Below are 60,948 nucleotides of genomic sequence, written 5' to 3'. Positions count from 1 at the left end.
AAATAAATTTGCTATATATTTTTCTACTCATTCACGTGTTTGTGTCACTTATAAAGTCCCACCCTTGAGGGGGTATTTCATGTTTTTCCCATAAACACATATAAAGGGAACTTACTACATATGGCAGAGAACACATGCATGCAAGAGCACCAGGATCCCTCCAAAGCCTCCACAATTAGAAAACAATTCAAAGGTCATGAACCTAATAATTAATAAGGGCTCAATGAACACATGGGGTAGAGTTAGAGTTGTATAAACTGGAGGTACTGTGCATCCAATGTATATGGGCACAAACATATCAAAAGACAAACATAGCTCTTTTCTGTATCTACTTACCGGGATGTGGCACCATCATGGCTACCAAACAGGGCACCTGTCCTTCCCTCCAGGAGATTGCTCGCACCTCTGTAGTTACATGCAGTCAATTGTCAGTGAGACCGTTTTCCCTGAACACACAGCCAGTGTTTTCCACTGCTGATCGATCGTTTTGTACCTTACATTCGTCTTGCATAGATTGTTAATTTGGCAAAATGTGCAAGACCCAAGTGATCACATACAGTGGGCACTGATAGGCTGCACTGATGGGTACTTATGGGTGACCCTGAAAGGTGGCATAGATGGTCACTGATGGTTGGCACTGCTGGGAATCACTGATGAGGAGACATGTGGCAGGCATTTGCAGTGGGCACTGACTGGAACCATTTCTGGGCACTGATTGGCATCTTTTAGGGCACTGTGTGGCATCCCTGGTGACCATGGGGGGCATACCTGGTCATCCATGTGTGCTGGCCATCCCTGGTGGTCCTGGTGGCATCCCTGGTGGTCCAATGTGGGAATCCGTGGGGGGGGGGGGGCTACGCTGATAAACAATAAGCGCAGACCCCCAGTCAGGAGAGCTGACGATCTGCTCTCCTCTACTCGTGCCTGTTAGTGAAGAAAAGCCGATAAAACGGCTCTTCCTGTTTACACTGTGATCAGCCGTGATTGGACATGGCTGATCACGTGGTAAAGAGCGTCCGTCAGAGGCTCTTTAAGGAGATCGGTGTTGTTGTGTGTCAGACTGACATGCCACACCACCAGTCGCCGTGCGCTGGCAGTTATCCTGAAAGACGTCATATAATGTCCAGTCAGGATAATTGAACCACCACCCGCCCGTCATTTTGCTATAGGCCGGGTGGGAAGTGGTTAACAATGAGATCCCTCTGCTTTGGAAGCTCTCTGCGGGCCGTGGATTTTGCTGTAAGATGCGGCTAAGAAAAATTCAGGAAAGACCTACTAGAACAGCTAAACTTTATTTGGGGTTAATCAGAGGCACTTTAAATGATGGCAGATACTCCTATTTAACATCAGTTTGAATGTAATTAATTCTGAACACAGCTACATCCTCAGTTATAAGAAGGGTGTGCACACTTAAGCAACCACATTATTATTATTATTATTATTTTTTTTTTTTTTTTTTACTTCCTCCCCCCCAAAAAAAGATTTGTTTGTTTTTCAATTGAGTTGTACAGTTTAAAGTTCACACTAAAAGGTGGAAAAAGTTCTGAAATGATTTATCTTTGTCTACTTTTTTTACATCACAGAAACCTGACATTTTAATAGGGTGTGTAGACTTTTTATATCCACTGTAGCCTACTGCTTTGTAAACGTTAAATTCATAAATGTAAAGACATTACCTTTCAAGAGGTTACCACGCAGGTTTTAGTGGAACCCATGTGGTCATCTTTGGAGACAGAAAAGCTAAACTTGTGCAGTTGTCTCCTGCTCAGAGGCTATTTAACACTGTTCAACAATCATTTTATTTTGTTCAAAGCTATGTTTTGTGTCAGCAGCTACAATAGATATTTTTAATCCAAATTACCTCTCTCCAGAAACCCATATGCATATAACATTTCTCATTCATCCACATTTGCCAGATGCTCTGAACTTATAAATATTTATAGATCTATTTTTATGTGGTACACACTTGCAGCTTATACTACACACTGCTCTTGAAGCAAAACCTGTTGTGTATAAACTTTTACACCTACCACAGTAGTGGATAACAGGCACACCAATATGTTGTATAGACGGCTGCTTAAATCGAATTGCCTGGATTGTAGAAAAATCTACCCTTGCAGTTAAGCCCCCTGCACTGCAAGGGTTAGTGTTTAAAGAAAAGGTATCGTCACAGATTAAAAATCCTTCTGGAATGCCCCACGAGGCAAAGGGCACATAGCACTTGGTCTTGTTCAGATCCATAGCCCCCTATGTAGCCCCTGTACTAAAAGCACTTTTTGATTTTTGTTTGCACTCTAGCTGCACCCTAGACTGAAGCCCAATTTAAAGTGGTTATTAAGCCATCTTTATAAAATCCTGTATGTTTCGTTATGCTATGTGTCTCAGTCTCTGTGTTATAAAAAAAATGCTGTTTATACCCGATTTCAGAGCACTGCTCAGCACTCATGTGACCAGCTGCCTCTCTCACCTCTCAATCTAACAGCTAGAGTGGGAGGGACCGAGATTCCCCCGCTGACATCAGTAGGGGGAGGAGAGAGGTGGCTGGTCACATGAGCGGCTCTCTGAAATCAGGTATAGACGTCATTTTTTCTTTATAAAAACACAGAGACTGGGGCACATAGCATAACGAAACACACAGGATTATATGAAACTTTAAATGTTATTTCAGCAGCAGGGGGGGGGGGGGGGTGCAGACATTGTCATGAACCGACAGGCAGGGAGGGAGGGAGGAGAGGAGGACAGGAGAGCTGTGGATGAAGGAGGCACGTAAACTGACCACAGTGTCAGGGCTCAGCAGCCATGATAAACTGTGGTCAGTTTACGGGGGGGGGGGGGGGCAGCACCAGGCAGAATCAGCCAGGTATTTCAGGTGATAGAAGGGGCCAAATTGCACAGCACAAGCACTGTGCTGTATAACATGCATTAAAGGATCGGGATCCATTTCTTTTTTTTTAGGGTAACAAACACTTTAAGGATGTTCCTATGGGGCAGATACAGCATAGCATTAGGGACCACCACCTCTCTAAATTCTCACAACTCTTCAGTCATTACTGTTCATTCACAAAATTCAATAATAAATGATCAGTCCGCATTGTGGGTCTGTGTGATAGATCACCTGGCTGCTAGTAAACATATGTAGCACCAGAAGATAGATCACACAGCCCTGCAATGCTAACTGTTCATTCAGAGATTTAATAGTAAATGATGAGTCACTCCTGCAGGGCTGTGTTATATATCTCCTAGCTAATAACATACACTGCACTGGCAGATATATTACACAAACCTGTAGTGCTTAAGGTGCGTTTATAAAGCGTTACCATTGAACTCAATGGAGGCGGCTGACAAATGACAATGCCTCATGAAAGCCACATGCTGCTTAAATTTTTAACACAACACAAAGCTACCACGTGTGTGTGTGTGTGTGTGTGTGTGTGTGTGTGTGTGTGTACAGCACTGTGTGGTGCAATTGTAATATTTATAGCAGCCGTTAAATGGCAGTTATAAGGCTTTAAAAGTGCTAAATAATAGCCACATACAGTGCCTTGAAAAAGTATTCATACCCCTTTAAATTTTTTCACATTTTGTCATGTTACAATCAAAAACGTAAATGTATTTTATTGGGATTTTATGTGATAGACCAACGCAAAGTGGCACATAATTGTGAAGTGGAAGGAAAATGATAAATGGTTTTCAATTTTTTTTTTATAAAAAAATATTTGAAAAGTGTGGCGTGCATATATATTCAGCCCCACTGAGTCAATACTTTGTAGAACCACCTTTCACTGCAATTACAGCTGAAAATCTTTTTTGCACATCTAGAGAGTGACATTTTTGCCTATTCTTCTTTGCAAAATAGCTCAAGCTCTGTCAGATGGATGGAGAGCATCTGTGAACAGCAAAAAGTGTTGTCATAGATTCTCAATTGGATTTAGGTCTGGACTTTGACTGGGCCATTCTAACACATGAATAAACTTTTTTATCTAAACCATTTAATTGTCGCTCTGGCTGTATGTTTGGGGTCGTTGTCCTGCTGAAAGGTGAACCTTCGTTCCAGTCTCAAGTCCTTTGCAGACTCTGACAGATTTTATTCCAAGATCGCCCTGTATTTGGCTCCATCTATCTTCCCATGAACTTTGATCAGCTACCCTGTCACTGCTGAAGAAAAGAATCCCCACAACCGGATGCTGACACCACCATGTTTCACGGTGGGGATGGTGTGTTCAGGGTGATTTGCAGTGTTCGTTTTCTGCCACACATAGCATTTTGCTTTTAGGTCAAAAAGTTAAATTTTGGGCTCATCTGAACAGAGCACCTTCTTCCACATGTTTGTTGTGTCCCTCACATGGCTTCTCGTAAACTGCAAAGGGGACTTCTTATGGCTTTCTTTCAAACAATGTCTTTCTTCTTGCCACTCTTCCATAAAGGCTAGATTTGTGGCGTGCACGACTAATAGTTGTGCTGTGGACATATTCTCCCACCTGAGCTGTGGATCTCTGCAGCTCCTCCTTGTAAGTTTGCAGATGTGCTATACTTTTTCCTTTTTCGGATGATGAATTGAACAGTGCTCCGTGAGATGTTCAAAGCTTGGGACCTGTCTGGTTGTGTTCTTTGGCCTTCATGATGCTGCTCATTCAGTAAGATTTTCTAACAAACCTCTGAGAGCGTTACAGAACAGCTGTATTTATACAGAGATTAAATTAAACATTTAGTTAGGGGTATCAGAGTAAATTGGGCTGAATACAAATGCACGCCACATTTTTCACAGGTTTATTTGTAAACAAAATTGAAAACCATTTATCATTTTCCCTCATTCCACTTCACAATTATGTGCTACTTTGTGTTAGTCTATCACATAAAATCCCAATAAAATGATTTCCGTTTTTGGTTGTAACATGACAAAATGTGGAAAATTTCAAGGGGTATAAATACTTTTTCAAGGCACTGTAAACACAGTAGGGCTGCAACTAACGATTATTTTCATAATCGATTAGTTGGCCGATTATTGTTTCGATTAATCGGATAATAGCCTTAAAAAAAAAATATAGCATTTTTACATTTTTTTGGGCCAATTTGTTGTTGGGCAGATTACAAAACACAAATTTCCGCATAAACACATCATATGCTTTTCTGCAGATTCTCCATTAAAGTATATTGAACCAAAAAAAAAAAAAATAGCACCGTTTTGCGTTAAAAAGTCCTTGTCCTTTCCAAATACGCAGCAGCTGAAAAAAATCATGGATGTGAACGTGTCCCATAGGAAAACATGTAAATGAACTGTAGTGTGTTTCTGCAAAAAGTACCAAAACACAGAGGTGTGACCCCAGGTCTGAGATGTTTAGTAACATAATGGGGTTAAAAAAACAAAAATAAGTACAAAAAGAGCAAATAATCACTACTGTAAGGGGTTCATTTTTTTACTGTGGGACAGTGAAAGTAATATTTACAGGAGCGATTTGCTTTTTTGTACTATAAAGGGCTCATTTTAGTCTTTTTATCACCATTATGTTACTGGCCGATTAATCGATTATGAAAATTGTAATTGATTATTTTCAAAATCGATTATTTGTCGATTAATCGATTAGTTGTTTCGGCCCTAAAACACAGGGTATTGTCTCACATGTGAATAAGCCCTAAATGCAGCCACGTTGGCTACTTGGGCATGTTCAAACTAAATAGGTCTTACTGTAGGTGATGATGAATGCAGATGTATGCCATCTTCCAAATCCTAATACCTGGAAAACATTTACAATATGTAAAAAAAGAAATGACACCATGTTTTGCTTCCAGTGGTTTAATTCTTTTCTTTGAACACATACAGCTTACATTCCAAAATATACAAACAAAAAAATACCCAGCTTGAACCATACGTTCCACTATACATCACACAGACCATAGGTAAAAGATAAAGAGCACAAGTGAAAAGAGTCTACTGAGGCAAACAGCATCAATTAACTGAGGAGAAGAAAAAAACATGTAGAATAACCTGATTACAACCAAACAATATCAATAAATATCAAACCAATCATCACTGGATTAAACAAAATGGTCCCTAATGTAAAAATTGCACTACATAGTCTGAAAGCGCATAATGGCAGCTCAGGTTTATAAATGCCACTTGTTTTTAACACACCAGGGCAGGAAGGGATTTAGTATACCCAGGAGTCTATGGGTAGCAATTCTGGGAAAGGGATCCATTCTGACACAGTCATAGGGGACCAAGGCTGCAACTTCTCCCAAGATTGCATAGGCATTGGCACTTCATGCCTCTACATTTCCTCCACCAGCTCTTTTCCAGCAAACCCCAGTTACCATGGTTTATATCAGTGATGGGGAACCTTGGCACCCCAGATGATTTGGAACTACATTTCCCATGATGCTCAACTACACTGCAGAGTGCATGAGCATCATGGGAAATGTAATTCCAAAACATCTGGGGTGCCAAGGTTCGCCATCACTGGTTTATACTGTGAGTCTTCATGACCAGAAGATAGCACATAGGAAATAACAGAGGAAGATCACCAACACGTAGGTCCCCATTTATATAGCAGCCTTATTGCCTTAGTGTGGCTGTACCACTGCAAAATAGTATGTTTATAAAGCACAGCGTTGTGCTTCAAAAATGTCCATTATGCTTCAAAGTGCTATTCGTTTCATTAAATAATAAGCTTGGAGAAAGACAGCCTGGTCACATAACCTGTCAGTCATGTGGCCAGCCGCTTCACAAACACAGGGGTTTGTTTGCAGTATTATGTGGGACACTACAAGCTCCACACTGCAGACTGCCTTTCATGCATGAAATGTAAAATGTAGATGAAGTGTGGAGTACACTGCAGGATCCAGCTATAAAAAGGCCCCACAAAAATAAAAAAAATACTTAACAGTATAAAGATTTTAAAAATTGCCATGCCTCGCCACCTGAACTTTCACTACAGAGGGCTAATTCCAGCATACAATTTGTGTCTGAGGCATACATTTATGTCAACAGCTCTGCATGCTTATCTACCACCAGCAGCAGATAGGACATGCATCATTTGTAGAAGTGTAGGAAGTACAGATGACTGTCCTTCCATGAAATGCTTAAAAAATTCCACACGTTTGAGAGTATAAGGCTATGTTCACACCGCAGCATGGAGCGGCTCACAGCAGAGGCGCGGTGCTGCCCTGTTCACCATTTCAGCCCAACTTTTTGGCTGAATTTGGACCTGAAAGGTACCAGAAGACGCATACAGTACTCCGAGCCGCTCCAGAGATGTGTAAACTGGCTCCATAGAGAGCCGGTCACAATCTCCTGACATGCATATTGAATGAGGGGAAACCTGCATCCAATTCACAGTAGTGTGAACCCAGCCTTAAGGACCCCTTTTCATCATTGCTGAAAAAAAGCACAACTCTGATAAAGAGGACCTTTGAGCTCCAAAAACAAGATTCTGAATAAAACATAAACCTGGACTTTGTATGTTCTGCTTTGGGCTCCTTTCTTTCTAGTCCCCCACTTGAATAAAGAGCTAACCAAAGCCATCACTTTTTGGAGAGTTGCCTAAGGGTAATCAATCCCCCTGCGCTGCCTAATGTGATATTAAAAAAACGGGTTTATAAACAAACCTTCATCCCTAGAACATCTTTAAGACCTGAGCACACCTTCCTTCATTTTCCTCTCTATAATATATATGAAGAATAAGTGAATGAACATGCATTCCTAAAAAACTTGAATGTGCCTCAATATATTTTCTCAACAAAATACTGCTAGTATTCCACCTAAATATATTAAAACACCTTTTTATTGTGATGCATTCCAGCGTTATTTCCTACCATGTGATTAAATGGTTACAATCCATTATCCTGACCTCTAGGACCATTTCTTTGTCCTTATTGAGGTCATTTACCGTGGAAGCTTCAGCTGGCAATATACATTAAATGATTACACACTTTTTAGCAGATCTTTGCAGCTCTCCAAAAGAGATGCAATGTAATGTCCATTCATGTACATTTGTCTTTTCCTTTTCTGACCTGCAGCATCTGCTTTTCCTACCAACCAGGATCCTCCTACAGCAAATATTCTACAGGAATCCGATGTCCAGCCTTTTCTTCCTTTCTGTGTTATTTAAAAAAGTGATGAAAGGAAATAAAGTTACAGACAGGAGATATATTGGCAGTGTTCGCAGTCAGAACAGGAAAAGAAAGATTTTAGGGAAGCGGACCTATAAAAACCAGCCTACTGGGTAGTATTCATAAAGTGGCATATAGCTCACCAACCATTTGCTACTGGGACAAGTGTTTGAAGATTTATTGCATTTATAAAGTCTACCCACCAGTCAGATTTACTAGCACATTTGCCAGATTGGGTCTCTTCCCAACATTTACCAGTAATCAAGGTCTCAGGATATTTACCATATTAATAATATGGTCAATATTATGTTCAATGGCTCTGAACTCTTTTAAAGATTATTCGTTTTCAAATGGCAAACCATTAAAGAGGAGCTCCAGACTCCCCCCAAAAAGTCAGCTACAAATACTGTATATGACTCTTAATATAAGGACACTTACCTGTCCAGGGATCCAGCGGTATCCTTAACTGAACCGATTCTTATACTGGGTTGGTCAGAAGCACCTTCTGAACCTGGCTGAATTACCACTTGGGATACATACAGTACATCAGTGATTGGGAAAATATGGTCCACTTGAGCATTCAGATCTGCTGGTGTGTGACCAACTTACTTCAAGTAAAAAATTGGCAAGCTATAAATGTATGAATTTTTATGGTGAGTCTAATATTGGAATTCTGAATACTGTCGTGAAAATAACACAGGAAGTATAAAAAGTTTGTAAACAAAAAATAAAAAAATAAAATAACACAAGTAGTAAAGAAATACAGAATCGATATATACAATGGACCATGGGCCTACATTTTGAAGACTATAACGAGACAGAATAGTAATGCTGTCAAGCTTGAAATATTATTAATGTAATTAAATGGAACTTGCAGGGATGTGTAGATATAATCAGAAATAATTAGACAAGTCAATGAAAAAAATCTGACTCCTGGTTAATGCTTTTTTGAATTGTTGGGGTGCAAGAAAACATTCAAAGGACTAATCTACAGTTGAATGTTCCTCATTTCAGCTGGAACAAACTGCAATTACTACACTTCTCTCAAATGTATTTCATGGTAAGACAGCCTTCTGTTTTTACCATATCTTCAGTAAAAAGGAGCGTGGTTTCACTTTGCCATGTTTGCTATATTATTTATTTGCTGGCCAACAATTTGCAAGTACTACTTCCCTTGGCTGTTGAGGTGGAGCTGTGTGGAAATACTGGCATGAATAACATGCTATGCAATACTTTATAAAAGGGAACCGACCAAATACTGTTAAAAAGCATAAAAAGGTAGCAAAATACTGCTTGAATAAGAGTTCTGGGCGGCCCTTTTGGCACCACCAAGCCGATCAATTGTCAGTTTTTCAATCAAGATATGTCGAAGGAGCTGGGTGGAAAACTAGCAGCGGAGCACGGACTGCATCCAATCAGATACAGTCACTGGGTATTTAGAAACCCCAGATTACCCCGGCTGCTAAAAACATAAACCGGCGGGAAAGATTCCTTCATCCAAACTGTTTGGTGTGGATGGGTGGGGGAATCTAAAGGTGTACAGATAATTTAAGCCTAATACGAGGCTTACCAGTGCCTACCAGTTCCTCTAATAAACAAAGACATCTCTTCCCACAAGTCAGCCCACGGTTCCAAGTGCATAGTTTGCAGTGGTTTTAACTTCACCTCCTTCTCATTGCTGAAACTACACCCTACATTCTAACAAACCATCGAGAGTGCCTCTATTGTTAACTTGGGTGTCTTCATCTGTTTGCGGGAGGGCAGGATGCAGTTTGCACTATTTGGTGGTGAAATGTTATCCTTTGTAAATAGTACACAGTATCATGGAACTACATTGGGCACAAATAAGGTTTCTCTGTATAATAGGTTTACTAATGTAATTGTTTATACAAGTAAACTCTATGTGGTCCACTTTAATACTTGCATCAAACCTTCTTTATTTTGTATAGGACTGTGTAAGAAATCTTTAAAGCAGTAGCAAAGTCATAAAAAAAGTCCTCCTGGATGTTAATGGCGTAATGTGCTAGTATACACAGCATACTAGCACTTTATGAAAGACTTACCTGTGAAACAGATCCTTCTAGCGGCACACTGTCACCCCTGACAGGGCTTCCATCTTCACCTGGTCTTCCTTCCGGGTTTGCGGGCTCCAGCCGCTTGAGTCAGAGTGATGTCCATTCAGAGTGCAGCGCATAGGCCGGTGATGTCACAGGCTGCTACAAATGTGAATATCTCCTAAACGTTTAGGAGAGTTTCACTGTATCTACATGTAAGCCTCATTATAGGCCTACCTGTAGGTACAACTGAAAAAGTGGACTTTACTACCGCTTTAAGAGTGTATTATATCCTTTTGGACCTATTCATAAGCAAAAATATAATGAAAAGCTCAGACAAGTGTATTGCAGCACTAGCAAACCTATAGGCAAGATACCAAACTTTCCTCTTTTGTGGAATACTCCAGTTATTAATGTAAGTGGTTGCATTTTCAAGACTCAAAGGCAAAAATCTAACCAATGACTATAGAAAGCAAACCCAACACAAATATGAATCTGGTTGAGAGTACAATGGATACCTTAATCCTTATCCCTGTCCTTATCCCATGCTGACCTATCTGTTTTGCACTACACTTACCCATCCTGTGTCCAAAGGACACAATATATTAGAATTTGTTCTGAATTAGAAAGAAAAAAAAAATACACATACGAAAAATAATTTTGTTCTGTATTCCCAGTTCCCCTGAAGAAAATAATCCCCATTATTCCATCTGAAAACATTCTGCACACAGAAAAAGGTCACTTGGAAAATCTGTTTCAAATCTATGATGTAAAGATGAATCACCTTAACACTAAATCCCTGTCATGCCTTTTGCTTTACAGAGAGTAACAAGTTGCAAATCGATTCACCCTAAAACCATGAGCGCAATGTTCTGTTCCTTCATATACAGAAGAATTATCATGAGAAAGCATATAGGAAAAAAAACAAAAGGAAGATTTCACAACCATCAAGTTTGAATAGAAGTGTCATTGCAGATTATAAAAAAATGGTAATAACATTTAATGCAAATAGATGCATGTGTTTTTTACCAGCTGGATGAACTCCCAGTGATGTAACTGACAGGAGGAGTGTAGACTTCTACAGTGACATCATTGGGAGCTGCTCCAGTCATTATAAATAAGGGTGGTGAGGTTTTAACTACTGGAGCACAATGTGCTCAAATAACCTCTTATTTCATTATAGCAGGTGTTTAGAAATTAAAAGCACAACCCACATGCACAGTTCATATACATTTAACTCTCCCACTGGCTCAAGACAGTTGCTAAGGAAATACTATGGCTTTTGCAGTCAGCAGTAACGATCAGAGCATACCAAACCCATTTTGATTACAACCGTTGAATCTTTATTGCCATACATTTCGTTTTAATACCTCTATTCAAACAGAGCATAAAAGCCAGCTCTTATGTGCCACAAAGTGGAGCACCAGAGTGGTGGAATACCAGTGTAAACTCTGTGCCGATTTATACCACAGTAGATATCTGGAGTGAGTTCCATATTCAGTAGATTACAGATTATCCAGATTTATAATAAAAGGTGGATAGATTATACAATGGCCTTACAGTAGTAATTCAAGTGATTTAATAGGACCCAACCTTAACTAACCTTTTCTTCAAAACAAAGGAAAGTACAGTTTACTTTGTTGCATCACGAAACTGTCTTGTATGAAGCATTGAAACAACCTGCCTTGAAAAACAAACACAATAAGCCAAATACATCTCTCAGTCTTCAGCACAGGGAGCTTCCACAGAACATACAGACACAAAACAGCACAGCTCCCGAATCCTTGCCTTACCGACCCTGTCTACAGGGGGTAGATTGCTATGGCAGGTTCTGCCAAATCTCACAAGTCCTCCCCCACCCAAAATCTCCAAAAGGACAAATAAAGAGCAAGTAACAGCAGCTGGATGATTCAGAAGAAACACGGCACCCGATAAAAACACCCCAAACCAAAACGGCAAAGTAAGCGAGTGTGGGACCAGAAGGGATGGGTTGGTCTGTGTCAGAAGCCAAACCCATCCTTTTCTGGCAGAGGAGGGCATTTTGGATGGAAGGGATTGGGGAGAAAGAGTCAGGCGCACACTGGGGAGGCAGAGGTAAGGATGGGAGTCGTTACTTCTTGTTCTTTAGTTGGTTGGCTAGCCAGTCCAGCCCCTCGTAGAGACCATCTCCACTGGTGGCACAAGTGGACTGGATGTACCAGTTGCGGTGACGCAGAGAATGAAGACCCAGCTTGTCTGTGATCTCAGCAGCATTCATGGCATTGGGAAGGTCCTGCACAAAAATGATAAAATAAGTAATTAGGTATAAGCTACAAAGTGCTTTGCATGTCATCCAGGATGTGAACTATAGAATTTGATGCACACTGTTAGTACAGAAAAGAAAATGTAGTAACTGCGCAGGTGAAAAATAATCAAGAATCAAAAAAAAAAAAAGAAAGGAGCTGGCAATCACACAACAGAACAAAAGATTGCTGTGCTAGTGTCTAATGCCCTGTACACACGATCGGAATTTCCGATGAGATAAAATCCGATGGAATTTTCCATCGGAATTCCGTTTAAGCTGTCTTACATACACACACTGTCAGACCAAATTCCGACCGTCCAAAACGCGGTGAAGTAAAACACTACGAGGAGCCGAGAAAAATTAGGTTCAATGCTTACGAGTATGCGTCGACTTGATTCTGAGCATGCATGTTTTTTCTCCGTCGGAGTTCCACACAGACGATCGGAATTTCCGATCAGATTTTTTTCCATTGGAAAAAAATAAAACATGTTCTATTTCTAAACTCCGAAGGAAAAAAGTCCGATAGGGCCCACACACGGTCGGAATATCCGATGAAAAAATTCCATCTGACTTTTTTCATCGGAAATTCCGATCGTGTGTACAAGGTATTATGAATAAAACTGGATAATAAATCCAGAAAAGCGTCCATATAAGTGTCCAAAAACTCTTTGTGATTCCTGGAATGAAGGATAAGAGAGACACCCAAAGTGCACCTTCCACCGTGAAGTATAAAACATGTGCCCTTACCGGATAGATAGACTCCATGTTATAGGAGCCTAGCAAAGCATGGATTCACATCCACGGAAAGCAGATGAAGATGGTATTGAAAACAGCCTTGCTGGTTGTTCCTTTTCCTTGTTCTCTCATCCAAGTGATATAAAGGAAGAGAGAGATCGCCACATAGTGTAAAACTGTGGTATTTATTGAATGAGTCCACACAAGTACAACAAAAGTAAAAATATCCTGGGTTAAAAGATTCTGCAGATCACAAACTGGCGTGGTAAGTTGAGCATAGACTCCACCTTACTAGTATGATCATAACTGACGCCAGCGCCCCTAAGGAAAAGGAAAAACCAGCAAGGCTGATTTCAATGCAATCTTCATCTGCATTCCATGGATGGATCCCTAATGGGGTGTGTGAATCCATGCTTTGCTAGGCTCCTATAACGTGGAGTCTATCAATCCGGTAAGGGCACAACTTTTATACTTCACGGTGGAAGGTGCACTTTGGGTGCCTCTGTTATCCTTCATTCCAGGAATCACAAGGATTATTTGGACTTCTGGAGAGAGTTTGCTGCACTGAAAGTAAAGGGGCTGAATAATTTTGCACGCTCAATTTTTCAGTTTTTTATTTGTTAAAAAAGTTTGCAATATCCAATAAATTTTGTTACACTTCATGATTGTGTCCCACTTGTTGTTGATTCTTCAAAAAAAAAATTACAGTTTTATATCTTTATGTTTGAAGCCTGAAATGTGGCAAAAGGTCGCAAAGTTCAAGGGGGCCGAATACTTTCGCAAGGCACTGTATTTTGTCTCAATAAAAATTATAGACCCTTCATTTCTTTGTAAGTGGCACACTTACAAAATCTATAGAGGATCAAATAATACATTTTCCCCACTGTATATTGCTATTGTGGGATATTGGTATCATACTTACAGTAGCAGAATGTATTTGATTACTAATTCAACTAACCTGTTTATTTGCAAACACGAGCAAAACAGCATCCCGAAGCTCATCCTCTGCCAGCATTCTCATTAACTCTTCACGTGCCTCATTTACTCTTTCTCTGTCATTACTGTCCACCACAAATATTAGGCCTGATAAAACAGAAAGACGCAAATCATTATGTTCTACTGTTCTTCTACCATTGGTAATTCCATCACTCTCTAAATCAATATTACATTAATCTAACTTCCAAATATACAAGCGCATTGGGAGCAATCCTTCATGTCACTTATTGGAATAAAACATGACAACCCACTTCCAATATATAACAGGCACAAAGGTAAATTGGCTTATTTATAAGAGCTGGAGGAAAAATGTTTAGATTGTAATTATTCCAGTAGTGCTTAGATTACGAAAAAAGGTAATAATAAGGGTAATTACAAAACACCTTTCTACTTTTTATCTGTAAAGAGGTAGGGGCAAGCACCAACATAAATATTGTTTTCATTTAGAGACCCTCCCTACTTCAGCCTTGGAGGGTGATGCATTATTCTTTGATCCCAGCTAAGGAAATATGTTCTTAGGGGTTCCTCTTTTTTGGGGACCCATGGAGGCAGTAGGCTCCCTAATGCTGCTATCAGATAATGTCCATGCAGAAGCTTCCTGTAGACAAGGTAGACACGTCCTCGGGCTCATCCAACCAGGCCAATTTTCAGCTTTCAGTGCTCTCACATGTTGAATGACAATTACTCAGTCATGCAACACTACCCATATGAACTTTTTTTTAAAATTTTCACACAAAAAGAGCTTTCTTTTAGTGATATTTAATCGGTTCCCGACCGGCTCACGCAGATATACTGCGGCAGCATGGCTCTCCTGGGCGAAATCCCGTACATATATACGGCTTTGCCCAGGGGAGCCACGAGAGGGCGCACGAGTTCCGGACACGCGCGAACGCGTGCACGAGCGGCAGCACGGGGGTTTTTGTGTGTAAACACACAAATCCCTGTGCTGTCAGAGGAAAGAAGACTGATCATGTGTTTCTACAAAATAGAAACAGCGATCTGTCATCTCTCCTAGTTAGTCCCATCCCCCCACAGTTAGAACACACACATAGGGAACACCTAGTTAACCCATTGATCGCCCCCTAGTGTTAAACCCTTCCCTGCCAGTGACATTTACATAGTAATCAGTACATATTTATAGCACTGATCGCTCTCTGTAAATGTTAATGGTCCCAAAAATGTGTCAAAAGTGTCTGACATGTCCGCCACAATGTCGCAATACCGCAAAAAAACGCCATATAAATGCCATAATTCTTTCCTATAGCTTGTAGATGCTATTACTTTTGCGAAAACCAATCAATATATGCGTATTGCCTTTTTTTTTTTTTACCAAAAATATGTAGAAGAATACATATCAGCCTAAACTGAGGGGAAAAAAATTAGATTTTTTTTTTTTTTAGATATTTACTCAATTGTCGCTCTTTTGTTTATAGCGCAATTTCCTCTAGATTTACCTTTAAAATATGTAGTGCAAGGGCCTGCCTGATTGCATACAAATTGAAAGTGTTTAGGTTTGACCTATTATATGATTTTGGTAAATCTAAAGGAAAATTGTACAAGAAAATTATATAATGTATGGCCAGCCTAAAAAGCCAGGGAGTAAAAATCTACACATTGCTTAGTAAAAACAGCACACAGTAAACATAGTTAGGCACACATTTAATCACTTGATCACGCTTGATGTTTACCCCTTCCCAGCCAATGTCATTAGTAAAGTGCATATTATTAGCACTGATCACTGTATTAGTATCACTGGTGATGTCAGTGGCAGTTAGTCAGTTAGTGTCAGATTCCCCCCCGCACTATTGCAGTCATATTGTAAGTCGCTGATCACCGCCATTAGTAGTATAAAAAATAAATAAATACAAATTCCAATATATATACCATAGTTTGTAGTCGCTATAACTTTCACACAAACCAGTCAATATACATTTTGGCCAAAATATATGAAGACAATTTTTTATTAGATATGTTTTATAGCACATAGTAAAAAATATTGTTTTTTTTCTCAAAATTTTTGTCTTTTTTCATTTATATTACAAAAAATAAAAAACCCAGTGGCAATCCAATACCACCAAAAGAATGCTCTATTGGTGTGAAAAAAAATATATATATACATTTTGTTTGGGTACAGTATAGCATGATCGCGCAATTACCAGTTAAAGTAGTGCAGTGCTTAACCACTTACCCCCGGACCATATTGCTGCCCAAAGACCAGAGTACTTTTTGCGATTCGGGACTGCATCGCTTTAACAGACAATTGCGCGGTCGTGCGACGTGGCTCCCAAACAAAATTGGCGTCCTTTTTTTCCCACAAATAGAGCTTTCTTTTGGTGGTATTTGATCACCTCTGCGTTTTTTATTTTTTGCGCTATAAACAAAAATAGAGCGACAATTTTGAAAAAAATGAATATTTTTTACTTTTTGCGGTAATAAATATCCCCCAAAAATATCTAAAAAAACATTTTTTTTCCTCAGTTTAGGCCGATACGTCTTCTTCTACATATTTTTCGTAAAAAAAAATCGCAATAAGCATTTATTGATTGGTTTGCGCAAAAGTTATAGCGTTTACAAAATAGGGGGTATTTTTATGTCATTTTTATTAATATATTTTTTTTACTAGTAATGGCGGCGATCATCGATTTTTTTTCGGTATTGCGACATTATGGCGGACACTTCGGACACTTTTGACACATTTTTGGGACCATTGGCATTTTTATAGCGATCAGTGCTATAAAAATGCATTGGATTACTATAAAAATGCCACTGGCAGTGAAGGGGTTAACACTAGGGGGCGGGGAAGGGGTTAAGTATGTCCCTTGTGTGTTCTTACTGTGGGGGGGGGGGGTGGCCTCACTAGGGGAAACACTGATCTTCTGTTCATACATTGTATGAACAGAAGATCAGCGTTTCCCCCGCTGACAGGACCGGGAGCTGTGTGTTTACACACACAGCTCCCGGTCCCCGCTCTGTAACGAGCGATCGCGTGTGCCCGGCGGCGATCGCGCCCGCCGGGCACACGCACGGGAGTCGGGGGCGAGCGGGGGGCGCGCGCGCGCCCCTAGTGGCGGCTGAGAGAGAGGACGTTATACTACGTGCTCTCGCCCAGCCGAGCCGACCTGCCGACGTTGCGCGGTCGGCTAGTGGTTAATAGCAAAAAATGGCCTGGTCATGAAGGGGGTAAAATCTTCCAGAGCTGAAGTGGTCAATTAAACGGACAGCAGTGAAGCCTGCCAAAGCCAGAAAAGGTAGTGCCAGGTCTCCCTGACAGGGTCACAGACACCCATTGACAAACCAATGGGAAATTAAGCATTTCCAATACCCAATCAAAACTCATTTATCAGGTTTGCATGACTCTGATCACTAATGTTTTCATATTAAAAGGATCCTAAGAAATATACATTTTATTGAATTTATTGCATAAAATAAAAACACATTCCATAAAACATTATGGACACGTACCCTGAGTGTTCTGAAAGTAGTGCCTCCACAGTGGTCGAATCTTGTCTTGGCCACCCACATCCCAGACAGTAAAGCTGATGTTCTTGTATTCTACTGTCTCTACGTTGAAACCTGTGAGGATAATGGCAAGATGGTATAAGTCTGAGTTTATCTTCATATTAGAAACAGATCTCAAACTTAAATTAAATAAAGCAGTGTAATCTGGCTGTGTTGAATTTTTCACATATGATAAAGCTCAAAGTCAAGTCAGAAAGCCCCTAAGCACGGTGTTCATGTTTAACTTCAAAGTCTAAAAAAGTATGATCTGCCATCTTGGTGAGCTTTAAGGGAAGACCCAGCAATGAGGTCAGTGTATGGATACTTTAAGGACATCGATCAAAAATCATACTTTTGGAGAAAACAACAGGAGCAACTAAGGTTTAGCCATTAATGGCTAAATTTAGGAAAAAAAATAGCAAGCTTCCAAAGCACCAGACCTTTTCCCACTGAAGTCTATTAGGTCCAAAAGCACTGAAGCGTAAAGCGCAAAAGACTTTCATGTATTTTTTCCAGCTTCAATTGACACTGCTCAGGTGTGGACAGGCACATTTGAAAACCATGGAGTTTGGGATGTTGAGCATTTTGGAGCTTCAAGCTACAAAACATTCAGGTGTGAATGGGGCTTTGGCCATAATAGCATTTCACTTTATTTACCCAAAAGTCTAAAGCCTCGTACACACGACCGGTTTTCTCGGCAAAAACCAGCAAGAAAACTGCCGTTCGTGTGGAAATCTGGCCAGAATCTCGACGAGAAAAAAAGAGAACCTGCTCTCTGTTTGCTCGTCGAGATTCTTGTCAGCCTGTTTGCCGATGAGAAACCCGAGAGTGTGTATACTTACCTGACGCCGTGGAAACACATGCATGCTCGAAATGACTGTGACGCATGCACGGTAGATTCCACGGCATAGGTAGGGTGAAGCAAGATGGCGGCGACAGCATCGAATGTGACGAGCATCGTTCTTTCCTTTCAAGAGAACGGCGGTTCTTTTGAAAGGTCAGTGTGTACACTAGGGTGGCAAGAGATTCTTGCCAAGAATCTCGTCAGGGAAAACAACGTTTTTTTCCCTGACGAGATTCTTGCCCGTGTGTACAGGGCCTGATTCTTAAAAAACGAAACCCAAAACCACATTTTAACTTGTTAGGACATGTCAACATTTGTTTGCTTGTGAAGTCACAGTCAGACGGTATGTCCCCTTATTATGAAGTTCCTCTGATTTATAATCACTCTGCCATTTTCCAGAGGATGATCTTTAAATAAAGAGCACAGAATAGGAGCTTTTCAAACACATTAAAGCGGAGTTCCACCCATAAGCACTTAATTTTTCAAGGTGGGGTCTCCATGCATGGACCATAAGGTTTGTTCTTGAGTAAAAAAAAAGTTAAAGGGGCGTGTCCAAAGGGCGGTGATAAATAACATGTACTCAGACTGGTCTGGGGTGGTAAGTGGGGGTACCCCAATTCTATTCAATTTATTCATAAATGATAAATAGATCAGTTTTTGCGGATAACACAAAAATAAGGAGGGCAATTACTTCACATCAGGAAATAGAAATTTTACAGAAAGACCTGAACAAAATAATGGAGTGGGCAACTACATGGCAAACGAGGTTTAATGTGGAAAAATGTAAAGTAATGCACTTGGGGGCAAAAACGATAAATGCAAACTACTCACTAGGGGGAGAACTGCTGGGAGAATCAAGGATGGAGAAAGATCTGGGGGTCCTAGTAGATGACGGACTGAGCAATAGCATGCAATGTCAAGCTGCAGCTACCGAAGCCAGCAGAATGTTAGCATGCATAAAAAAGGGGATATACTCCAGGGATAAAATGATAACCCTGGTCCTTTATAAAACCCTGGTAAGGCCACATCTGGAGTATTCCGTCCAGTTCTGGTCACCAGTCCTCAAAATGAATGTGCTGGAACTGGAGAGAGTCCAAAGAAGGGTAACAAAATTAATATTGGGCCTGGACGACCTCGATTACATGGAACGACTGCAAGCACTAAATTTATTCTCAATAAATAAACAAACGCATCGCTAATGAAATAGTTGTGCCCACACAATTATAGAAAGAAAAAATCTGGTATAAATGTTCAGTAAATTATGTAAATATGTGCAAACCAAATAGTGCAAGCAAATAAATATACAGTACAATTAAATCCACACCCCGTTAAGGTGCAAAAAGTGCACAAACATTCATAAAAAATATTAAATAATTAGTGTTGAACAGTACAATCCTTAAAGATAATGACACACAGGTCCATATATGAATGTTCATAAGTGCATCAGTGCATATAATAAATTCTCCAAAGTGCTTTCAGTGCATGTAGTGATCAATAGCAGCGTTCCAGGGACTGATGTTCAGTATAGTTCATAAAGTAACACACGACCCAGTGAGTGATCCAAAGCTCATGCCAAGGTGCAATCACACAGGTGTTCCCCCATGGTAATGGATGCTCTCCTTGGAGTGTGCGACCTTGCAACTAAGCTTGGTCTCAGCACGCTTATGAACCACACCTGGGTTCTATTGGACAATCCTAGGTTCCTGGTCTCCTTAGTAGGTGTCTCCAGATCATAAAAAATATAAAAGAAACTGGATGGTGCAAATAACGTTTTGCAATGATTTATTGAATAAAATAAATCCCCTGCAGGGGTACTCACATAGCACAGGTGCGATAGTGCACCACTCTAAAACAGACCCGTAACGATAAACAAAGATCGGGATATAGTGAAGGTCCTCCGCAGCCACAATCTCCTGCCGTCCTGTCCCCTCCCCTACGCATGCCGATACAGGGGGTGTCAGGGGGCGATACTATTTGGTTTGCACATATTTACATCATTTACTGGACATTTATACCAGATTTTTTCTTTCTATAGTGGTGTGGGCATCACTATTTCATTAGCGCTGCGTTTGTTTATTTAGTTCTTGGCACGATTTATGAGACGTGTTTCACGCTAGCAGCTTCTATTTCATATTTAAGACTTTAGGAGTGGTGGTTCGCAGGACTGTTGCATTTTTACTAAATCTATTCTCGCTGGAGAAGTGACGTTTGAGAGGGGACATGATATTGATTTACAAAAATATCTCAGTGGTGATGCCAGCATAGGAAAAAAAGGATTCCGTTTCAGGGAGTGTAAGAGGACACAGGGCCACACAATGAGATTGGAGGAGACACGGTTTAACCTTAAACTGCGCAGGGGGGGGGGGGGTTTCACCGTCAGGGCAATAAGGCTGTGGAACTCTCTTCCACAATTGGTGGTGGCAGCATGGAGTATGGATATTTTTAAAAGACTCTTGGATGTGCATCTTAAAGAACACAACATACAGGGATATGGGAAATAATTATAGACACTGACACACACACACCTTTACAGATTGAACTGGATATACTATTGTCTTTATTCAGCCTTACCTGCTATGTAACTGTGCACAGAGAGACTGACCTTCATGCAGTGTTTATGAGGAAGGAACTATGTAAAAAAAGGGGGTGATCATCACAGTTATTAATACAGTGTTGTGTTCAAATACCTATTGTTGGTATAGTGGTCACAATTTCCCCAAGTTTCAGTTTGTACAAGATGGTGGTCTTTCCGGCAGCATCGAGTCCCACCATAAGTATTCGCATTTCCTTCTTCCCAATTAGACTTTTCAACAGATTTCCAAAGATGTTTCCCATGGCTGCTTTCTTTAGATGTTCTTTATTTTAGGGTAGTAAATGGTTGACTTGTGCTCTTATCTCTATATGACATAATACAACAAACAAAAATTAAAAGTGACATTAGTAGGTAAACATGACAAAATATTGTACGTTCTATTAGGACAGGCTACTGTGGTAAGAGCTGCAGCGTAGACAAGAGGTAAGTAACCCATAGCTATTCATTGATTACAGAGCTCAGGAGGTGTCATAGAAAAAATAATAACGCACGTACATAATTAAAAATCAGCGATTCATAGAAATATTAATATCGCACGTAAATAATTAAAATAAGCTATAAAAACCTTTTTGTCTATATAGAAATTAAAAACAAAGAATAGCGCTGCGAAAAAGAGAAAAAGGATTACATTTATTGATACCGAGAAGACACTTGTATTAATCCAATATTTACAACCATAACATAAAGGATATCACTTGTTAAAACAGAGAGGACACTGCTGAATACTGATACAACATACATGATATTAATAAAAAGATGGCTATAGAGGATTCCACAATAAGTAATGCTAAGTTGTAGAGAGAGACAGAGAAAGACCGAGAGAGACAGAGAGAGAGAGAGAGAGAGAGAGAGACAGAGAGAGAGAGAGAGAGAGACAGAGAGAGAGACAGAGAGAGAGACAGAGAGAGAGACAGAGAGAGAGAGACAGAGAGAGAGAGACAGAGAGAGACAGAGAGACAGAGAGAGAGACAGACAGACAGACAGAGGGGGAGAGGTTACATCACCACGCCTGGGTCAGCTCATCCATCATGCTTCAGTCTGCTTGGTCAGGACATCATACACTGATGATCTTGTCCATCTCCCTTGACTGGTCTTTATACCCCTCAGACTACACCTTTTCCCTCCAAAAAACTCAAGTTCCCGAGGATTCGATTGGTTGACTTTATGAGTCTTTTAATGATCCCCAACCGGTAACCTCCTGTGGTCATATCTCTGTGCCAAGGGATGTCTTGGAGTTTGCATAATTGACACCTACCCACTTCCCTTGTGATCACAATCAGACAAGAGATGAAAGGCACCTCTTCTAATATACAGGTGGCCACTTCTTATCAGAAAATATATTGTAACTATCAAATGGTATGCAGCTATCCTTTGAAGCGTAGTCACACCAGTATGCAAAGGGCCCCTGCTGTGATGGAGCTTTTCCTCCTGTCCAGCTTAACAAAAGAACAATTTGCCTAATGTAATTATCAGGGAGAAGTCATTTTTTAAAGCCCAGCTGCAAAAAATTGAATCAGTCCAGTAAAACATACATTCATCTTTGTACTGGTTCCCCTGGTATAAAATATGAAGTTCAAACTTTCCACCACAGAGGCTGTCACAGAAAGTTACAATACAAAGTTCCCTACAAGTGGTAAAACACAAGCGTCTCTTCACTGATGCAGACTTGCTTTATGTAAACCTGGTAAGTAGAAAAAAAATCACATCCCAGATGCCTTTGGATAGAAGCAGCTATTCTCGACTCATATGCTGTATACTAGTTCCAGAGCAGTAAAGTTAGTGAAGCTGATCATCCTGACTGAATCAATTCAGTAATGATCGATTGCTTTGCAAAAGATTCCTTCTATTCCTTAATTAAAGTAGAACTTTAAGCAAACCTTCTTTTGTTTTCATTTTGGAGAGGGTAAGAGAAGGTTATAACCCCTGTAAGGTTTATTTTTTGCCATCTGTGCCCCATTGGGGAGATTTCCCTTCACTTCCTGTCTCACAGCCAAAACAGAAAGCGAGAAGAAATCCCTGCAAATAAAGGGAATCACTTGGGGACCCCCAGGTCACTGGAACTAGGATGATTTCCCCTCTGTTACTGTTCAGGCACAACCCAAAATTTGGGTTTTTCTTTTGCTTTCATATTTACTTTAAACAGGTCAAATAAAGAGGGTGAAACTCCCTAATGGGGAAACAGACAGCAATGAAAACCTAATAGGTGTTCTAATTCATCCCTGCTCTGTCCAAAACTACAAAAAAATGTTTGCCTTTAGATATATTTTACCCACCTGCCGCACAATCACATACAGGGAGTGCAGAATTATTAGGCAAGTTGTATTTTTGAGGATTATTTTATTATTGAACAACAACCATGTTCTCAATGAACCCAAAAAACTCATTAATATCAAAGCTGAACATTTTTGGAAGTAGTTTTTAGTTTGTTTTTAGTTTTAGCTATTTTAGGGGGATATCTGTGTGTGCAGGTGACTATTACTGTGCATAATTATTAGGCAACTTAACAAAAAACAAATATATACCCATTTCAATTATTTATTTTTACCAGTGAAACCAATATAACATCTCAACATTCACAAATATACATTTCTGACATTCAAAAACAAAACAAAAACAAATCAGTGACCAATATAGCCACCTTTCTTTGCAAGGACACTCAAAAGCCTGCCATCCATGGATTCTGTCAGTGTTTTGATCTGTTCACCATCAACATTGCGTGCAGCAGCAACCACAGCCTCCCAGACACTGTTCAGAGAGGTGTACTGTTTTCCCTCCTTGTAAATCTCACATTTGATGATGGACCACAGGTTCTCAATGGGGTTCAGATCAGGTGAACAAGGAGGCCATGTCATTAGTTTTTCTTCTTTTATACCCTTTCTTGCCAGCCACGCTGTGGAGTACTTGGACGCGTGTGCTGGAGCATTGTCCTGCATGAAAATCATGTTTTTCTTGAAGGATGCAGACTTCTTCCTGTACCACTGCTTGAAGAAGGTGTCTTCCAGAAACTGGCAGTAGGACTGGGAGTTGAGCTTGACTCCATCCTCAACCCGAAAAGGCCCCACAAGCTCATCTTTGATGATACCAGCCCAAACCAGTACTCCACCTCCACCTTGCTGGCGTCTGAGTCGGACTGGAGCTCTCTGCCCTTTACCAATCCAGCCACGGGCCCATCCATCTGGCCCATCAAGACTCACTCTCATTTCATCAGTCCATAAAACCTTAGAAAAATCAGTCTTGAGATATTTCTTGGCCCAGTCTTGATGTTTCAGCTTGTGTGTCTTGTTCAGTGGTGGTCGTCTTTCAGCCTTTCTTACCTTGGCCATGTCTCTGAGTATTGCACACCTTGTGCTTTTGGGCACCCCAGTGACGTTGCAGCTCTGAAATATGGCCAAACTGGTGGCAAGTGGCATCTTGGCAGCTGCACGCTTGACTTTTCTCAGTTCATGGGCAGTTATTTTGCGCCTTGGTTTTTCCACACGCTTCTTGCGACCCTGTTGACTATTTTGAATGAAACGCTTGATTGTTCGATGATCACGCTTCAGAAGCTTTGCAATTTTAAGAGTGCTGCATCCCTCTGCAAGATATCTCACTATTTTTGACTTTTCTGAGCCTGTCAAGTCCTTCTTTTGACCCATTTTGCCAAAGGAAAGGAAGTTGACTAATAATTATGCACACCTGATATAGGGTGTTGATGTCATTAGACCACACACCTTCTCATTACAGAGATGCACATCACCTAATATGCTTAATTGGTAGTAGGCTTTCGAGCCTATACAGCTTGGAGTAAGACAACATGCATAAAGAGGATGATGTGGTCAAAATACTCATTTGCCTAATAATTCTGCACTCCCTGTATATAGACATAATTGTGTTCAAGTGGTTATAACGGGGGCTATGGCAGCAGCTGTCAGCCATAACCCTGGTATTAAAATTTGAAGTTGCCAATTTTATATTTCTTTAAAAGTGATCTGAGCAGCTGTTTAGCCAGTGGATCGCTTTTACATCCCCCCTCCCGCATTCCGGCCGATGCCTTTCCGGGCTTTCCCATGCGATCATGTCAGCCAGCTGATCATAGAGCTGACCGGAAACTGGAAGGTCTCTAATCATCTCTATGGTCTAGAAGATTGGAAGCAATGGCATTCTGTCACTTCCAGTTAGGGTAACCAAAGCCATTTTTTTTTTTTAAAGCGTGAGATTAATAGTTTTTTTTTTTTTAATCTCGTGCTTTCAAGGGTAGAGGAATAATCTGGGGTCTTACAGGCCCCAGATGTCTCCATAAAGAGAACCCATCATGGTTTTCTGATGTCACGAGGGAAGTGATAAAAAAAAAATTAAAGGGACAGTATAAATGTATTTTTTTTTTAAATAAAATAAATAATAAAGAAAAAATTTTAAGTGCCCCCATCTCCCCATGCTTGTGCACAGAGGCGAACACATATGTAGGTCACACACGCATATGTAAGCGGTGTTCGCTCGCACCACACATGTGAGGTATCGCAGAGACCGTTATAAGAGCAATTATTCTAGCTCTAGACCTCCTTGGTAACTCTAAACGGGTTACCTATAAAAATGTTTATGGAAATGTTTAAGTATCGTAGTTTATCGCCATCCCATGAACTTGGGCAATTTTAGGTATCAATTAACTTTCCATACCATCATTATATTTTACCCAAAAATGTTATATATGGAGTTTTTTTGCATTAAAATAAAAAAATTTTTCCTAAAAACGCTGCGAAAATACAGTGACATACAAAATTGCAACAACCAGCATTTTATTCTCTGGGGGGCCTCTGCTAAAATTATATATATACACAGGAAGTTCTGTCGGAGGTCCGGTGACGTCACGGACACTGGTGGGGCTTGCCGTGTCCATCTGAAGGGCTCCTTTGCTGTGCCTTCATATCTGCATGCCGGCGGGACCTTACTATCTGCCACACGCAAGGGCTGTTACACTTCCCTCCATCAACCTGGGATTCTACAACCATCCACTGGGAGTTGTGATAGTTCCCTTCATGGGACATCTACATGCCGACGGACTGATGTTAACTTCTCCTCATCTGGATTCAGCAGCGGCATCGTTGTACACATTTTTATACCAGTATCATACTTAGCTACATGTTTTTATGACTGCTTTTGTTACCGTTTGGTATTACTCGCACCATTTTTACAGTTTATGTAGTTACATCGATTTTATCTCCAGTGCAATATTTATTTTGTTACCTACTTAAATACTATAAAAGTTTTAATGCTATTCCCATCGAGCGCTGCCTTTGTGTGGTTTTTGTATCCTGCTATCCATTTTTCCAGTGGTTGGTAGCTGCACTGGGAATCAGCCTGCAAGGAGATCAGCTAAAAGTAGTTGGATCTATATGTGCGTTATAATTAATCAAAATTAGTCGATTAATCGATTAAAAAAAAAATCGATTAATCAAACACAAAAAATTTGATCAGTAACAGCACTAAAATATTTATATTATATATATATATATATATATATATATATATATATATATATATATATATATATATATATATATATATATATATATATATATATATATATATATATATATATATATATATATATATATAATATTTGGGAGTTCTAAATATTCATTCCAGTGAAAATGAATACATTTCCAGTGAAAAATACAGATTTTTACTTGTAAACAACAAGTGTCAGGCCGCGTACACACGGTCGAACATGTCCGCTGAAACGTGTCCAAGGACCAGTTTCCGCAGACATGTCCGACCGTGTGTACGGCCTAGCGGACAGGTTTCCAGCGGACAAAAGTTTCTTAGCAAGCTAAGACACTTGTCCGCTGGAAACATGTCCGTCGGACATGTCCGATGGTTAGTACACCTAATCGGACATGTCCGTTGGTTATGACGTGTAACCAGCGTCCCGAAATCCCGCGCATGTGTTGAATTGATTCGACGCATGCGTGGAAGCATTGCACTTCCGTGTTTGAGAACGTCGGTGTCTTCTACGTCACTGCGTTCTCTGTCCACGGGGATTTTGGTCTGATGGTGTGTACACACATCAGACCAAAAGCTCCCAGGAGACATGTCCGATGAAAACAGTCCGCGGAGCTACGAGTAAGCATCACATGATGCAAAACATGTCAGCTCTTTTTTCCGTGCGGCGATCCAGGATTTTTCTTTCATCCAATGCTAATTGAGCACAGCCAGCCCCCTCTTGGTTTGTTGGGACGGAAGCAACGGGGATTAATTGTTTTATAGAGCGGGATACTTTTCTTCGCGGACCGTTTTTATCGGACATGTCTCCTCGTGTGTACGGGGCCTCAGAGAAGGCTGGGTTTTTAAGTGGTTAAGTAATAAGATAAACAGTAAAGTGGTATTTACAATAACTCATACCAATCACTTCTAATTGGACATGAATGCAGCGAGAAGGGGCAGAATTATACATAAACCATACAGGCTGTAATTGCAGTGCCTTTAAAAAAATAGCTCTTTGTGGGCTAAAAAAAAAAAAAGCTATCCAAAACAGGAGCCAGCTCAACATGCTTATAACACACCACACGTACACTTTAAGCTGGATACCGTCAATGTTTTGCACTGTTTTTTAAAAAGTAAACTTTACGCACTTCAACAATATATGAAGTAAAGGATTGCTATTCGGTCAGTATTTCTAAAAGCAATACTTCTGTAACAATATTGAAGTTGTTTCTTATCGATTCAGAGTAGGAGTGACGGGTTTATAAATGAATTACGAGCAATAAGGCTGTGTAGAGGTAGACTACAGAGCAATAACAAGGTCTCCTGAGCATCGGAAGAAGTGGAAACTGCATACAGAGATGTTCTGACATTGGCTGGATCCTTGCAAGGCTTTTACATTTGTGCTCCATATTGTAACGTCATCTGATGGCTGAGGCAGGTGACATCACAGACAAGATTCCACAAGGCTGCTTTTAGACAGGGAACTGCTCATCTATGGCCACCCTTAGACTTGGCAAAGACAGGCAGATGTCTTACCAAAAAAATATATATAACAGGCAGTCAAACATCTGCTTGTCCTCAAATTCACTGCCACACTAGACCTCGTCATAATGTACTCTATTTAATGGGCCTGTAAAAAGTACAGTGAAATATTTGTTCCTCTCTTCTCCAGGGAAAATATCTGGGTGTGAAAAAGAGCTTCTAACAGAACTGCTCATTATTGTCCACGGGGGTCCAATTCTCAAAAGTGATGCTTGACTCAAGCTGTATATGGCTACCTTTAATCTACAAAAATAATTTAAAGTCCAGCTACACTTCTCCGCCCTGTGTAAAGTGATCAGAATAGCGCTAATCCACACACAAAAAAACGTTACAATCTAAAATAGTGAATACTACAAATTATAACATGTGTATGTACAGTCATGGCCGAAATTGTTGGCAGAAAATCAAGTATTTCTCACAGAAAAATATTGCAGTAACACATGTTTTGCTATAGACATGTATGTTTATTCTCTTTGTGTGTATTGGAACAAAACAAAAAAAGTGAGGAAAAAAAGGAAATTGGACATAGTATCACACAAAACTCCAAAAATGGGCTGGTCAAAATTCTTGGCACCCTTAACTTAATATTTGGTTGCATACCCTTTGGAAAAAAATAACTTTGCTTCCTATAACCATCAATAAGCTTCTTACACCTCTCACCCGGAATTTTCGACCACTCTGCCTTTGCAAACTGCTCCAGGTCTCTCTTATTGGAAGGGTGCCTTTTCCCAACAGCAATTTTAAGATCTCTCCACAGGTGTTCAATGGGATTTAGATCTGGACTCATTGCTGGCCACCTTAGAACTCTCCAGCGCTTTGTTGCCATCCATTTCTGGGTGCTTTTTGACATATATTTGGGGTCATTGTCCTGCTGGAAGACCCAAGATCTCGGACGCAAACCCAGCTTTCTGAAACTGGGCTCTACAGTGCGACTCAAAATCCTTTGATAATCCTCAGATTTCATGATGGCTTGCACATATTCAAGGCACCCAGTGCCAGAGGCAGCTAAACAACCCCAAAACATCATTGAACTTCCACCATATTTCACTGTGTTCTTTTATTTGTAGGCCTCATTCCGTTTTTGGTAGAATGATGTGCTTTACCAAAAAGCTCTATCTTGGTCTCATCTGTCCACAAGACGTTTTCCCAGAAGGATTTTGGCTTACTTAAGTACATTTTGGCAAACTGTAGTCTTGGTTTTTTATGTCTCTGTTACATAGTCAGGTTGAAAAAAGACACAAGTCCATCCAGTTCAACCACAAAAAAATAAACAAACAAAATAAAAAACACAGTACAATCCCATACGCCCAACTCCATACCCACAGGAAGGCAAAAACCCCCAGCAGAGCATGATTCAATTTGCTACAGCAGGGGAAAAATTCCTTCCTGATCCCCTGAGAGGCAATCGGATATTCCCTGGATCAACTTTACCTACAAATCTTAGTACTAAGTACTAAGGTACTTAGTTATATTCTGTACATTTAGGAAAGAATCCAGGCCTTTCTTAAAGCAATCTACTGAGCTGGCCAGAACCACGTCTGGAGGGAGTCTGTTCCACATTTTCACAGCTCTTACTGTGAAGAAACCTTTCCGTATTTGGAGATGAAATCTCTTTTCCTCTAGACGTAAAGAGTGCCCCCTTGTCCTCAGTGTTGACCGTAAAGTGAATAACTCAACACCAAGTTCACTATATGGACCCCTTATATATTTGTACATGTTGATCATATCCCCCTTATTCTCCTCTTCTCAAGAGTGAATACATTCAGTTCTTCTAATCTTTCCTCATAGCTGAGCTCCTCCATCCCTCTTATCAGTTTGGTTGCCCTTCTCTGCACTTTCTCCAGTTCTCCGATATCCTTTTTGAGAACTGGTGCCCAAAACTGAACTGCATATTCCAGATGAGGTCTTACTAATGATTTGTACAGGGGCAAAATTATATCTCTGTCTCTGGAGTCCATACCTCTCTTAATACAAGAAAGGACTTTGCTCGCTTTGGAAACCGCAGCTTGGCATTGCGTCAGCAGTGGGGTCCTCCTGGGTCTCCTGCCATAGCGTTTAATTTCATTTAAATGTCGACGGATAGTTCGCGCTGACACTGATGTTCCCTGATCCTGCAAGACAGCTTGAATTTCTTTGGAACTTGTTTGGGGCTGCTTATCCACCATCCGGACTATTCTGCGTTGCAACCTTTCATCAATTTTTCTCTTCCGTCCACGCCCACAGAGATTAGCTACAGTGCCATGGGTTGCAAACTTCTTGATAATGTTGCGCACTGTTGACAAAGGCAAATCTAGATCTCTGGAGAAGGACTTGTGACCTTGAGATTGTTGATATTTTTCCACAATTTTGGTTCTCAAGTCCTCAGACAGTTCTCTTCTCCTCTTTCTGTTGCCCATGCTTAGTGTGGCACACACAGACACACCATGCAAAGACTAAGGCCCCTTTCAGACGTACGGACGAACGGTCCATTTACGGACTTGTAATGGTTCCCTATGGGATTGCAGACGTTAGCGGATGATGCATCCGCTATTGTCCGCAACCATCCGCGTCCGCAAAGATCCGCTTTTGCGGACGGAAGAAAACCCTATTTTTCTTCCGTCCGGCGGAACGGATTGGATGAATATGGACACACTGTCCGTATTCATCCGATTCCTCATAAGGGAGAGTGGAGGAGAGACAGGGCGGTCTCTGCACTGTGTGCGGGGACCGCCCTGTCCGCCGACAGCGCAGCGGGGATCCCCGCTGAGCCGACGGACACACACGGATCGGATCAATTACGGATCCGCTCCGTGTGAAAGAGGCCTAAGTGAACTTCTTTCCTTTTTATCTGCTTTCTGGTGTGATTTTTTATATTGCCCACACCTGTTACTTGCCCTAGGTGAGATTAAAGGAGCATCACATGCTTGAAACAATCTTATTTATCCATAATTTTGAAAGGGTGCCAAGAATTTTGACCAGCCCATTTTTGGAGTTTTTTGTGACATTATGTCCAATTTGCTTTTTTTCCTCCTTTTTTTGTTTTGTTCCAATACACACAAAGGAAAAAAACATGTGTATAGCAAAACATGTGTTTCTGCAATACTTTTCTGTGAGAAATACTTGATTTTCTGGAAAAATTTCTGAGTACCAACAATTTTGGCCATGACTGTATGTGTTTAAACCAATTATGCATCATTTACATGTATACATATATATGCATTAAACCAATTCAGTATGCAGTATCTATAAAGTGCTAGTGCATAATACAAAGTATATGCAACATACTAGAAAGGTGCTAGGATAAGGTGGCGAAAAAATAAAAAAATGCAACAATGAATGTCAATTAGGGGTGCCGAAATTAATCGGTGTCCCCGATGCGATTCCGATGCATGTGACCAGGAGTATCGATTGCCCGGGATGATGACCACAGCTCCAGGCATCAACCCGGTACCGTTTTTAGAGCTGGCAGTCTGCTTTCCAGTGATATCAACCGATGCGGCCAAAAGCCGCTCGATTGTTAGCCCAGAGGAGCGGGAGGGGACATTCCTCCCTCCCGCCACCTTCACCGCTCTGACCGTGCCTCCCACGCCCCTGTCCCCGCAAGCTCGTGCAGCAAAGAAAACACATACTCATGCCGCGCCTGCATATGTAAATGGTGTTCAAATCGCACATGTGAGGTATCGCCGCAATCGTCAGAGCGAGATAAATAATTCTAGCACTAGACCTCCTCTGTTACTCTAACCTGGTAACCGTAAAAAAAAAATGTAAAGCGTCGGTTATGGAGATTTTCAGGTATCGTAGTTTCTCGCCATTCCACAAGTGTGTGCAGAAAGACATTCACCTGTCCCACAATCCAGCGACATGGCCATCCGACCCCTCCATTCTCTCCCCCGCCTGTCCACGGCGCTGGCAATACTACTATAGGCATCCGCCGGTTGCGCATTTCTCACTGCGCTGTCCTGCATAGCTGGGCAATTTTCTGGGACCTGTGATGTGTCCCAGAAGATCTCAGGGAGGAAGGGACACCTAGGCGGCCCAAGCGGAAGTGGGAGCTTGTCGGTAATCGTGATGCATCGTGGAATCAAATCGCTTACCAGATAATCGTAATCGAACCGAATTGTGAGACCAGTGAAGATGCGCACCCTTAATATCAATATTGAAAAAATTAACAAAAATTACAAAGTATGCCAAATGAGTGAACAGTCTCTCCCTATGTGATTAACACAAAAGCAAACTTCACCAATATGTGAATCCTTCATCGCTCTCTCAATTGGACTCACCAGATAAAAAATTGGATATATCAATTGGAGCAACACACTCCCACAAATGGTCATCAATCACAGTTTTTCTCTCAACGATTACATCATGGGACAAACAATGAACAAGGAAGGAGGTTTCCATAGTGTAAATAATATCTCACAGGCTTGGTAAAAAACTATTTTGATTCCACTCACATTTCAAGAGTGCCTGCCCGACACTAGGGAGTAACATGCTCAGCTGTGTATAGCCCTTTCACCTTTAGACCTGTCATGGTCCTCAGCGTCCTGGCCTTGCTCTACATCTGTTTCGTCCTGTGACGTCTGCAAGGAGCAGCAGCAGCAGCAGGCAACTGATATTCATCGTTGCATTTTTAGATTTATTTCTGCGCCTTATCTCAGCAACTTTATAGTATGTTGCATATTGTTTCAATTATGCACTAGCACTTTATAGATATTCCATATTGGTTTGGTTTAACGCATATATATGTACACATGAAAAATGTTGCATAATTGGTTTAAACACATATGTACACATGTTGTAATTTGTAGTTTTCACTATTTTAGATTGTAAACATTTTTTTGCGTGTGGATTAGCACTATTCTCTACTGTTCAGACACCCTCCACACCTCACACCTCATGCACACAGGTACAATCACTACTTCCCTCGTTCAACCCCACCACTACAGACAAGGTCGCTAAATTACTAACTAATGTCCATCTTACCACCTGCGCTCTGGATCCTGTTCCCTCACAAATGCTACGTTCACCCTCTTGCTCTATTCTACACTCTCTTACCCACATCTTCAATCTCTCCCTCTCTTCTGGCATCTTCCCTAACTCTTTGAAACATGCACTAGTCAGCCCCATACTTAAAAAGCCCTCACTGGACCCGTCCAATCTTGACAACCTACGCCCCATCTCCTTGCTCCCCTTTTTATCCAAACTCCTTAAACGTCTAGTCTACAACCGACTGAGCATACACCTTGCTGACAATAACCTTTTTGATCCCCTTCAGTCTGGATTTCGTCCTCAACATTCCACTGAAACTGCTCTCCTAAAACTAACAAACGATATACTAACGGCCAAAACTAAAGGACACTATTCTGTGCTCCTACTCCTGGACCTCTCTGCCGCCTTCGATACGGTTGACCACCCACTCCTCCTCAAAAAACTCCACACATTTGGTCTCCGTGACTTTACTCTTCGCTGGTTCTCTACCTACTTATCCAACTGCACCTTTAGCATTACTTACAACTCTACTTGCTCCTCTCCTCTACCATTCTCTGTTGGGGTCCCCCAAGGTTCTGTTCTTGGACCCCTCCTATTTTCAATCTACACCTCCTCCCTGGGTCAGCTGATAACCTCCCACGGCTTCCAATACCACCTCTACGCTGATGACACTCAAATCTATTTCTCTGCCCCTCAACTCACTCCTTCATTTTCCTCACGTATCACTAATTTACTATCAGATATATCACTTTGGATGTCACACCACTTCCTCAAACTCAATCTATCCAAAACGGAATTTATTATTTTTCCTCCCCCATGTGCCTCTTCCCCTGATCTCTCTGTCAAAATTGATGGCACAACTATTAGCCCATCCCCACATGTCAAGGTCCTAGGAGTAGTCCTGGACTCTGAACTGTCCTTTAAGCCTCACGTTCAATCACTGTCCAAATCTTGCCGCCTCAACCTTCGCAACATCTCCAAAATACGCCCCTTTCTAACCAATGACGCCACAAAGCTCTTAATTCACTCCATGGTCATCTCTCGCCTTGATTACTGCAACTCCCTTCTCATTGGCATACCGCTACATACTCTAACCCCCCTTCAATCCATCATGAATGCTGCGGCCAGACTTATCCACCTTACCAACCGCTCTGTCTCTGCTACTCCTCTCTGTCAATCCCTCCACTGGCTTCCGCTCGCCCCACAAATTAAATTCAAAATACTAACTACGACCTACAAAGCCATCCACAATTCTGCCCCCAGCTACATCACTGACCTAGTCTCCAAATACCAACCTAATCGTTCTCTTCGTTCTTCTCAAGACCTCCTGCTCTCTAGCTCTCTCATCACCTCCTCCCATGCTCGTCTACAGGACTTTTCCAGAGCCTCTCCAAGCCTATGGAACTCCTTACCCCAAACTATCCGTCTATCTCCTTCTCTATTAGCTTTTAGAGGATCCCTGAAAACCCTCCTCTTCAGAGAAGCCTATCCTACCCACATCTAACAACTGTATTTTAACGTTTCCCACCTGATCACCCCCCACATCTACTACCCTCTTTCCACTTGACCCTGCCTTCTAGATTGTAAGCTCTAACGAGCAGGGCCCTCTGATCATTCCTGTATTAAATTGTATTGTAACTATAATGTCTTCCCTGATGTTGTAAAGCGCCGCGTAAACTGTTGGCGCTATATAAATCCTGTATAATAATAATAATAATAATATTCTGATCACTTTATACAGTTCACAAATATTTTTTTTTCTCAATTATTGGATTAGCAGCTGTTCATTTGAGCACACATCTGTGGCGCTGTTACTATTCATTACACTTCTCCCCCAACTTCCTGCAGTCTTTGTTTGTGTTGTGTTTATATTTGTGATCTGTAATTTTGCACACTGCACACCTTTTACACTGTATACAGATGCATGCGGCTGCATACACATTAACCACTTGCTTACTGGGCACTTATACCCCTTCCTACCCAGGCAAATTTTCACCTTTCAGAGTTGTCACTCTTTGAATGACAATTGCGCGTCATGCAACACTCTACCCTATGAAGTTTTTATTTATTTTTTATTTTTTTCACACAAATAGAGCTTTCTTTTGGTGGTATTTATTCACCACTGGCTAAGCAAAAAAAAAAAAGACTGAACAAAAAAAAAAAGTTATCATAGTCTGTTATAAAATTTTGCAAACAGGTAATTTTTCTCCTTCATTGATGATGCGCTGATGAGGCTGCACTGATAGGCTGCACTTATGGGTGGCATTGATCAGGAGGCACTGATGAGGCTGCAGTGATAGGTGGCAGTGATTGGCAGCAATGATGGGCACTGAAAGGTGGCAATGGTGGGCACTGGTAGGTGGCAATGTATAGCAGTACTGATGGACACTGGTATGTGGCACTGGTACATGGCACTGGTTAGCAGAAGTGGCTGTCATTGTGTGGGACCGCAGTCCTGTTTACATCCAACTGATAATCAGCTTTTTTTTATTCTCGTCACACTGTCATTGTGAGAAAAGAAAAAGCAGATTACCAGCTTCTGTTTACATCATGTGATCGGCCGCAGGGGGCAGGCGGGCAGCATGAGCATGGGGGGGATGTCCATGTACGCCCTTGGGCAACCTAACCTTTTGGCTATAGCGTGGGCATCAAGTGGTTAAAGTAACTATAAAACTTTACATTTTTTTTTATGAAAATAACAAAAGGTGGTGTATTTGTCGGACCAGCTGCAGTACACACACGCTGAATGTCAGCTGGTTTCTATTGAACAAGCCAATGCCGCCCGGCATTCGGCCTGTGTGTACGGGGCTTAAGTGTTACCAAACTGCAGCCTCATGATTTGAGATCTGCTCTGGGCTTTTATACCAAACCCCTAGGGCAGTGATGGCAAACATTGGCACTCCAGATGTTTTAGAACTACATTTCCCACAATGCTCATGCACTCTGCAGTGTAGTTGAGTATCATAGGAAATGTAATTCCAAAACATCTGGGGTGCGAAGGTTTGCCATCACTGTCCTAGGGCCTCTGCTTAGTTAGAAGGAGGCAACATTTCAAATAGGAACATTTGGAGCTGTAAACATTTGTTTTCCTGCCATGCAATCAGCCATGCTTTAGAATGATGGACATTTTCCGTGTACGATGCTGTTTGAATTGCACTTCTTTTTCACACAGGTGGCCCAATTGTCTATTGAAGTATGTTTATGTAACTTGTGATCTATGCAAGCTGAACCAATGAGAGACAGAGCTAAATGACCTGCAGCACCCGTCTGACGGCTTTCGTCAATGGCTAGGATAGCTGTGAGGAAAAATACACAAACGCTGAGTTAACACACATCACATACAATGAAAAATAAACCCAGACCCAATTAGATATTGGATATGCAAATATGTCCAGAATTATTGTACTGCTGTAACCTATCCCAAAGCAATGCTGTGCTATATGGATAAATGCACTTTACAAAAATGGCCAATTTCTGGACGAGCCTAATCAAACCCAACTCCAACCACCATTATTTTCATAGTTTATTCAGTAAATCTGCTGTACTAATGCCAATGCCTCAAAAAACAAATCAGCAATGGCAGCTGCCATACTTTTATCTTAATGGGGTCACTTTAAACCATCAATGTCTACCAGCAACAAATCTATTTCCTATTGAAGTAAGATATATATAAAATATCTTCTTTTGTATACATTCACACTCATACAATTACAAATGTGTAGGCACCTATGTACACACGTCAGTGGAAGCGATTACACAACACCTGGGTGTCATGATCAAGTGATAAGTCAAGGCTACCTTAGCACTGTTGTCATGTCTCCCTCCTTCCCTTACTATCAATATAAAAGACACATGCTGCTACAGAGAGTCTGAGTACTTTATAGACAAAGTAATAAAGAGCTATCAATGTCTTGGGTCACAAAATGAAGAGGTAAAGCTGATGCCATACCAGATCTTTTTCAAGAATTAGAAGGATGGCCAGCCACACCCATAACCATTGGGAATGAGGCTTGCTCTTGTGACATCCACATTATGGGTTATTTACTAAAACTGGAGACTGCAAGATTTGGTGCAGCTCTGCATAGAAACCAATCAGCTTCTCAGGTTTTATTGTCAAAGCTTAACTGAACAAGCTGAAGTTAGAAGCCGATTGGCTGCCATGCATGGCTGCACCAGATTTTGTACTCTCCAGTTTTAGTACTTACACTCAGTACTAGATAAACAAGCACCCTGCTCAGCACTCCTGGACTTGTCAACGGAAATTAGTGCTACAAATCCTCTGTAATGAATAAGCGCAGCGTCACTGTGTGAAACGCGTCTACCTGTACCTGTTTGCTGTCCTGTGGTGTTATTCATGTTACGGATTTTACAATAAAGAGATTCATCGCTACCTTGTGTGCAGACATCCATTCCTTTTATACAAATTCTCTGACAGGTTAGAAACATTCTGCTAGGGTAAAAAGATTCTGCTATAACATCATATATGGCTATGGTGAATAACCACTTGCTTACTGGGCACATATACCCCCTTCCTGCCCAGGCAAAATTTCAGCTTCCGGAACTGCGTCGCTTTAACTGACAATTGCGCGGTCGTGCGACGTGGCTCCCAAACAAAATTTACATCCTTTTTTTCCCACAAATAGAGCTTTCTTTTAGTGGTATTTGATCACCTCTGCAGTTTTTATTTTTTGTGCTATAAACAAAAAAAAAAACGCAATTTTGAAAAAAACACAATGGGCCAGATTCACAGTGAACTTACGACAGCGTATCTCCACGTACGCCATCGTAAGTCCGAATGTGAGCAGTCGTATCTATGCGCCTGATTCTTAGAATCGGTTACGCATAGATTTGGCCAAGATACGAGCGGCATAAGTCTCCTACGCCGTCCGAATTTTGGGTGTATATTTATGCTGGCCGCAAGGGGCACTTTGGTAGATTTACGCGTCGAATATGTAAATTAGGTAGATACGTCGATTCACGAACGTACTTGCGCCCGCGACGCCATTTACGTTAGGCTTACGTCCGGCGTAAAGTTACCCCTGCTATATGAGGCGCAGCCAATGCAAAGTATGGATGTCGGCAAGCGTATCTTTTTACGTCGTTTACCTAAGTCGTACGTGAATGGGGCTGTGCGTAGGTTACATTCACGTCACAGGCATTGGGGCTGGCGTATCTTATGGAGTAAATTCAACATGATACTGAGCATGCGCGCGCATGCGCCTTTTGTAAGGCGCGTCATTTACATGGGGTCACGATTCATTTACATACAACACGCCCCCTACCAGCCTATTTTGAATTAGGCGGGCTTACGCCGGCCAATTTACGCTACGCTGGCGCAACTTACGGAGCAAGTGCTTTGTGAATACTGTACTTGCCTGGCCAAGTTGCGGAGGCGTAGCGTAAATAGGATACGCTACGCCCGCACAAAGATACGGCCAGATACGTGAATCTGGCCCAATATTTTTTACTTTTTGCTATAATAAGGCCGATATGTATTGTTCTACATATTTTTGTTAAAAAATAAAAATCGCAATAAGCGTATAGTGACTGGTTTGCGCAAAAGTTATAGCGCCTACAAAATAGGGGACATAATTAAAGCGGAGGTTCACCCCTACAATATACTTTTTCCCCTTAGATTCCTGCTCGTTTTGTCTAGGGGAATCGGCTAGTTGTTTTAAAATATGAGCTGTACTTACGGTTTACGAGATGCATCCTCTCCGTCGCTTCCGGGTATGGGCTGCGGGACTGGGCGTTCCTATTTTGATTGACAGTCTTCCGAGAGGCTTCCGACGGTCGCATCCATCGCGTCACGATTTTCCGAAAGAAGCCGAACGTCGGTGCGCAGGCGCAGTATAGAGCCGAACCGACGTTCGGCTTCTTTCGGCTACTAGTGACGCGATGGATGCGACCGTCGGAAGCCTCTCGGAAGACTGTCAATCAAGAAGGAACGCCCACTCCCGAAGACCCATACCCGGAAGCGACTGAGAAGATGCATCTCGAAAACGGGAAAGTACAGCTCATATTTTAAAACAACTAGCCGATTCCCCTAGACAAAACGAGCAGAAATCTAAGGGGAAAAGGTCAAAAAATAAATTAATGGGTGAACTCCCGCTTCTTTTTTTTTCACTAGTAATGGCGGCGATCTGCGATTTTTATTGAGACTGCGACATTATGGCGGACACATCGGACACATTTTTGGGACCATTCACATTTATACAGTGAACAGTGCTATAAATATGCACTGATTACTGTATAAATGTGACTGGCAGGGAAGGGGTTAACACTAGGGGGTGAGGGAGGGGTTAAATGTGTTCCCTGGGAGTGATTCTTACTGTGGGGGGAGGGGACTGACTGGGGGAGGTGACCGATCGGTGTCCCTATGTACAAGGGACACAGCATCGGTCTCCTCTCCCTGACAGGAAGTGGATCTCTGTGTTTACACACAGAGATCCACGGTCCTGCTCAGTTAGTGGGCAATCGCGGGTGCCCGGCGGCCGCACGTGCATCGTGTTCCCAGTAACGCGACGGGTGCGGGTGCACGCGCGTGCCGCCGGCGTCACGTGTGCGCCCCCTAGTGGCTCGAAAAGACGAAGATGTCATAAGACGTCCTGTCAGAACAATGGAGCTATCGTGCCGCCGTCAATTGACGGCAGACGGTAGTTAACCACTTAAGGACCACCCCATGTACATATACGTCCACAATATGGCACGTACAGGCACATGGGCGTATGGGTACGTCCTCGCCTATTAGCGGGTGGGGGGTCCGATCGGGACCCCCCCCGCTACATGCGGAGGTCGGGTCCGCTCGGGGAGCGATCCGGGACCACGGCGCGGCTATTTGTTTATAGCCGCTCCGTCGCGATCGCTCCCCGGAGCTGAAGAACGAGGAGAGCCGTGTGTAAACACGGCTTCCCCGTCCTTCACTATGGCGGCGCATCGATCGCGTCATTCCCTTTATAGGGAAGACACGATCGATGACGTCATTCCTACAGCCACACCCCCAAACAGTTGTAAACACATACTAGGTGCACCCTAACTCCTACAGCGCCACCTGTGGTTAACTCCCAAACTGCAACTGTCATTTTCACAATAAAGAATGCAATTTAAATGCATTTTTTGCTGTGAAAATGACAATGGTCCCAAAAATGTGTCAAAATTGTCCGAAGTGTCCGCCATAATGTCGCAGTCATGAAAAAAATTGCTGATCGCCGCCATTAGTAGTAAAAAAAAAATAAAAAATAAAAATGCAATAAAACTATCCCCTATTTTGTAAACACTATAAATTTTGCGCAAACCAATCGATAAACGCTTATTGCGATTTTTTTTACTAAAAATAGGTAGAAGAATACGTATCGGCCTAAACTGAGGAAAAAAAATGTTTTTATATATGTTTTTGGGGGATATTTATTACAGCAAAAAGTAAAAAATATTGCTTTTTTTTCAAAATTGTCGCTCTATTTTTGTTTATAGCGCAAAAACTAAAAACCGCAGATGTGATCAAATACCACCAAAAGAAAGCTCTATTTGTGGGGAAAAAAGGACGCCAATTTTGTTTGGGAGCCACGTCGCACGACCGCGCAATTGTCTGTTAAAGCGACGCAGTCCCGAACTGTAAAAACACCTTGGGTCTTTAGGCTGCATATTGGTCCGGGGCTTAAGTGGTTAAGTGGTTAAGTACACAACGGCTGTGAAATAAATGGGAAGTGACGTCACTCATAGACTTACTATGGGGCTTCCATTGACAGCAACACAGCGAAGCCGCGGCTAACAGCTCAGTGTGGGATCAGAGGATCGCCTGTAGAAAAGGTTTGTATACTGATTTTTTCTTTTCAGCACTAGATTGGTTAGTGTTAGAATGTTGGTGGCTATAGATGCAGGGATTTTAGTTTTTGCACGGACTTCCACTTTAAATATAGTAAAGATCTGGTCAAGTACGGATATGAGATAAAGCTTTGCTAACAAATGATTTATTTTTTCATTTAAGCCCCTATTCATACCAAGCTGCACATTTTTCTGGTGATTTTTCAGAATTGTGTAGGATATTGACACTATTCCATGTGTCCTGGCAGCATATTCAGCAATCATAAGGAAAGGGGTGTACCACAGCTTACAGATAAAAGCCTCCTCATCCAGCATAGCAAGACTTTGCTCCTCCATTTTTTTTTCACTTTGATCGGGCTTCTTGGGTGGGAGGAAAGCTGAGAACAGTTGTCCAGGCAAGAAAAAACGTGTGCAGCAGATTTAGGGCCCATTTACACTTGCTTCGACTTCAACTGACATTAAAGCCTCTACTGCTTCAACGTGCTTTCTTGATGCCTCAGTGGTGCTTCTGCGATGCTTCTGTGGTGCTTCAATGATGCTTCGTTGGTGCTTTTTTGAAGCTTTAGGCTGGGTTTAAACCTCCAATGGATGCAGCTCGCAGCAGTGGTCTGGTGCACCCCTGTTCTTCGTTTCAGGGACCAATCAGGCCAAATATTTTTCTCTGAATTCAGCCCTGAAACGGAGCCAAAGACGCACAGCCTTCCTGTGCAAGCCGCTTCGGAGATATATGGGAACCGGCTCAATAAGGAGCTGGTCACAATCTCCAGTCATGCGAATTGGATGCGAGGAAAAACTGCATCCAATTCCCATAGGTGTGAACCCAGCCTCAATGAAGCTTGGCAGATGCCCTGTGTGTGTGGATATCTCATACCTGCAATTTCTCCAAAACAAAGCCTAGCTAAAGCTGAATTACAGCCTCTCAAAAGCTTCAGGTGCTTCAACCGAGCTTTGTCATGGACTTCTATGGAGACTTTGAACACACTTTGAAGCACCACTAAAGGGAAATGGGTTATAATTTTTGAAGCAAAGCAAATGCAAGGTGTATACAGGACTAGAGGTCGACCAATATTATGCAAATTCGGCCGATTAACACTGACCGCACCATGCCCCGTTGACCCACAAATGTTCTTCCTCCCTTCCTCACACTCCACTGCCAGAGCGGCATTTGACGCTTGCAAAAAACAATGAGTGTATGAAACTGACATATGTAACTGAATGCAGACAGAGAGGAGCTGTCAAAATTCAGCGTTGATGTCGGGGGTGGGTGGGACCCGGGGTGGGCCAATGGGATGGGATCTGGGCGGGCCACTAGGTATATGTGATCCCGCCCTCTTTCTTAAGCAGCCCAATCATTGGTTGGTGTTTGATAACTGCTGGGTCCTGCGCGCCCCGGGTCCCACCCCCCCCCCCCCTACATCACCGCTGAATATAAACAGCTGGTCTCTCTCTACATTCAGTTACATGTCAGTTTCACACAGTTACACTATATTGGCTCAGTGTGAAACCTGCCAGTGCCAATCACAGCCAACCAGTGCCACCTGCCAGTCCGATCAGTGTCACCTGTCAGTGCCAATCTGTGCCAACCAGTGCCATCTGAGAGTGCCACCTGCCAGTGCCAATCAGTGCCAACCAGTGCCACCTGCCAGTGCCAATCAGGGCCAACTAGTGACATCTGCCACTGCCAACCAGCGCCAATCAATGCCAACTGCCAGTGCCACCTGTCAGTGCCAACACCAACCAGTGCCACCTGCCAGTGCCAATCAGTGCCAACTGCAAATGCCAATCAGTTCCAACTGCCAGTGCAAACACCAACCAGTGCCACCTGCCAGCACCAATCAGTGCCACCTGCCAGTAAAAACCAGTGCCACCTGCCAGTGCCAATCAGTGCCACCTGACAAAAAAATTAAAAAATCGGCCATCAGTCGCCCTGATTTCTAAATATCGGCATCGGCCAGAGAAAATCCCATATCGGTCGACCTCTAAACAGGACTGTAAGCTAACCATTTTATTTAGTGACTGTAGCTTTGACTGGCATTCAGAGAGCTTTAACAAAGCGTAACCAAAGCCATGTTTTAAAGAAAGTGTAAACGAGCCCTTAGAGTAGCTTTCAATTAAAGGGGAGTTCCAGGCTTTTTTTATGTTTATTAAAAGTCAGCAGCTACAAAAAGTGTAGCTGCTGGCTTTTAATAAACAGACTCTCACCTGCTCCACGTTCCAGCAACGCGCCACCCGGAGCTCTGCTCCTCTCCCCCCCTCTCCAGGTGGCGCCTCCATTCCTAATGTGGGCACCCGGCCGTGACAGCTTTTGGCTTCACGGCCGGGCACTCACTGTGCATGCGCGAGCGGCGCTGCGCTCTGTGAGGGGTCAGGCGATCGCCTGGGACCTGTCACGTGTCCCAGGCGATCGCCTACAGGGAGGGGCCGCCGTAGGCGATATGATGTATTGCCTAAGCGGTCCCTGGGCGGAAGGAGGAAGTGGGACAGGAAGTCCCACTCCTACTGAAGCCCCCCCCTCCCCCAAAAAATGTACATGCCAAATGTGGCATGTAAGGGGGCAAGGAGTGGATTAAGTGGAAGTTCCACTTTTGGATGGAACTCCGCTTTAAGTCTATTATGCCAAAAGAATGCAACACTATTCCAAATAAAGCTTGTGTTTCTTTTGGATCTTCAAGCTTCAAGTGACTGTGAACACCCACAATAGTATAGAATAGGGTATTTGATGTTTAGTGTTGTTGCACATAAGTGTGTTTGGGGGCAAAAGTAAATGCTGTCAAAGAGAGGACTGCTGATCTCTTCCATAAGGATCCTTGTTATTATTCCCAAGAAGGAGAATGATCAAAAAAAAAAAAGCCATCTGTGACTGTGTACTCCACGTATGTGTTAATATTCAGTGAGCTCTAAACTCACCACAACTGTCACTGTAACTAAAAACACGCACATAGAAGTGCACGTTACAAAAACATTGAAAGTCATATTCATGCGGCAAGACAAGTGAATCACACAAGCCAAGGCATTCCAAGGAGGTTGTGCAGAGCATTCCTGTCCTTGGGAAGTGATGCCGGCATGTAGCAGACCTGGGCTGGATTAACAGTATTTAACTTACAGTTATGTAACTTTATGACACACGGATGAATAGTAACTGTGACATTTGCTGAGTGAATGAATTAAACACTTCATGAAATTTCCAGAAACATCTTGGCCATAAGACTGCTAGTCTGGGAGTGAAGTAAGTGTCTCATGTCAGCGTGGTTTCAGCAGACCAACATGAGGTTGCTTACTGGTCATGTGGGGGAAAGGTAATGTTCTTTATAGCCTGTGTATATGTACATATGGATTCTGCAATTGGCAGCATATATGTACAAAGGTGCAAGAGACATTTTCAAAACACACCTAGGTGCAGTAAACAACTGTAAAATATCACATGCAATCGCAATGGCAAGAAAGTCACATAAGAAGTTTAGAGTCGGATGAGTCTGCAGGTTGAGCCTTTGTCACCACGTAGAGATGTCATCAAATCAGGGCTGTCAGACACCCCAGACCCCAAAATAAAAGAGTGGGCAGCAAACCATGAAAGGTTTTTATCAGGAGGTCAAGTCAATTAGCCCCAAGTTTGCAGCAGGTCAGCTGTCCCTATCTATAGGTGATGTCACTAGGTCAGTGCTGGCAGCATGTTACAGTGCGACTTCTACTATGGACAGGTGTTATTATTGGATCATTGAAGGCAGCATGTGACAGTGCGACTTCTACTATGGACACCTGTTATTATTGGATCATTGAAGGCAGCATGTTACAGTGCGACTTCTACTATGTACAGGTGTTATTATTGGATCATTGAAGGCAGCATGTGACAATGCGACCATCACTATGTACAAATTATGTCATTAGGTCACTGCTGGCTCCATATTACAATGTGACTGTCACTATGTACAGGTAATATCATCAGGTCAGTGCTGGCAGCATATTACAATGTGGCCGTCACTATGTACAATGATGTCATCAGGTCAGTGCTGGCAGCATATTAATGTGACCGTCACTATGTACAGGTGATATCATCAGGTCAGTGCTGGCAGCATATTACAATGTGACCGTCACTATGTACAATGATGTCATCAGGTCAGTGCTGACAGCATATTAATGTGACCGTCACTATGTACAGGTGATATCATCAGGTTACTGCTGACAGCATATTACAATGTGAAGGTCACTATGTACAGGTGATATCATCAGGTCAGTGCTGGCAGCATGTTACAGTGCGACTTCTACTATGTACAGGTGTTATTATTGGATCACTGCAGGCAGCATGTTACAATGCGACCACCACTATGTACAAATGATGTCATCGGGTCAGTGCTGACAGCATATTACAGTGTCACTGTCCCTATGTACAAGTGATGTGTCATCAAGGTCAGTGCTGACAGCATATTACAGTGTGAGTTAGAGCTGCACTATTAAATCGTTAAAAAATTATGATCTCGATTCAACCGCCCTGACGATCTCCAATGCAGAGTTTGCCGATTCTTTCATATACCAAGTATCTTCTCACTCAGCTGTCAAAAGAAAATATCCAGCAGTCTGCCAAGTTCTTAACAGGAAACATTGTAACTAATGCTTCCTTCTTAGATCAAAGGGATAAACTTCTGTGTGTAAAGAAAAAAATCGGGCAGTCTGCCAAGTTTGTAACAACATGAAACATTGTGAAAAACGCAGTAACATATAATCAAATACAGGTAAATTGTTTCATTTTAATAAAACCTAATTTTGAAATCCTAGTACAGAAAGTAGGAAAGTAAAGGAAAATACTGGTGATATCCAAAATGTGTGTGTAAATAGCAATGCGATTAAGTGAAAATAGATTAATTAAATTGCTTGAGCAGCTGCGATAAAAACGCAGCTACCTAAGCAATTTTCCTGTATATGGGATAAACACTGAGAGCACCACCAGGACCACAGCAGGACGTGCCTTTGCCAGAGTGCTGCACAGTGGCATACACTGTGAATGCTGCAAACCCCAAGAGGGGGCACAAAACTGGTGAGTGCGGTCCATATAGGAGCACAGATTGGAGTGGATCACTGTGTGAAGCATAGAACTAGACGTTCACAGCAGCATGAAGCACTTTTTCGAATTTTTATTTTTATTTATAATTATTGGCACTTAATTAATTTTTTCTTTGTCATTTCTAACACCTTTGGAGTGGATATCACTAGCCTTTGTAGCACAAGGATTTTATTAAGGTGCACTATTTTATTTTATTATATATATTATTATTTTTTGGATCACTTGGAACTGCGTTTTTATCGCAGCTGCTCAAGCAATTTAATTAATCTATTTTCACTTAATCGCATTGCTATTTACACACACATTTTGGATATCACCTGCATTTTCCTTTACTTTTCGTACTAGGATTTCAAAATGAGGTTTTATTAAAATGCACCAATTTACCTGTATTTGATTGTATGTCACTGCGTTTTTCACTATTAACCTTTTGGGACCCGCGCTATAGTCAAATGACGGCTACAGCGCGGATCCCAAAATCCAAGTGGACATCAATTGACGTCCGCCCCTTTGCGCGTTCCCCCAGAGCGCGCAGCGGGGAACTGCTGTGCTGGCCGTGTCCCTTGGACACAGCCAATCACAGATCGCCGCGAACGGCCAATCAGAGTGGCCGTTTGCGATGCGATCTGTGGGGCCAATGAGAGATGATCTCATATGTAAACATATGAGATCATCTCTCATTGCCGTTTTACACAGAGACAGCGGTGCTGTCTCTGGAGAGGAGACCGATCTGTGTCCCTTGTCCATAAGGACATAGATCGGTCACCCCCCCCCCCAGTCACCCCCCTTCCCCCACAGTTAGAACTCTAATTAGGGTACACATTTAACCCCTTCCTCACCCCCTAGTGTTAACCCCTTCAATGCCAGTCACATTTATACTGTAATTAGTGCATATTTATAGCACTGATCGCAGTATAAATGTGAATGGCGCCAAAAATGTGTCAAAAGTGTCCGATGTGTCCGCCATAACGTCGCAGTCCCAATAAAAATCGCAGATCGCCGCTATTTCTAGTAAAAAAATAAATAATAAAAAATAATAATTCTGTCCCTTATTTTGTAGGCGCTATAACTTTTGCGCAAACCAGTCGCTTATTGCGATTTTTTTTTTTTTTACCAAAAATATGTAGAAGAATACCTATCGGCCTAAACATAGAGAAAAAAATAGATTTTGTTTTTTTAAATTGGGATATTTATTATAGCAACAAGTAAAAAATATTGTATTTTTTTCAAAATTGTCGCAACTGTTTTGTTCACAGCGCAAAAAATAAAAACCGCACAGGCGATCAAATACCACCAAAAGAAAGCTCTATTTGTGGGGAAAAAAGGACGTCAATTTTGTTTGGGAGCCACGTCGCACGACCGCGCAATTGTTAGTTAAAGCGACGCAGTGCCGAAAGCTGAAATTTCACCTGGGCAGGAGGGGGGTATATGTGCCCAGTAAGCAAGTGGTTAAAGTGGAGGTTCACCCTATAAAACATTTCTAACACTGCATCCAGCACCGTGCTGCATATAAAATGTCACTGACCTTTATTTTTTTTTCCCCGTAGATATCGTTTAGCCATGGAATTCACCGCGGCTTCCGGGTAGGGAATCCCGCGGGAGTGGGCGTTCCTATTGACATGCCAATCAATTGGCATGCTAAACGACGGCGCACACAGCGCGTCAAGACTTCCCGAAGGAAGCTCGGGTCGGCTCGGCTCTATTCGGCGCCTGCGCACTGGCGCCAAATAGAGCCGAGCCGAGCTTCTTTCAGGAAGTTGTGACGCGCTGTGTGCGCCGTCGTTTAGCATGCCAATTGATTGGCATGTCAATAGGAACACCCACTCCCGGGGGATTCCCTACCCGGAAGCCGCGGTGAATTCCACGGCTAAACGATATCTACGGGGGAAAAAAAATAAAGGTCAGTGACATTTTATATGCGGCACGGTGCTGGATGCAGTGTTAGAAATTTTTTATAGGGTGAACCTCCACTATTAAGTACAGGCGCCTGTAACACTATTTACCACGTCAGCACTGCACTTTAAAAGCTAGCGCCATTCCTACTTCCATCCTCTCTCAAATTATTATTTCACCTATGTGAAATAAATCAGGTAGGGGCAGCTGCTCAAATTAATTCATTAAGGGTGTAAAAACTCTATACTCACTCACAGGCAATATTTGGTCCTATTGCGCGGATTCTTTTTTCACTTTCATGAAAAATTGTAACTAAATTCCTTCTTAGGCCCCTTTCACACTGGGGCGGGAGGTGCGATGGTGCTATACCATCGGAATTTCTGCGGAATTCGGCCGCTAGCGGTGCGGTAATAACCTCTGCTAGTGGCCAAAAAAGGGTTAATACTTGGAACCCTCAAACATTATATATATTTTAGCAGGGACCCTAGGGAATAAAATGGCAATTGCTGCCATATTTCATGTCACACTGTATTTCCCCAGCGGTCGTTCAAATGCAATTTTTGGGGCAAGAATACACTCAATGAATAATAATAAAAAAAAAAACGAAACAGTAAAGTTAGACGAATATTTTTTGTTTTAATGTGAAAGATGATGTTACGCCACGAAAATCGTGAGAGAATCGAGAACTCTATTTTCTAAGCAAAAAAAATTGCGGTTCTCATTTTAGCCAGAATCGCGCAGCTCTAGTGTGAGTGTCATTATGTGATGTGTCATCAAGGTCAGTTTTAGAAGCAAGTTATTATGCGCATGTCACGCTGTACAGGTGATATCTTTACATTGATGTTAGCAGCTTGTCACAAAGTGACTTACGTACAGGTGATGTCATTAGATCAGTGTGGGCAGCATTTTAAGTTGTAACTGTGACTCTGTACAGGTGATCAGATGAGTGCTGGCAGCATATTACACTCTAAAGGGCACAATGTATAGGTGATGTCATCAAGACAGTGCTGGCAGCATGTTACACTCTAAAGGGCACAATGTATATGTAATGTCATCAAGGCAGTGCTGGCAGCATGTTACACTCTAAAGGGCACAATGTATAGGTGATGTCATCAAGGCAGTGCTGGCAGCATGTTACACTGTAAAGGGCACAATGTATATGTAATGTCATCAAGGCAGTGCTGGCAGCATGTTACACTGTAAAGGGCACAATGTATATGTAATGTCATCAAGACAGTGCTGGCAGCATGTTACACTGTAAAGGGCACAATGTATAGGTGATGTCATCAAGACAGTGCTGGCAGCATGTTACACTGTAAAGGGCACGATGTATATGTGATGTCATCAAGGCAGTGCTGGCAGCATGTTACACTGTAAAGGGCACGGTGTATAGGTGATGCCATCAAGACAGTGCTGGCAGCATGTTACACTGTAAAGGGCACGATGTATATGTGATGTCATCAAGGCAGTGCTGGCAGCATGTTACACTGTAAAGGGCACGATGTATAGGTGATGTCATCAAAGCAGTGCTGGCAGCATGTTACACTGTACTTGCACTTGTCACAATACAAGTACATAGGTACAGGTGAGGTCATCAGGTCAGTGTTGGCAGCTTGTCACCTTGTGACGGTCACTCTGTACAGGTGATATGTTGGCAATAACTGTGACTATGTAGAGAGATCAGCGTTGCCATCACGCCCCCTTCTGCCCCTCCAGTAGGACTGTGTGGTCCTGTGATGTAAGCCGTGTGACATGTGGACATGGTATGATGAGGAGAGAAGAGAGTGTGATGGAGAAGGCGGTCAGTGAATGTAAGGACTGGCCATCGTGTCACACATGTCTGGGCTCAGTTGTCCTGACATGGTGGCAGTCATTCTATACCGCCGTGTAGTGTGTAGCGGGGGTAGGTGCTCCTTGTGGTAACGTAAGATGGAGGTTGGTGCGGCTCCTGTGTGGGCGGGATGGATAGCAGCCTCTCTTATGAGCAATGGAAGCGATGGGGTCCCAATATCGGAGCCCGGACGTTCTACCCTCAGCTCCATCCATTCCTGCACCTACCTTCACCTTCCTCTTCTTCCTCGCCTACCGCAGCGACTTCTCTGTCCTCTCCGACCGGAAGCACCCGGCCCAAATCTCGCGAGATCTCCCTCCTCAGCACCAGTCTGTTCTATGAGGGATGCGGGAAGGACTCGCGAGACTTGACCTGGTTCCCACGGCAACGGATGCAGCAGCTCTCCTCTTCTTCCATTCTGCTGCAGGGATGAGTGGGCAGGAGGCCTGGTCCTCACACGAATCCCTCATCTCTCCCAATCACCCACACATCTCTGACAAGGAGGAGCGCTCTTCTCTTCTCATTACCCTACATCACATGTACATTACTTCTCAATGGAACAGTCCAGAGAGCAGGGCACAGGGAACGTGCTGACTGATACTTTTATACACTCATCTGTGAGGACATAGAATAAAGTCTGTCCTATACCTTATATAGATTACATTCTATACATATACATTCATCACTGCAAATTAGCTTGCTTATTTCCATGACCACGGTATATTCTCAGCCAACCCTCATCGCATTACTACATATCCTACTACACATATAGCAATATGGCTAGCTCCCTTCCTCCCTAATTTCCTTCCCTTTCCCTTCTTCTTCCCCTTTTACTCTCCCACCCTTCCTTCATTAATTCCTTCCCTTCCCTCCCTCATTTCCTTCCCTCAATTCCTTCCCTTCCCCTTCTTCTTCCCCCGTTCCTCTCCCTCCTTTCATAAATTCCTTCCCTTCCCTCCCTCCCTCATTTCCTTCCCTTCCCCTTCTTCTTCCCCTTTTACTCTCCCTCCCTCCCTTCATTAATTCCTTCCCTTTCCTCCCTCATTTTCTTCCCTTTCCCTTCTTCTTCCCCTTTTACTCTCCCACCCTTCCTTCCCTTCCCTCCCTAATTTCCTTCCCTTTCCCTTCTTCTTCCCCTTTTACTCTCCCTCCCTCCCTTCATTAATTCCTTCCCTTCCCTCCCTCATTTCCTTCCCTCATTTCCTTCCCTTCCCCTTCTTCTTCCCCCGTTCCTCTCCCTCTTTTCATTAATTCCTTCCCTCCCTCATTTCCTTCCCTTCCCCTTCAACCTCTCCCTCCCTCCCTTCCTTCTTTCTTTCTTTCTTTCATTCCATCTTTCCTTCCCCTTCGTCCTCCCCCTTTCATTTCCCTCCCTTTTTTCCTTCCTTCCTTCCTTCCTTCCTTCCTTCCTTCCTTCCTTCCTTCCTTCCTTCCTTCCTTCCTTCCTTCCTTCTCTCCTTCCTTCCTTTCCCTTCTTCCTCCCCTTTCCTTTCCCTCCCTCCCTCCTTCCCTCCTTCTCTTCCTTCCTTCCTTCCCTTCCCTCCCTCATTTCCTTCCCTTCCCGTTCTTCCTCTCCCTTTTTTCTCCCTTCCTCCCTTTCTCCCTCCCTTCCTTCCTTCCTTCCTTCCTTCTTTCCTTCCTTCTTTTCTTCCTTTGCTTCCCCTTTGTCCCCCCTTTCATTTTCCTCCCTCCCTTTTTTCCTTAGTTCCTTCCTTTCCTTCCCCTTCTTCCTCCCCTTTCCTTTCCCTCCCTGCTTCCCTCCTTCTCTTCCTTCCTTCCCTTCCCCTTATTCCTCCCTCTTTTCTTTCTCTTCCTTCCTTCCTTGTCTTCCCCTTCTTCCTCCCCCTTTCCTTTCCTTTCCCTCCTTCCCTTCCTTCCTTCCTTCCCTTCTTCCTTCCTTCCTTTCTTCTTCCCTCCTTTCCTTCCCTTCCCCCCCTTTCCCTTCCCTCCTTTCCTTACTTCCTTTAACCACTTCTAGACCGCCCACTGTATATATATGACGGCATTTTAACCACTTGCCGTCGCCGCACCGTCGAAATACGTCCACAAGGTGGCTCTCCTAGGCGAGATCACGTTATATGACGTCCTGCCTATTAGCCGCCACTAGGGGCGCACGCGCGCCGCCGGAGGCGCGCGCGCCCCCCGCTCGCCCCCGACTCCCGTGCGTGTCCCCGGCGGGCGCGATCGCCGCCGGGCACACGCGATCGCTCGGTACAGAGCGGGGACCGGGAGCTGTGTGTGTAAACACACAGCTCTCGTTCCTGTCAGCAGGGGAAATGCTGATTTTCTGTTCATACAATGTATAAACAGAAGATCAGTGTTTCCCCTAGTGAGGCCACCCCCCCCCCTACAGTAAGAATACACCCAGGCATACTTAACCCCTTCCCCGCCCCCTAGTGTTAACCCCTTCACTGCCAGTGGCATTTTTATAGTAATTTAATGCATTTTTATAGCACTGATCGCTATAAAAATGCCAATGGTCCCAAAAATGTGTCAAAAATGTCCGAAGTGTCCGCCATAATGTCGCAATACCGAAAAAAAATCGCTGATCGCCGCCATTACTAGTAAAAAAAAATATTAATAAAAATGCCATAAAAATACCCCCTATTTTGTAAACGCTATAACTTTTGCGCAAACCAATCAATAAACGCTTATTGCGATTTTTTTTTACGAAAAATATGTAGAAGAATACGTATCGGCCTAAACTGAGGAAAAAAAATGTTTTTTTATATATTTTTGGGGGATATTTATTACAGCAAAAAGTAAAAAATATTCATTTTTTTCAAAATTGTCGTTCTATTTTTGTTTATAGCGCAAAAAATAAAAAACGCAGAGGTGATCAAATACCACCAAAAGAAAGCTCTATTTGTGGGAAAAAAAGGACGCCAAATTTGTTTGGGAGCCACGTCGCACGACCGCGCAATTGTCTGTTAAAGCGACGCAGTCCCGAATCGCAAAAAGTACTCTGGTCTTTGGGCAGCAATATGGTCCGGGGGGTAAGTGGTTAACTCAGTTATGGCTGCAGCTGCTGCCATAACCGAGGTATCCATCTTTTCAGCAGGCGGTCCGGTTTACAATAATGGTGGTCCCTGTGGTGGATTCGCCGCAAGATCACTGTTTTTGGCAGCGGGAGAAGGTCGCTCTCCCGCGCCCTCCACCACTTACCGGAGCCGTTGGTAGCGGCTGAGGCGATCAAGTCCTTCTCCTTCCTGGGTATGGATACGAGTGAGGGCAAGATGGCCCCCACCCGTCTCCATACCATAGCAGGGCGGAAGCGACGGCAAAACGACACTTCTGCCCATAGCTCTTAAAGGGTAATTTTTTTGTAATTTTTTTTAAATAACAAATAAAAAAAAAATATTGCATTTAAGTCCAAATATGAAATCTGAGGTCTTTTTGACCCCAGAGCTCATATTTACGAGGACCTGTCATGCTTTTTTCTATTACAAATGATGTTTACATTCCTTGAAATAGGAATAAAAGTGACCCAACATTTAAAAAAAAAAATCTGTTTTAAAATCAATAAAATAAAGTAAAATAAATAAAAAATATTTTTTTAATGCTCCCTGCCCCGACGAGCACATGCGCAGAAGCAAACACATACGTGAGCAGCGCCCGCATATGAAAACGGTGTTCAAACCACACTTGTGGAGTATCGCCGCGATCATTAGAGCGAGAACAATGGGCCAGATCCACAAAAGAGATACTCCGACTTAACTGCTGTTCAGTCTGTGTGTAACTTTGGAAACGATCCTCAAAAGGCTTTTTCCAAAGTTAGGCAGAAGATCCGGCATGTGTAATTGAATTACACTGCCGAATCTTAGGATGCAGTACCGCATCCGCCGCTGGGGGCATTTCGAGTCGAAATGCCGTTTCTAGTATGCAAATTAGCACTTAAGGCGATCCACAAAGCTTTCCAGCTTCCTTTTTGCGCCGTAAGTGTTATTTTGCAAGTGTAAAATTAGGGCTGGTTCTACAAAGTGTAAACTAGTCACACCATGTAAAAGCCCATTCCAGCGACGGCATTTGGTATGCTTTCCCGAGGGAGAACTCCACGGCAATTTGTAAAAACAAAACCGGCATGGGTTCCCCCCCAGGAGCATACCAGGCCCTTAGGTCTGGTATGGGTTGTAAGGGGACCCCCCCTACGCCGAAAAATTGACGTAGGGGGTCCCCCTACAATCCATACCAGACCCGTATCCAAAGCACGCTACCCGGCCGGCCAGGAAAGGAGTGGGGACGAGCGAGCGCCCCCCCCCCTCCTGAGCCGTGCCAGGCCGCGTGCCCTCAACATGGGGGGGTTGGGTGCTCTGGGGCAGGGGGGCGCACTGCGGGCCCCCCCACCCCAGAGCACCCTGTCCCCATGTTGATGAGGACAGGACCTCTTCCCGACAACCCTTGCCATTGGTTGTCGGGGTCTGCGGGCGGAGGCTTATCGGAATCTGGGAGTCCCCTCAAATAAGGGGGCCCCCAGATACCGGCCCCCCACCCTAAGTGAATGGATATGGGGTACATCGTACCCCTATCCATTCACCTGTAGGCAAAAAGTTAGTTAGTAAACACACAACACAAGGCTTTTTAAAATATTTTATTATTCTGCTCCGGATGCCCCCCCTGTCTTCGTTATTAGCTCAATTAGCAGGGGGGGCTTCTTCTTCCGCTCTCCGGGGGTCTTCCACTCTCCGGGGGTCTTCCGCTCTCCGGGGGTCTTCTCCGCTCTCCGGGGGGGGCTTCTCCGGACTCCGGGGGGCTTCTTCCATCTTCTCCCCTCTTCCGCTCTTGACTCGGCGAACCCCGGTTCTTCTGCAGCTCTCCGGTGCCTTCTTCAGCGCTGGCTGCCTGCTATGTTTGTGTGTTAGCTCGATTTCAAACAGGCAGCCAGCGTGGTCTTCTGTGGCGTCAGGGTCTTGTCTTCTGTTCTTCCGATGTTGCCTCATCGCCTGTTGTCGCTGTAATGATGGAAGCGCGCCTTGCATCCCATTTATATAGGCATCACCGTCCCATCATGCTCCGGTAGGTACCCACGTGGTGGGTGCACGTGGGTAGGCACCCACCACGTGGGTACCTGCCGGAGCATGATGGGACGGTGATGCCTATATAAATGGGATGCAAGGCGCGCTTCCATCATTACAGCGACAACAGGCGACGAGGCAACATCAGAAGAAAGGAAGAGAAGACCCTGACGCCACAGAAGACCGCGCTGGCTGCCTGTTTGAAATCAAGCTAACACACAAACATAGCAGGCAGCCAGCGCTGAAGAAGAAGGCACCGGAGAGCTGCAGAAGAACCGGGGTTCGCCGAGTCAAGAGCGGAAGAGGGGAGAAGATGGAAGAAGCCCCCCGGAGTCCGGAGAAGCCCCCCCCGGAGAGCGGAGAAGACCCCCGGAGAGCGGAAGACCCCCGGAGAGTGGAAGACCCCCGGAGAGCGGAAGAAGAAGCCCCCCCTGCTAATTGAGCTAATAACGAAGACAGGGGGGGCATCCGGAGCAGAATAATAAAATATTTTAAAAAGCCTTGTGTTGTGTGTTTACTAACTAACTTTTTGCCTACAGGTGAATGGATAGGGGTACGATGTACCCCATATCCATTCACTTAGGGTGGGGGGCCGGTATCTGGGGGCCCCCTTATTTGAGGGGACTCCCAGATTCCGATAAGCCTCCGCCCGCAGACCCCGACAACCAATGGCAAGGGTTGTCGGGAAGAGGTCCTGTCCTCATCAACATGGGGACAGGGTGCTCTGGGGTGGGGGGGCCCGCAGTGCGCCCCCCTGCCCCAGAGCACCCAACCCCCCCATGTTGAGGGCACGCGGCCTGGCACGGCTCAGGAGGGGGGGGCGCTCGCTCGTCCCCACTCCTTTCCTGGCCGGCCGGGTAGCGTGCTTTGGATACGGGTCTGGTATGGATTGTAGGGGGACCCCCTACGTCAATTTTTAGGCGTGGGGGGGTCTCCTTACAACCCATGCCAGACCTAAGGGCCTGGTATGCTCCTGGGGGGGAACCCATGCCGGTTTTTTCTTTGAAAATTGGCATGGAGTTCTCCCTCAGGAATGCATGCCGCTGTCATTTTTTTTTTTCCCCGACGCAACTTTTTTAAGCCGTCGCGATCCTCAAAACTCGGCGTAACGTAACTTCGCGCATGCGCAGTACGGCCGGCGCGGGAGCGCGCCTCATTTAAATGGGACTCGCCCCATTTGAATAGGAACGCCTTGCGCCGGCGGAATTTTAGTTACACAGCCTGAAATTTCTAGATAAGTGCTTTGTGGATCAGGCACTTAGGTAGAAACTTTAAGGCAGTGTAACTTAAATGGGATTTTTTAAGTTACGCCAGGTTTTTGTGGATCTGGCCCAATAATTCTAGCCCCAGACCTCCTCTGTACCTCAAAACATGCAACCTGTAGAATTTTTTAAACGTCGCCTATGGAGATTTTTAAAGGGTAAAAGTTTGTCGCCATTCCACGAGCGGACGCAATTTTGAAGCGTGACATGTTGGGTATCAATTTACTCGGCGTAACATTATCTTTCACAATATAAAAAAAATTTGGGCTAACTTTACTGTTGTCTTATTTTTTAATTTAAAAAAATGTATTTTTTCCCCAAAAAGTGCGCTTGTAAGACCGCTGCACAAATATGGTGTGACATAAAGTATTGCAATGACCGCCATTTTATTCTCTAGGGTGTTAGAAAAATAAATGTATAATATTTGGGGGTTCTAAGTAATTTTCTAACAAAAAACACTGGGCCAAATTCTCAAAAGAGATACGCAGACTTAACTGCTGTTCAGCCTGCGTATCTCTGTGCCTAACTTTGGAAACGATTCTCAAAAGGCTTTTTCCAAAGTTAGGCAGAAAATCCGGCATGTGTAAGACACTTACACGGTCAGATTTTAGGATGCAGTACCGCATCCGCCACTGGGGGCATTTCTCATTGAAATCCAGCTTTGCGTATGCAAATGAGGACTTAAGTAGATTTTCAAAGCATTTCAGCACTTTGATTTCTGCCTAAGTTCCGAATTTGCCGGCGCAAAATTAGGGCTGGGTTTACAATGTGGAAAGTTAGCCAAACCTTGTAAAGGCCCATTTCAGCGACGGCATTTGGTATGCATTCCTGAGGGAGAACTCCACGGCAATTTTTAAATTCAAAACCGGCATGGGTTCCCCCCCAGGAGCATACCAGGCCCTTAGGTCTGGTATGGGTTGTAAGGAGACCCCCCCACGCCGAAAAATTGACGTAGGGGGTCCCCCTACAATCCATACCAGACCCGTATCCAAAGCACGCTACCCGGCCGGCCAGGAAAGGAGTGGGGACGAGCGAGCGCCCCCCCCCCCTCCTGAGCCGTGCCAGGCCGCGTGCCCTCAACATGGGGGGGTTGGGTGCTCTGGGGCAGGGGGGCGCACTGCGGGCCCCCCCACCCCAGAGCACCCTGTCCCCATGTTGATGAGGACAGGACCTCTTCCCGACAACCCTTGCCATTGGTTGTCGGGGTCTGCGGGTGGAGGCTTATCGGAATCTGGGAGTCCCCTCAAATAAGGGGGCCCCCAGATACCGGCCCCCCACCCTAAGTGAATGGATATGGGGTACATCGTACCCCTATCCATTCACCTGTAGGCAAAAAGTAAAATGTAGTAAACACACAACACAAGGCTTTTTAAAATATTTTATTATTCTGCTCCGGAGGCCCCCCCTGTCTTCGTTATTAGCTCTATTTCCAGGGGGGGCTTCTTCTTCCGCTCTCCGGGGGTCTTCTCCGCTCTCCGGGGGTCTTCTCCGCTCTCCGGGGGTCTTCTCCGCTCTCCGGGGGGGCTTCTCCGGACTCCGGGGGGCTTCTTCCATCTTCTCCCCTCTTCCGCTCTTGACTCGGCGAACCCCGGTTCTTCTGCAGCTCTCCGGTGCCTTCTTCTTCAGCGCTGGCTGCCTGCTATGTTTGTGTGTTAGCTCGATTTCAAACAGGCAGCCGGCGCGGTCTTCTGTGGCGTCAGGGTCTTCTGGTCTTCTGTTCTTCCGATGTTGCCTCGTCGCCTGTTGTCGCTGTAATGATGGAAGCGCGCCTTGCAGCCCATTTATATAGGCATCACCGTCCCATCATGCTCCGGTAGGTACCCACGTGGTGGGTGCCTACCCACGTGCACCCACCACGTGGGTACCTACCGGAGCATGATGGGACGGCGATGCCTATATAAATGGGATGCAAGGCGCGCTTCCATCATTACAGCGACAACAGGCGACGAGGCAACATCGGAAGAACAGAAGACCAGAAGACCCTGACGCCACAGAAGACCGCGCCGGCTGCCTGTTTGAAATCGAGCTAACACACAAACATAGCAGGCAGCCAGCGCTGAAGAAGAAGGCACCGGAGAGCTGCAGAAGAACCGGGGTTCGCCGAGTCAAGAGCGGAAGAGGGGAGAAGATGGAAGAAGCCCCCCGGAGTCCGGAGAAGCCCCCCTGGAGAGCGGAGAAGACCCCCGGAGAGCGGAGAAGACCCCCGGAGAGCGGAGAAGACCCCCGGAGAGCGGAAGAAGAAGCCCCCCCTGGAAATAGAGCTAATAACGAAGACAGGGGGGGCCTCCGGAGCAGAATAATAAAATATTTTAAAAAGCCTTGTGTTGTGTGTTTACTACATTTTACTTTTTGCCTACAGGTGAATGGATAGGGGTACGATGTACCCCATATCCATTCACTTAGGGTGGGGGGCCGGTATCTGGGGGCCCCCTTATTTGAGGGGACTCCCAGATTCCGATAAGCCTCCACCCGCAGACCCCGACAACCAATGGCAAGGGTTGTCGGGAAGAGGTCCTGTCCTCATCAACATGGGGACAGGGTGCTCTGGGGTGGGGGGGCCCGCAGTGCGCCCCCCTGCCCCAGAGCACCCAACCCCCCCATGTTGAGGGCATGCGGCCTGGCACGGCTCAGGAGGGGGGGGGACGCTCGCTCGTCCCCACTCCCATTCCTGGCCGGCCGGGTAGCGTGCTTTGGATACGGGTCTGGTATGGATTGTAGGGGGACCCCCTACGTCAATTTTTCGGCGTGGGGGGGGTCTCCTTACAACCCATACCAGACCTAAGGGCCTGGTATGCTCCTGGGGGGGGAACCCATGCCGGTTTTTTCTTTGAAAATTGGCATGGAGTTCACCCTCTCAGGAATGCATGCTGAGCGACGCTGTCATTTTTTTTTATAATTATTTGTTTTCCCGGCGCGTCTTTTTTTTTCACCCGTCGCAACTTTAGTGTCCCGTCGAAATTCTCAAAGCCGACCGGCGTTAATTACGTTCGCGCGCTGCACGTCGGGAAAATGACGTCACACGCATGCGCAGTACGGCCGGCGCGGGAGCGCGCCTCATTTAAATTTTAAACGCCCCCAGGAGAGGAGGACCGCCTTACGACGGCGGCACTTAAGTTACACTGCGTGTAATTTCTACCTAAGTGCTTTGACGATCAGGTACTTAGGTAGAAATTTTAAGTCAGTGTAACTTAACTGCTGAAATTTAAGTTACGCACAGTTTTTGAGAATTTGGCCCACTGAGTCTGAAAAAGAGGCTTGTTCCTTAACCACTTCCATACCAGGCACTTACGCACCTTCCCGCCCAAGCCAATTTTCAGCTTTCAGCTCTGTCGCATTTTGAATGGCAATTGCGCGGTCATACAACACTGTACCCAAACAAAATTGGCGTCCTTTTTTCCTCACAAATAGAGCTTTCTTTTGGTGGTATTTAATCACCTCTGCGATTTTTTTTTTTTTTGCGCAACAACTAAAAAAAGACTCAAAATTTAGAAAAATTACGTTTTTTTTTTTCTGTTAATTTTTTTGTAAATAAGTACGTTTTCTCTTTCAATTACGGGCACTGATATGGCAGCACTGATGGGCACCGATGAGATGGCACTGATGGACATCGATGAGGTAGTACCGACGGGCACAGATGAGGTGGCACTGATTGGCGGCGCTGGTATGCGGCACTGATGGGCACTCATAGGCGGCACTGATGGGCACACATAGGCGGCACTGATGGGCACACATAGGCGGCACTGATGGGCACTCATGGGCGGCACTGATGGGCACTCATGGGCGGCACTGATGGGCACTTATGGGCGGCACTGGGCACTCATAGGCGGCACAGATGGGCACTCATGTGTGGCACTTATGGGTGGCACAGATGGACACTGATAGGTGGGCATGAATGGGCACTGTGGGGTGGCACTGATGGACACTGTGGGGTGGCACTGATGGACACTGTGGGGTGGCACTGATGGACACTGTGGGGCAACACTGATTTACCAATGTTGCCAGTCAGTGCCCATGTGTGGGCACTGAATGTTATCTTTTTTTTTGCCCTTTTTTTTTTGTTGCCCTTCCCTGGTCCAGGGTGGGCTTCCCTGGTGGTCCAGTATGGCGATCCGAGGGGGGGCTGCGCTGATAAACAATCAGCGCGAACCCCCCCTGTCAGGAGAGCCGCCGATCGGCTCTCCTCTACTCGCGTCTGTCAGACGCGAGTGAGGAAGAGCCATCAACGGCTCTTCCTGTTTACATCGTGATCAGCCGTGGTTGGACACGGCTGATCACGTGGAAAAGAGCCTCCGTGAGAGACTCTTTACCGAGATCGGTGTTGCGGGGTGTCAGACTGACACCCTGCAACAACGATCGCCGCGATGCGCGCCCCCGGGGGCGCGCAGCGGCTCAGAATCCTGAGGACGTCATATGACGTCCAGTCAGGATTCTACAACCACTTTGCCGCCGTCAATATGTCATTGGCGGGCGGCAAGTGATTAAATTAAAGCAGTTTTAAACCCAAAACTCAAAAATGATCATTAGACGTGGTGCTGCATTCATATTTTTTTTAGGGCTTTTCCCCTATGTTTTCACCTGGTAATCTGGCCAGTAACACACCTCTTGTATATAGAGTGCCTCCACTCTACTGTAGATAATGGAGCACAAGGGGCGCCTTTGGACAGCAGCACTGTCCGTCTAGGGGGGAGGGCAGTGTTAGATGTATTAGCAGATTTAAATACACTAACAAATTGAAGCCAAACTCCAGCTCACACTGCAGTTAAAGTAAACAGTTTTTTTTTTTCTTTTGTTTTGGGATGAAGGTTTTACATAAATAAAGCTAAACTTTGTAAGCGCCTCTGTCAGTGGGAAATGGTTTGTCTCATCCCTGTAAAGCCTCGTATACATGACCGGTTTTCTTGGCAAAAACCAGCAAGAAAACTGCTTCTTGCCGAGAAAACCGAGCGTGTGTACGAGGCTTTCAGGTTTCTCGTCTGGAAATCTGGCCAGAATCTCG

At 43.8% G+C, this 60,948-nt stretch overlaps 1 protein-coding gene across 1 annotated transcript; it reads right to left on the bottom strand.

The window, feature by feature from the left end:
- Positions 1 to 5,775: 5,775 nt before the first annotated feature.
- Positions 5,776 to 50,009, bottom strand: ARF3 (ADP ribosylation factor 3). Its single transcript, XM_040341175.1, has 5 exons — positions 49,906 to 50,009; positions 21,205 to 21,414; positions 17,638 to 17,748; positions 14,138 to 14,262; positions 5,776 to 12,432 (listed from the first exon to the last, which is right to left on the bottom strand). Exons 2-5 carry the CDS (start codon positions 21,350 to 21,352, stop codon positions 12,271 to 12,273), a joined length of 546 nt encoding a protein of 181 aa, XP_040197109.1. The 5' UTR covers positions 21,353 to 21,414; positions 49,906 to 50,009; the 3' UTR covers positions 5,776 to 12,270.
- Positions 50,010 to 60,948: the final 10,939 nt, after the last annotated feature.

The sequence above is a fragment of the Rana temporaria genome, chromosome 2 (assembly GCF_905171775.1).
Source record: "Rana temporaria chromosome 2, aRanTem1.1, whole genome shotgun sequence".
Lineage (NCBI taxonomy): Eukaryota > Metazoa > Chordata > Amphibia > Anura > Ranidae > Rana > Rana temporaria.
This window is presented reverse-complemented; position numbering and strand designations above follow the sequence as displayed.

Coding starts and splice junctions, on each gene's coding strand:
- ARF3 (XM_040341175.1), bottom strand. CDS start 21,352: ATGGGAAACATCTTTGGAAATCTGTTGAAAAGTCTAATTGGGAAGAAG. Junction 14,263..17,637: donor CTACTTTCAGAACACTCAGG/GTACGTGTCCAT, acceptor CTGTTTTATCAG/GCCTAATATTTGTGGTGGAC. Junction 12,433..14,137: donor TCGTGTTTGCAAATAAACAG/GTTAGTTGAATT, acceptor ATTTTTGTGCAG/GACCTTCCCAATGCCATGAA.